General features: G+C 33.8%; 1 long non-coding RNA gene across 1 annotated transcript; it reads left to right on the forward strand.

The window, feature by feature from the left end:
- Positions 1-44,267: 44,267 nt before the first annotated feature.
- On the forward strand, positions 44,268-55,829 carry LOC131383726 (uncharacterized). Its single transcript, XR_009213965.1, has 3 exons — positions 44,268-44,284; positions 55,444-55,544; positions 55,781-55,829. It is a non-coding gene; the product is annotated as an uncharacterized LOC131383726 (long non-coding RNA).
- The last annotated feature ends 16,260 nt before the right edge of the window (positions 55,830-72,089 follow it).

The following is a 72,089-nucleotide window of genomic DNA, read 5'->3' on the forward strand; positions in this document are numbered from 1 at the left end:
TAAGGTACCTGGCTAGTTAGGGTTTAGAGGTCAGTGCAGGTCATGTGAAGAGTTTGATCCTTGTCTAGTTCATGAAATCAATGGCTGGGGCAGGAGACTGGGAGGTCTTAGCGATGTCCTCTTCATTCTATCTTTCTGAGAAAGAGAAAGGCTGACCCCAAAATCACAGGTCAGTGGATGAGTTCTCATTCCTCTCATGGGCCCAAGCTCCTGTTCTGGTAACCAGGGTTTCTATAGTAGTTGCCACTGATTATACGTATTTATCTGTGCCTTTGAAATTGTCTGCGAACAAATGCACTTTTTTGTAATCACTGGACTAAAAGCAGTATTATCTCTAATTGTAAGAGAATTTGGGATTTCTATCTTTATAATTTAAAATAATATATCTAGCATGATCTATTATACATCACTTTAGTCTGAACAAAAGGAGTTGGTTAAAGCAGGATTATTCCTTAGGTTTGTTTTTAGGGTGTTTTGTTTTTTATTTTGTTTGAGGTTTCTTTTCCTTTTTTGCTATTTTATGGACTTAAATTATCAACACACAAGGAAAACGTGAATACTGGAGCATACAGTGTTTATTGTTTTGTTTTTTTATAGACTAGTGAACTGAGGCCCCTATCCCATGTCACCTTGTTGGCATGCAGCAGAGGTGGAATCAAGAAGCCAACTCAGCCTCCGAGGACAATCTACCACCATAACATGGTGACCTAGCAGGCTGCAGAAGAAGAAAAAAACAAACAAAATACACGTACAAACCAAAATGTAGTCATAGAATTGTGTGAGAGAAGAATGGAAAAGACTTACATTCAGATCCGGAAGGTCCTGTTACAATTCCAACTTTTCTTTGTACCTGTGTAATTGTAAGCAGGTCAGTCATCATCTGGTGGAGCTTGAATTTCTCCATCTATTTTTACTATTTATTTATTTATAAGAGATAGAGTCTCTCTGTCACTCAAGCTGAAGTATAGTAGTATAACCATAACTCACTGCAGCTTCAAACTCTAATGGCCAAGTGTTCCTCCCACCTCAGCCTCCCTAGTAGCTGGGACTACTAGGTGCATGCCACTATGCCCAGCTCATTTACTATTATTATTATTATTTCTTGTAGAAACGGAGTCTCACTATGTTGTTTAGCCTGGTCTAGAACTTCTGACCTCCAGCTATCCTACTGCCTCAGCCTCCTAAAGTGCTACTATTATAGGTGTGAGCCACCACACCCAACACCCCATCGAAAAATGATAATCAAATCCTTACAACCTTCCAGAAATTCTGTATGATCCCAATGAGATAAGGCATTTATAATTATAAAATTTTAAACAACATACTAACTAGGACATAAGACTTTATGTGCAATATAAAAATAGTTTTTTAAAGTTCTTTTAAGATGTTTGTTTTCCTTAGTTACCCATTTTTATTAAAAAAAATTTAAGTCCAGTATACTGAATAAACTCTTATGCTAATTTATTTTAACAGCATTAAATTGTTCTAATTGCTTTACCTAATGCTAGATTAGAGATCAAATTGATTTAGAATTTGAAAACAAACATTTCACAATATATTTAGTATTGGACAATATCATTGAGGTTGGTAGCAGTCATCTCAAGAAACCAAATTAAATTTGTCTATATTTAAGTAAAAGTTAGGTACTTCTTATTTTTATCTTACCACATTTGTTTGTGTATTTCTAGTATTCATGTCTTAAACCTTTTAAAATAACTTATTAGCTAGTTCATCTCACGTACAATTTGGGAAGGGGGCTTTATTACTAAATCCTCAAATGATTCCCTCTTCACATTTTGTTTGTTGGGTTCTATAGCACCTTGGGAATTATATCAGCCTTTTTATCCTTTTTTTGTTTTTGTGAATTTCTTTAAAGCATTTTTCCAACTTTCCTTTATTTGCCTATGAACTTTGAATATAGTGCCCCTTTTTCAATTTAGAGGGGATTTTATATTCTCTGATTTACCTATTCATGAAATTAATAATCTTCTTAAAATCACACTTGTTTAAAACTCTTTAGGAGTGGCAAAATAAATGAATTTTTCTTTTCTACATTAAAATAATTTGATATTTCTGTTTTTCCCTAGTACTTTGAATACAGATTTCCTATGAAGGTGAGAAAAAAAGTTTATCATGCTTACAAATTTATTACACTAATTTAATTCTCATAAGAACACAACTATAATCCCCATATCACACATGAGGAAACTGAGGCACAGAGAGAAACAGTATCTTCCCCAAGATCACACAGCTGGTAGGAAGCAGAGCCAGGATTTGAATGCATGTAGTCTGACTCCAAAGTAACTCTTTGCTACTTCATTTTCATTCCAAATAGATAAGTAACCATTCCCCTGCTAACATTTTTTGCCTCTGGTTTCCTATGGAAATACCTCTCTGCAGTATTATTATATGTGTTTGCCACCTTTAAATAGGATAAAATACATATGATAGAAAAATACCTGAATTATTCACCAGAATAATGACTAATAATAATGACAGTGGTCATCTCTGAAATTAAATAGCCTCATCATATTGGGCAAAAGCAATTAGTCTGCTTATTTATCTGTAAATAAAGATGGTTTATTACCTGTCCAACATTTTAGAGGTTTGTGAGGAAAAAGGCATTAAATTATATCTAGGAAAAGTTCATTATAAATGTTAAATGCTCTACTAATCTTATATATTATTGTTGCAAGTTTGTTCCTTACTCACCTAGTCTCAATCCATTCTTCTCATATTCCTCAAACTTTTCCCTCATTATGACAATCCTGTGAAACTGTAGGAGCCCACATCGTGTGTGTTTTTTATGTGTGTGTGTGTGTGTGTGTGTGTGTATACATATATACTGAATTTTCCTGGAAGTTAGTGTATCTACTTCTTCACTTCTCCTTCATTATTGAATCATCCCCAATCTAACTTATCCCCTGTAAATTCATCCAAAGAAGATTTTGCTAAAGTCACCAGGGAATTCCAAGTTTTAATTCCAATAGGAAAATTACATTCTTCATCTTATTTTATTTCTTCAGCAGTTTTTAGCCTATTGACCACTTTTCCTACTAGAATATTCTATTCAGGAGGTTCCCAAGACACAATAGTTGCCTGAATTTTCTTCTTTCTTCTGATTGCTCCTTGGTCATTTACCTAATTTTAATTAAGTTTCCTCAAGATGGAAACTTAGGGACTCATATCAATCTATCTTACCAACTTGGTGGTGGCAAACAGATACACAGCTTCATTTATAACATATATATTGGTGGATTACAGAAGTTTTATCAAAAGACTGAGCTCCAAACCCAGAGATCATATTAACTAGTTACTATGTCAACTTGGAAGTCTCAAAGCCCACTTGTTTCAACGTGTATCTACAATCATAAACATGGTCTTCTAAATTTTTCCATCTCATTGAATGGTCTCCCCCTGTGCAAAAAAATAAGCATAGGCTTTTTTCTCAATACTCATTAGTCATTTACTCTCATTCCCTAAACTCAATCCATTATCAAGTTATATTTACTTTTTCTCCTAAATATCTCTCAAATCCACAAGGAAAACAAGTGGGCATTTCTCAGTATGTTACTAAACTAGACTTCAGCCATTACCTCATAACTCATATACACCATATCACTCCGCAGTTGAAATATGGCCACAAATAATTAACTTATTCATACCCTTGCCATGTAATTTTGTGTGCTGTCCTATTCTAATTCTGGGTTCTGGCACGTGATTTCATTTTGTTACTGGAATGTTACCAAATGTCTCGGAAAGAGGGGCTGAAAAATAGTTGTATATTAAGGCTTGTCTTCTCTTTACATTTTTGAGCTTCCTGTTCAAAATGTGAAGAAGCCTTAACTAGACTACTAGAAGATAAAGGACACATAGCCCAATCTCACTCCTATTGCTCCAGCCAGCAGACAACTAACTTACAGGTGTAAAGCCAGCTAGCTGACTGGAAGCAGACTGCACACACATGGGCAAGCCCAGCTGAGTCCAGTGTAAATTGCAGAATTTACAGAATACTCAGCAAAATAAATGACGGTTGTTTTAAGCCATTAAGTTTTGAGATGATTTGTTGTTTAGCAAAAGCAAACTGAAACATCCCATCTAAACATTTTTGTTCTGCATATACAATTTTTTGTTGTAAAAAAGGCTGGTCATGCCATGCCAGCTTAATATTCTAATAGCTACCAATAACATTCAGAATAACTCTACTCCATAACACAGAATAAAAAAGGTCAGCATATTCTGGCTTTTAATAAAATTTCCAATTTAGTATTTTATTACACTCTCCCTTGCCTTCTGTACAAACCACATTAGGATTCCTCATTCATGAAAGTCCCATGCTTTCTATTTTCCCATGGCTTTTGCACAATATGACTTTTTTTGCTTAAACTAATATCCCCTAATGCACTTTTTGCATATTTAGTCATTATGTATCCTTCATATTTTAATTCAATCATTACATACACAGGAGAGAATACACTGACCCCTCTAACAAGATCAAATCACACTATTTGTTCTGTATCTTTCTAGCAAAATGTACCTGTCTTTGTAGAAACTATACACATAGTGATATTAGATTTATCTGATTAATATATGTGTTAGCAGTATGTGAGCTTCAAGAATACAGTCACTGCCTTTCTTAGTCTTATTTCCAATGTTTGATACAGTGTCTAGAATACATTAGACATTCAATAAATAATTGTGCAAATAATAAGTGAACTAAGAAATGAATTTAGTTGAAACATGTTTGTAACATAATTATAAGATTTATTAACTATTACATTAACAATGACACAATGTAGTTTTTAGAATGAAATCATGTTGATGCTGCATCATGAAAATATGTAGGTTGCCAAAATTTAGCACATTTTAAAATCAATTGGGTAGCATGTTAAAATGAAAATTCTCCATCCTTGATCACAGAGAATGTGGTAAGAAAATTCTGGGATATTGCCCATGCATTTTTAGTAAGCACCCAAGGTAATTTAAATGTACAGTTTTATGAATTTACTTTTAGAAATACAGACTATTGAATTTTGCCCATTCACTTTAAATTAAAAAATGTTTTATCTATTCCACTTAGAATATTTCTGGTTATCTATTGAAATATGCTTAGGTAATATAAATTGATTTTAATGTTGGTCTAAGGAAACCATAAATGGGAAAATAAATATGTGCTAAAAACTATAATAACAGAAAAAACTACTACTCTTCAGCAACAGAAGCTTTTCGATTATTTTTCTGTTTTGATTTATTCGCCCTATGTGTTCCATCCTCCATGATATTGGTAATTAGCAGGCAATTGTATATAACGTATCAGAAACACATTTTGTTCTAAGTCACAAGGAGTCTGCTATTTCTTAAATGGTATACGTAAATTTATTCAATTTTAAGACTTGAAAGGGACTTTAGGTTATTTCTAGTTCAATTGACAGATTGTGAATAAACGTCTTGATAGAATTAATTTTTTCAAGACGAGAGTCTCATTTGGGAATGATTTAGTCTTTCACTTCCCAAAGCTGCAAACTACCTACTCAAAAGAAAGAAGATTCTTATTATTTTGTTTATAATGAATATATAGACTTGGCTACATTCACTAGGCCAAAGACCTCTGGCATTTCTTGGGAGAGATGGCCACTGGTGTCACTTCTAAATTATAAAGTGAGAAAAGACAAATTCAATCTAACTTGTGTTTGTTCTATGAAGGGAAACCCCAGAAAATCAAGATGGTAAGAATAATTACTTGGTAACTTTCTCACATTTGCTTATTAGACTTTCTCATGCCTTTTCCTTCATGGTAATTTTACGTGGCATAGCTGAGGATAGGAGATTAAGAAATGGTCAGAATATAGATAATGAATTAGGGAGCAGATATTTATTACTTCCATATGTTCTTGAGGAGATATGCAGAATTCAAGGGCAGGTAAACATACTATGTTTAGGATTATGGGATTTTTTTTAAAAAAACGAATCCTCAATGTAGTCAATAATTGAGATAGACTTGGTTTATATGGAAAATCTCTTTTGTCCTCCAATAGCTGTCTTATTCAGTCTCTTCGCTAACAAAGTAGGACTGGCCTTTAATATTTTACATGATTCCTTCCCTCTAGCCATCTAGGCTCTCTTCCCTTTTACAGTTTGGCTAAATGGAATAGTAAAGATTCCAAACAATGTCTACTTAAAAAGAAGGATGTCGATTGCTTTAAACAAAAGAAAATCTTTCAACCTGAAATATGACACTTTTTATCGAAGATGGGACGCAGCATATGGTGACGCTAGTAGGCACTCAGTGTATCACTTTGCACTTATCCCTTCGTGTTAAGGCGTTCATCTTTGGTGAGTTGGCATATCTATGCCAGAATAAAGCCAAGAAATAAAGTAAGTGGCTGAGGATTAGTTGGTCAGACAAAAAGCTAGCCTATTTAAAGCTTCTCACCCAAGATAATTCTCTGAGATGGTGTAATAATTTCTGTTAAACTAGAAGGCTGTCATAAAAAATGGGCATAAATGCCTATTGTTAAATTGAAGCACAGAACAATATTGTTACCACAGTAGCAAAGGAACAAGGATCAGGTAGTATTATCAGCTGTTACCTGTACTGTGAAGTGTAGACTGGCATTGGTTTAGCTGAATACAGTTCATCATCACAAATGGGAGTGGGATGTAGGAAAGTGGAATCAAAAAATCAAAACTAGGCCAGGCATGGTGGCTCATGCCTGTAATCCCAGCACTTTGGGTGGCTGAGGTGGGTGGATCACGAGGTCAGGAGATCAAGACCATCCTGGCCAACATGGTGAAACCCCGTCTCTATTAAAAATACAAAAATTAGCTGGGTGTGGTGGCGCACGCCTGTAATCCCAGATACTCAGGAGGCTGAGGCAGGAGAATCGCTTGAACACAGGAGGTGGAGATTGCAGTGAGCCAAGATCGCACCACTGCACTCCAGCCTCGTGACAGAGGGAGACTCGTTCTCCAAAAAAAAAAAACAAAAACCAAGATGTCTGCCTCCATCATGCCTGAGAGTGCCACCAACTGCGCTGTTGAGTTCCTGGGCCCATGGCCAGCAGCCTGAGACTTGCACAGTGGTACACCAGCATGCTAGAATCAGCACAAGAGTGAGTCTTAAAAAATTAAAATTAGGCCAGGAACAGTGGCTCATGCCTGTAATCCCAGCACTTTGAGAGGCCGAGGCGGGCAGGTCAAGAGATCAAGACCATCCTGGTCAACATGGTGAAACCCCATTTCTACTAAAAATACAAAAATTAGCTGGGCATGGTGGCATGGGCCTGTAGCCCCAGCTACTCGGGAGGCTGAGGCAAGAGAATCACTTGAACTCAGGAGACAGAGGTTGCAATGAGCCAAGATTGTGCCACTGCACTCCAGCCTGGTGACAGAGCGAGACTCCATCTCAAAAAAAAAAAAATTTAAAAGTACTCATGGGTTCATGGAAAATTTTGCTTATTACCTTCTGATTGAAAATTAAAACTATTTCCTTGCCTATCAAGAAAGGACAAATAGGTTACCTAAGAGTTTATAACGACTAATTCCACCTTCTCTGTACTCATTTGCTTATACATGTGTGCCTGTGTTCGTGTGTGTATATGTGCATGTTTGTGTGCATTGGCATGTACTGAGTTTTTGGCAAAGACTTTGTAAACTCCTGTAAATTAAAAGTATCTTCTATTTTCTTCCCTCTGTCTTGAACTGAGAACAATACATGATAGTGATGAAATACTAGAGGTTTCTCTGATTATATGGAAGATATACATAATGGGGAAAAATGACTAGTTTTTCTTATCTAAACTATTTACTGAATCAAGGCAGGCTTCCTAATAGCATTTTAAAATTTAATATTTTTAAAATATTTGCCCTCTTGCTTGGCTTAGCAAATGTCATGGGCTGGGATTTAGTTCATGATGGTTCTAACATGCCAGAAAAACCTCATGCTAGAATTCAGACCCCTAAGATCGCAACATGTTCTTACTCAGGATTACACTCCATTTGGCCCCTAATCTTTATATCCAATGCTAATCATATTCTGTAAGATGTAGTTTGTTGAGGCTTATGTATATTTGCCCTCCATCCTCTTGTTTGAAATTTGATTTTGATTTGCTGACAAGAACTATGAAGCATCTCAACAAATTAGCCTGCCACAGTTTCAAGGATATTGGTGGAGGATAGGAGAATGCTGGGTCAGAGCATTGATCCCCACAGGGCACTGTGACCTGGGCTAGATGACACCTCCACACCCGGTGGACTGTATTACAGTATAGGAGCCCTGCTCTCAAGGACACTGAATCTTTTATAATTGATGGTAAACATGACTGCCCTTTGCTTTGGAGGGAGACGTTCTCTATCTTCCAAAGCTGTTTGCTATGCAAAGATCCTTGAAAAGATAGTCTGGAACAAAAGTGCAATTGATGACTCATTCAAACTCTTTGTCTGAAGAGTTTGAGAGATTCATGAGAATAATGTCCCAACATTTACTTTCTTAATTTTCTCTCTTGAAAATTAGTTTGAGTTAATGAGTTTGTTATTTGGAAACTCTTAAAACAGAACCTAAGTCAAAGTTCCTGAATATGAGATCAGACAATGTCTCGTTTGGATGCTGAATTTATGATTTATGTTTTTATAAATAAGACAGATAACTACATTGAGTCATTTTCAGGTTGTTAACATATGGAAGGTGTAAGAATATGAAATGTGTCAGAATAAGACATTCTTAAAAGATTATAATATAAGCTCTATGAGGCAAAAGACACTGCTTGTAAACATAATTACATCATATTCTTATTCCTCAAAAAGAGCGCCAACTTCTGGAATTGTTAAATACTCTTGTGAGAGAAAGAATTTTTTCTTCTAGAGTTAGTACTTAGCAAACATTCCGTTCTTACTTTCCTAAGGTAGTGGCTTGTAAATCTCTGCTTTTACTTACACGATTGTATTATCCATTGTTTTCAAAGCTAACTTGTGAAAGATAAAATTGAACTCAGGCTTCGTCATTAGTTTTAATGGATTTGATCAGTGTTTTACTCAGTAAGAGCTTGAGGTAAAGATTTTGGACTTAGCAATGAGCACCTGCTTGTGAATCTTACTATATCCTTTAACTGTCTGGATGTCCTCTGAATACATTGCTCAAGATTCGGAATTTAGCATGTTACGAAGAGAATTTTAGTCCTTTGCATTCTAAAGGACAGCAAAATCAGACTAATTTCTCTCTCTAGGAAAATGTATAGCATAATTATTTAAACTATGTAAAATATTTTTAGTTTGAAAATGTTAATGATGATATAGAATTACAGTGCATACAATTGAGTATTAAACTATAATACTTAAATACATCGTTTTCACCTTACAATTTATTTTTTCTTAAAAATTCCTACATAAAACAGTGATTCAAGAAGTACAAACTATTTTCAACATGTTCTTGAATCATTAGAACACCAAACTACCTACTCAAAAATATGAATTTCCTACTGGGAAACAGCATAACACATAAAATAGTAATTATTCTGAATTCACCTCTGGTGTTTAACCACTATGTTTATTATTTAGCAGGTGCATTAGGAAAGGAATGAAGCATGAAGACGTTGTTATCATTTAGCTATTATTTAGCAAATACATATTAAGAACCTAATATGAAGTGCACACTCTGTAAGATAAAGGTAATGAGAGGTATATTTATTGGGAAAATAAAGAAGCTTATGTTTGTAGGCCTCACGCCTGCCTAGGGCAGCTTGCCTGCCTAGGACCCCACTCAAGGCCCTGGAAATAACCCAACAATGGGCTCACTTGGTCCTGCCATTTTTTTAAAATTTGCAGAGGTAAGGCCGATTTTAACTCAGTAAAGACTGCTCTCTCTTTTTCCTTTCTGATTTCCTGTCCATCCTACTTCTTCTGATGGGTAGCATTAGAGTGCCCAGGGATGTTTTTGGATCCAACTAAGGCAAAGGTTGAAGTGATTCACTGTCACTTTCATACAGCATTAAGTTATCCATATGCATGTAGAAATAGCTTTCTGGAAAACTGCTCCAAACCTGTATCAAATACTCATAATTCAGGCCACAAAAATGTAGTGCCAGAGGTGGTATCTTGATAGGAGCAAATTCCACGGCATTGTGTGCATGTCGGTAGTGGTGTATAAACATGATTTTAAATAGATAGTGTGAGAATCTGATCTGTATTAGTTTTTGTGTTTTGTGGTGCTCTTGGATTTGTCACCTTTTTAAAAATTAAAGTGTTTGTATTTATTTTCATAAATGTCATAATTTTATATTTGTTATGTGTAAACTTGGATTGGATCTGGCTAGAAATACAATGGTGAGCCAAAAAGAGTCATACTCTTGCCACCCTGCACCTTAATGTCTAAAAGACAAAATATAGGTTGATAAAAATATTTACACAAATTTCTTTAAAAATTTAGAAGAAATAAATACAGCAGATGAGTGGGCCACAGTGCAGTGAGCGCTTGTATTAAGAGATCTGTCTTTGTCTGAAATGAAAAGTTTGTTTTCCATGCAGAATTACTGCTTGAGAAAAAAAAAATGTGAATTAGATACCCCTCTGAATTAACAGATGAGACTGGCTTGAAAGAAAGGGTAATTGCTTGAGACAAGCAGGAGAACAAGTATGAAGACCCTTGGAAAGGGAAAACACTTTTATTGCTGCCACTCAAAATCTTTCAGAAGAATATCAAATGTTTACAATTTTCTTCCTGGCCATTAATTAAATTGCAGCAATAGAAGACTACTAAGATGGGGAGGGCCTGTTTACTGTGCAAGAAAATGTACTAACTAGGATTAACTAATCTTCTTTCCCTCTCCCCTCCCCTCCCCTCCCCTCCCCTCCCCTCCTCTCTTCTCCCCTTCCCTCCCCTCCTCTCCCCTCCCCTCTGTCGTTCTTTCTTTTCTTTCTTTCTTTTTGCTTGCCTTCCTTTTTCCTTCTCTTTTTTCTTCAGCTACGGTAGAAAATAAACTTAGTATAGGACTCAAGGAGAACATTAGTCTGTTTAATACTTATTTTCTTCAAGTTCATTATACAAATTCACAAATTGTTACAATTTTTTGAGGCTTTTGTGAGGACAGGTATGTATAAAATTTTGTTCTGGCTAGAGATTGTCTTTAAATTGATCTTTATCTGTAAAATTAATTTTTAATTATGTATTCTTTCTCAATTTTAAAATGTTTCACCATAATCACCAAGTATTATATTACCTCTAATGGCTCATTGAACAGCTAAATGTTTTTAACTTCTTTAGAAAGACAAGTGTGATAGACATAGTGGCTGGTGTAGATGTCAAAGTCCTAACGTTCTTATTCTTCAAAGCTCTATTTTCTTTTCCTCATCTATGTGTCCCCAGACCTTTTCCTTGTAAGTTAAAAAATAGGTTATAATATTAAAAACATTAATGGATGTGGAAGCTCTTGGTGCCCCACTCAGATCTCCTTCACCAGATCATTAAATCCATTCCATACCATAAGTTTAGCTGCTACTGGATCAAGTTATCTTTTCTTTTCCTGCAAAATTGTTCAGGGGAGTGCCCTAGGCCAGGGCTTCACAATCTGATATTGGGCATTAGACTATTCCAGAAAGAAAGTAAAAACACAGACTCTCAGATATGGAGTGAGGCATGAGAATGTGCATGTTTAACAAGTTCGCAGATGATGTGCACGGTACTGGGCCGTGGAAATGGCCTTGAGGGAACTGTCCTGCCTGAGTCTTCATGCTTTCCACCAAGAGAAATTCCAAGGAGTTAAAAACCGTAGGAGAATTGTTGGGTGTAATTTTTTTGTTCAAAAGGCATCACCCTTTTTATATCCCACCAAGAATAGGCTTTCTCAGGGTCAACAATTTTGCTCAGCGTTTCCCCTTTCACCACGTTGCTTCCCTCACTCTTTCAAAGGGCTTTCCTAAGGCACATTCTCCCAATAGATTTCATGCACTTGATCCCTCGTTCAGGCTTTGCTTCTAGAAAATGAACCTAAGAATATATATATACACACATATATATATTATATATAAATATTGTTATTAATAACATACATAATACATATATAACATGTATTATATGTAAATGTAATATATAGCTGTATATATAACTATATTATATATGTATATGATACATAGTTGTATATGTGTATATATATTATATATAGTCTTCAAATTAATTTAATTTTTTTTTTTTTTTGAGGCTAAGTCTTGGTCTGTCGCCCAGGCTGGAGTGCAATGCTGTGATCTCGGCTCACTGCAAGCTCCGCCTCCCAGGTTCACGCCATTCTCCTGCCTCAGCCTCCTTGGTAGCTGGGATTACAGGCGCCCGCCACCACGCCCGGCTAATTTTTTGTATTTTTTATCAGAGACGGGGTTTCACCATGTTAGCCAGGATGGTCTCGATCTCCTGACCTCATGATCTGCCTGCCTCGGCCTCCCAAAGTGCTGGGATTACAAGCGTGAGCCACCGTGCCCGGCCAATTTAACTTTTTTATAATCATAAATTGTCTTGATGTCATGTCAGTATTTTTTACCTTGATTCGTCAGATTTGTTAAACTGAGGTCAGAACAGAAAAATCCACGCTTGTTTTGAGATAAGCACTGAGATCTTGGATTACCAGATGCTCAGACTTGGTTACCAAGTGGACTGAAATAACCCTCTGTTCTTGGATTTTATTGCCTCCTTCCCCTTCCCCTTGGCTCTCCACCTGGGGTTGAAGAGAAAGCGAAGTACTGTTGACTGATTTTGCAGGTAAAACAAGCTACAGCTCATAATTTCAAAGTTAATCAGCTTGACTTAATGAAGATATGATCTGTATACTATGTACATTAATGTGTAATATACCTTCTAGCAATAGCTCTAGGAATACAAATATATTGAATAATAAAAATGGAAAAGAAAATATAAGCAAATTAGATTGGTCTATCTATTATTATAATTACTATCCAAATTATGTACTTTTGTCAACTCTTCTTTGATGTTCAAAAATTTACGTAATTTCCTCTAATTTGTTTTTTTTCTGTAAATTTTTGGCAGACATAGAGTCACCACTATTCATTTTACAAAAATACATTTATGCTTAATTTAAAGAAATAGGCAGGGAGAGGGGTCATCTGGTTCTTGTTTTCTGGCAGATACTTAAGAAAACTGGAAGAAATCACTTTGAAAGATCAATGAGACTTCAATAAAGTAAATTTAAGAAACATAAAGCTGAATTTATTATAGGTGTGAAGGAATTGTGTGTGATGTGGTTACATTCCTATCCACTAATCTTCATATTCTTGGCTTTCACTTCTCTAAGGGTACAGGAAATACACACACGTACACACACAGACACAATTATGCTTTATGTAGTTATGTAACCATATAAGTTTATACATTAATAATAACATGTTGTAAAATAAAATATTTTATGATTACAAAAAGAGAAAATTGTATTGCTAAATTTAATACACAGTCCCCTATCAGGGAAAGGATTCAGAAGAAATGTGCATTTGAGTATAATATTGTTATAGAACTCATATACTATTTAGAGTAATTACATAGAGGTGGCAAAAACTGCTACACATCAATGATTTATTAACAAGGCATATTGATCTATTATTTGTTCATTAAGAAAAATTATAATTTAACAGGTTTATTCAAATAAACATCTCAATGCCACAGTGAGAAAGACTCAAAATGTTTATAGAAAAGACAAGTTATCTGTTAACCAAAAAAATGCGATCAATAGAAGAGGGATTTTGTATGGTTATATGGAGTAAATTCTGCTTTTCAAAAGGAAGATAAAGTTTATTAACTAATTGCAAAAAAAAAAATACATATTGAATAAAAAAGACAGATGTCAGAGATATTAGGAGTTAAGTGCCTATAAACTGTGTTTTTGTTTGTTTGTTTTAAGATATTATTAAATGAAGAGAATAAGAGATGTTTCTCTTTGTTTTCTTTTGCTCAAATCAGCTCTTTTCCTTTGGAGGCCAGACTGTGTAGTTTCAGATACTCGTTATAACACTGTCTCTTTAAACATGAGTGTCTCACTTCACTTCACATGTCTGAATCTTCTGAATTGTAAAACAGAAAAAAGAATGCCAACTTCATAGTTGCTGTGATGATTAACTGAATTAATATCAGTAAAGTGTGTCAAGCAGTGAGTGCCTGCCATATTTCCCAGCACATGTATTTTCATTGTTATTTTTGTTCCAAATTACTCATGTTACAGGTGGTGTTTTCAGTTGTTGTTGTTTTTATCTTTAAATGCATCAAAGACACTTATTTAGAATTTAAATACACCTAGTTTTTGGATGATAAAATTTCTAGCTCTGACAATTGTCAATCAAATAAAACCACATTTCCTTGTTGTCACTTAGAAAACAACTGAAAACAAAAACAACAAAATGCAAAAATGTGTTTAAGAATTAAAATTATTATAGTAGTGTTTTAAAATACATTATTTGGCAGATCAAATAAGGAACTGAAATTGCTTTTATAAACCACAAAAAAGTCCTATATAAATTTATGAGGACACTATTCTTACCTGCACTTCCACCTTTCACTCTAATAATCATTTTAGTGAAAATTAAATTTTCAAATAAGTATATATAAGAACTTTAACGATTTTATACATTAATGCACTAGTAGTAGTTTTATTTTCCATCAAATGTGAACAATTTTGGTGTGTGGGTGCCTACTATGTAAATGAGATAGATAGGACCCTAGGTTTTAGGACTTAAATCCTGGAGCGAGGGCAAATATAGAAAATAAAAAATATTAACACATAAAAATATAGATACTAATATGTGATGTAAAATAAATGAGCTAGACAGTGTAAAAAAAATATGTGGCCAGGGGCACTGGCTCACGCCTGTAATCTCAGGACTTTGGGAGGCCAAGGCAGGTGGATCACTTGAGCTTGGGAGTTTGAGACCAGCCTGGGCAACGTGGCAAAACCTTGTCTCTACAAAAATACAAAAGTTACCCAGTCACAGGGACATGCATCAGTCCCAGTTATTTGAGAGGCTGAGGCAGAAGAATCTCTTGAGTCTGGGAGTCAGAGGTTGCAGTAAGCTGTGATCACACCATTGCACTCCAGCCTGAGTGATGGGAGTGAAACCCTGTCTCAAAAACAAACAAAAACAGAATAACAAGGGAGGAGAGGTGTGTGGAAGAGTTGGTTTAGCCACGTTAGTCCAGGAAGGCCTCCCTATAGACATGGAAGATAAGTCAGCTTTATCTAGTAGAAGGACAATCGAAGATTTTTTTAAAAAAATCACAGGGTAAAAGGCCTGGGCATGGGTAAGAGACAAAAATGAAGGCCAGTGAGGATGAAATGTAATGGGGAAGTAGTAGAAAACAGGAGGGAAAAGAGATCAGAGAGGTGGGCATCATTAAGGACATGGAGGACCTTGCAGAGCATGGTTAAATTGATCTCTTTACACTGATTGCAATGGAAGCCACTGGAGAGTTCTATAAAGAGGAGCGTGCCATGCAATTTATGATATCTATAGCTAGAAACAGCAGAACATTGCAAATCCTATGAGATCCCAGCTTATTAAAGTCCCATCTGTCAAATTCTAATATATTTATAATTTTAATGGGCACTAATCATATTTTGAAGGTATTATACATTCAGAAGTTATCTTGTAAATCATTGGGTTTTTATACCACTGACAACATTTGGACTCAGGGGTACAGGTGTAGGGAATAAAACTTTGGTAGAAAAATCACCCCACACATTTCTAATCAGCCACTGTTCATAATTAGCTAAGCAACTATGCACATAGATACCTTCCAGCGGCTTCTCTCTCTAGGCCTGCAAGCCTCAGTGGAAGCTTGTTGCATTTATTGAGTAGTAAATTAACATCACAGTGCTTCAAGCAACAACACGTTTTTTAATTCTGTTACAATTTCAGCCCTTCTGCCTTCCCTGCTGCAATCCTCTGACAATGGAGCCAACTTACAAACTGAATGCTGAGATAGCTTTGTCAGCTTGACAAATCATGTTATATTTCTCCCCTTGTTTGGTAGAAATAAAAAGAGTCTCTTTTACTATAAAAATTAAGAAAACGAATAGTAGAAATTTTCCAAAAACTTAATCCTAATACATTTTATATAGGCAATACTGGATCACCTCCTTTGAAAACAAGAAAAGCCATTCCCACTTCAAATGTTTTAATTCCCTTAAAGTTCCATTCAATATGCTTTCTGAGAAATATCAATCGCAGTAGAAAGCAATCTTTCAAAGTGACGTATTTGATAAGCTTTAAATGGATGACAACACTCACATCCTTACGCTGATACTACACAGGGGTAGAAACTGCCATTATAAAAGACGCAAATGTTCTTAATCCAAGTAATATCCACTGACTGGCTTGTAGCATAAGAAGGACAGGGAAATCAATGGCTTTGAGCTAATTGAACATAGAAAAAAAAAAAGACAAAGGCAGCCTGCTTGTAGATCATTAAATATGTCAAAAATAATAAGAGTTATGTTAAAAACAGTAACAAAGAAGCACTTAAACTTTGAAACTGAATGTGATCTATAATCTAAAAACAAATATCTCGTAACGTTAAGTCATACTAAAGAGAATCTGGATAAAGTAGAAAGTAAAGAGGGTAAGAATAATGCCTCTGTTCCTCTAATATTGAGGGGAGGATACTTAATGGTATTGTTCCTTTAAAATTATAGAAATGATTTTGTTTTGCTACAAATTCACCTTGTCATCAAGGAAAGGACAATATTACTAGATGTAGTCCAAGATATTCAACCGCATGCAAAGGTAAAAAGACGGTCATGATGTTTGTACTTAATTGCTTCAACAGGTATGTCTCAAGAATTCCTTAACTACCATAGGTTGAGTATCCCTAATTCAAAAATCCAAAATCTGAAATGCTCAAAAATCTAAAACTTTTCAAGTGCCTACATGATGCCAGAAGTGGAAAATTTCATACCTGACTTCATGTGATGAGTTGCAGTCCAAACAGTCAAAACTTTGTTTCATCCAAAAATTATTTAAAACGTTGTATAAAATTGCCTTCAGGGTATATGTGTAAGGTGTATATAAAATACAAATAATTTTTTTGTTTAGATTCGAGTCCCATTTCCAAGATAGGTCATTAAATATATACATATAGTCCCAAATAAAAAAAAAAAATCTTAAATCCTAAACACTTCTGGTCCCAAGCATTTTGGATGAGGGATACTCAACTTGTACTTATCTCTTATTATTTAATTGATTTGTTGTTTTCAGGGAACTGAACCAACAATCCATATTTTATTTTACATATTTATAGAATGGGGATAAGAATGTCTGCTCTTATGTGATGTTTAGAGGCAAGAAAAAGTTGTTTCTACAAACCGTGCTAAACACATAAATCGTAAACTAGATAATTAAAAGTAAGGACAGCTGATTAAATACAACTGTGCCTTAGTTTGCATGTGCATGTGATTATTTATAGAAATTAATAGGATTTGGGGTTTTTTTGTGTCTTTGGAAACATATTTACATTATTAACTTTAAAAAAGAATTCCAAGAGAATAAATGACTCTAAGCCTTCATTTTAACTTTCATAGTTGATTTCAAAGTTCTAAAACATTGCACACTTAATGTTATTTTATTTATAAAGTATAGTTATGGGAATAACTTTGCTTTACTTTCTACAGCCCAAATTTCTGAATGGAAATCTAACTCAGTGTGATATATTAAGTAGCTTTCGTTGGGAATAAACCAGTGTGGACTGGTTCTCTATTTGTTCAAGTAGGAGGAAATCCACCATGGAAATTACTATACCATAAAAGCCATGAGAAAAGGAATGTCCTAACACTGTGTCTTGCTCATGTTATTCTCTCCAGAAAATTCACTCAACTGAATTTTAAGAAAGCTAAAAGTTTATGCCTGAGAGGATTGCCACTAAATGCCTACTACTGCACAAGCATCCTTGCCCACAGTGTCATATGAGAGAGTAATCTTAAAGAACAAAACTAAAATACCGACTTTGTGCAAAACGCATGTGAGATCACTCTTATTGAAGGTTATTCTTTCTGGAAAAAAATAAATGTGGGTTTTTATAGAAACTGTACTTTCAATGAACGGTTTTGAATAAAGAAAGCAAATGAAAAGAGCACGTACCTACAGACAGTGTTATTTGATTTTAAAAAGTATTCCATATTTACCATGTTTTTTCTTATTCACATTTTTATTATTAGTCTCCCATATAGTGAGACTGGAGATTTTATATTCAATGTATGCCATATATATATATAACATAATTTGAGATAAATAATTTCGCATGTATGCCATATATATGTATAACATAATTTCAGATAAATAATCTCGAATCAAAACAAGGATAACAGTGTAGCCTGAGAATTGGTCATTTTTCCTATGGTAAAATTAACAAGCTAAAATGATGGTTTCCTCTCTGGCAATATTTAGCAATTGTCTTTTTATTTCCATGTTTAAAATGTTGAGAGTTCATAATAAATAAAATATAATGTTCATGATTTTGTCAAGTTACACATACATTTTACAGGATTGAAAATTAAGCAGTATTACATTACAGATATATGACTTTAGATATATGTTTAGTTCTTTCTCTTGTTTAACAAGTTTGTATATTATTGGGTACACTTATCCAGTCTACTCAGGTCATTGCATGTTATAAACAATTTTCTACAATGTAAACTATATTAAATTGTGTATTATGTATATCCTAATTATTTTAGTGTATTAACGTACAAATTTTAAGTTGCTGCTCAACTTATAAATGCTTTAAGTTTTCACTACTGACAACATGGAGGAATAGACTCCCTGATGGACTCTTGTGGTTAATACAACTAAGTCAGGAATGTGAGTAATATGCTACAAAATTACCAATATAACTTGGAAAATATTAAGCAGAATTGCTGAAAATGAATGTTATAATATTGGAAACAAATTATAATGAATGAGTCAGTCAGTAGGTTGATCAAATTCTGAAGAGATTCTGAAACTTAAAAAATATTAATATGTGGGTAATTCTCAGCAATTATTTGCCACTAATATAATAATAATCATGTGTTATCTGTGGATCACTGATGGACCCATGACTTATATACACATCAGCTAGGAAAAAAATAGCTTTTTCCATATTTGCTACATAATTTTAAAAATTAATAAAGGACTATTTTTAATGGAAAGTCGATACATGTTTAGTTATTCATGTTTGGAAATTTTATGTAGCTATGTAAAGTACATATGTGTCCTTTTGTCCTGATTAGCATTTAATTGCAAGTCTATTTCAGTTGATATTATTTATCATTTGACAATTATTCACATTTCTTAATTTGAGGTGTTTGAAAAATATTATGTTATTGTTCTAATCCACGAAATGAATGGATCATGTTAAAATTCTTCATTAAAGCATAAAACATTGTGAAATAATATTAATAAAATAATCACATAAATGAAAATATTACATGGGAAAATGTATACATGTAAATAGTAAACTGAACTCAGGAAATACAGAATGTGAATATATGTGTACTGAGATGAGGCAATATGTATAACAAATATTTCTGCACAGGCAACCCAAAAATTGTGGAAAGAAGACAATGAATACCTTAAAAACTGTATGCATTAGACCACTTATCTAGTCACAGTTTCTCTCCTACTTTTCTGTACATTACACAATGTTGTCCATACTCATTAAAATTTCACATCATTTTAGAACAAAACACAAGGATCACTTTTAAAATTATTCATTAGTTTCTGTCTGTGTTTTATAAGACAATCATGAAATGTTTTCCACTGTAAAATTGATAAATTTTTGTCATTAATTGTAGACAAGAGGCCTAACCTAAAGAAGCATCATTCAGCTTAGTAATCATGGCATAATTTTGTAAGACAGAAAAAATGAAGTATTAGAAAAATTATTTATTTAATAATAGAGTTACATTAACAGCACCAAAATACCCTGACTGCCAAGGGAAATGTGCTCACATGCATTTTGGTACTAATGGATGGCATAAAAGTATTTATTTATGGCACTGATAATGCAAAAAAAATTCATTTCAGTTATTTTGTGTGACCTATATTGTGTCGTCAGGAGTACATTTAATATCTTGTATAGTTAGAAGCTATAACTTATCAGATAAAACATAATTTTTAACATCGTGGATAAAATATTCAGGTATTTTCAAACAAACTGTAACATGAATAATTTGAAAACTAAGAGCTTGTCTCTGTCTTTTTAGACAATACACTGGTGATGCATTATTGGGTGTATTTTTAATAAAAGATGTAAATATGCCACAAAAATTAGGAAGCTCTTTATACTGGTTAAATAAACATAAGGATCAATTAAAGCTTATTAAGCTTTGGCTTGCAAACTGAAATATTCAACATTCGAAATTTTGAATCTGATATACACATCAGGTTAACATATGATATAAGGTTGTTAAAAATTTTTAGAAACAAATATCTCTTTATCTGTGGGTCCATGCCAAATATTCAGACACATTTGATGAAGCCACCAAACACTACCATTCCCCAACCTGTAGTTGTGAGTTGAGTTTTCAAGAATTATAAATAGAGTAATACAAGAAACTAACTGGATATAGACTCTAAACTACAGTTTAGTCTTTCAGTCACCAAGACTGAAACAGATTTCTTAGTTTTCACTGGGTAAATCAAATAATCTTTCCCAAAGATATAAAATAATTAAGATTTATGTTGTCATATTAACACAAAGCATTTTATTCATTTTACTTAAAAACTAATTTTCTGTAACTAAAATTTACCTGGAATAGTGTTGAGCTCCAATACCATGTTGAAGTACCTTACATCGGCCTCAGTTGCCAGTTTGAGAAACACTGATCTACAGGTGCTCATGAAAAAAAAAAAAGATAAAAATGTGGTATATATCATCATAAATTATTAAAAGTGGAGCACTTCTAATTAATATGTTTTCCTCTTATAGCTACCTTATTGCACTTTATTATTAAGGTTCTTATTTTGTTTCAAGTACACTTATTACTTTGTATATAATGTGCCTACACACATACAGAGAAGATAAGAGACAATTGACTTTCCTAGCTAGCCGTTTAACATACAGAATGACTATGGTACAGAGGTTCCCAAAGATACTTGCCTCTTGGCTTGTATCTTTTAAAAATACAATTTTATTTAAAGTATAAAGGGATTTTAACTAATTTTGTTAATTCACTATGGTGTCAGTATTCTGGTGAGAGAAATATACTGTAGGGATTCAATATAATTCTTTGATGTAGAAAATAAACCTTTGAAAAAGTGAGACAGAGTAGATATAAATATATTATTTAATAGAATAAGTTTACTAAATTATGTCATATAGTAATGGCATACCTAATTAAACATAATGTATGATTTTTGAGGAAAATAATAAAAGCAATTTTGTTCATGTCTATGTTATTCAAACAAGTCATCTTGTTATATTCCGTAAAGTTTATCTATCTTAAATTATCTTTATAGTGCCTTAAAGAATTATTTTGTAAAATTGAAGGCAATACTGCATTCTATTAAAAGAAAATCCCAGTAGTAAAATCAGATGTGTTTAAATCTGGCCTTTCCACTTGCCACAGTTTTCTCACCTATAAAATAAAAACCTATAACATTTTCTCACTTATAAAATTATATGAGATTACACATCTCATAATTTTGTAAGGTTAAATGTGATAATATATGCAAAAATATAACTATGCATGGTGCATTGTGGTTATTCCATATTTAGCAAATATGTATCCCAATGTTCTTAGAATTATGTTTTTAATTTTGCATAGATCAATATTTTCAAAAGTTATATTAATAAAAATATTGTCATATGCAAGAGCGTAATTAGAATAATTGTCAAAATTAAAGGTATTTCTTTCATCATATCCTCATTATTTCTATATATACCTCTTTTGTGCATATCCACCTAAATACAAAACCATATATAATTTCTCTGTATATTAGTCAATTTTATTTATTTTATTAATAGGGATGTATGTATTTTATTTTTTTATCAGTAAACTTTGAGAAACATGATGTCACATGAAATGTGCATTCCCACTCTAAGAATCAAAAACAAAAAAAGGTTAAAATTCATTATTATTGTTTTGAGAAAGTCATTATAAAATGACTATTGTGATAGTCATTGTAAAATGCCTATCATGATTATTGTTTTGAGAAAGTCATTATAAAATTGATCACACACACGCACAAAGAACTAAATTCTAGAAAGTCTTGGGTTCTATACAGGTGAGAACGAGCTCTCAACCTTCCTATGCCTGGTAGACCTACACAGGAAGATGAATCCCAAGAAAGTGGATGAAGAGATGCTAGTTGAGTTTACCAGTGCCATGTGGACTGTTGTGAGCATCTTACTAAAGTGCACATTACACCTACGTGCAATCTTTTTTAGTTGTTCATCATCACGTGTGGTAGTGGTGAAGGAGGTAGGAGTGTTGAGAGGAATCTATTAATTGCATATCTTCAGCTGCAAAAAGCCTCTAATCAGGGCAAGAGAGCAAAAAGAAACTCCTTGGGCATTCTGGAATTTCACCTACAAAATACTGAGGGAGTGGCAAGAGAACTAGGAGACATTTTTCTGAAGAATTCCATGCCTCCACACAGCACAGGGCTCTAATCCTAGAGAAGTTAGGAAAGGGACTGCTGTACTCTAAACTATTTTAGGCATAGAAATAAAAGGGCAGAACTATAGACCTAAAACTCCCACAAAAAGCCCCCCAAAAAAGGCTGGCAGTGAAGCTGTGAAAAAGCATGAGATTTCCCATATATTTGAAAGCTAGAAGTTTAACAATGAAGCAAGAAATCTTCAGATATCTTTTCCTTATATATATCTAATTTGTTGCTAGAAAAATTAGATATACAAGAAAAAAATAACTTCAACCACTTTCTAACTCCCTATACAAAATTAATTTGAGGCAGCATGTAGACAAAAACATAACACTCAGAACCATAACACTTTAGAACAATAGATTATGTATATAAACTAATATATCATTAACATAAATTAACACAGAAATAAGATGTTCTGTTTGAGGAGTTTTAGCAATTAGACATAACTATATAACCATAACCTGAATCAAACTACAGGAATTTTCATACCCTAGAAATGTCTAATCAACCAAAATCACACTTTTCTCACCAATTCTCTCCTCTTGCCCCCAAATTAAATTATTTTCTATTGCCACAGATGGGTTTTTTAGCTGTTCTTGTCCTTGATATCTGGCTACTTTCACTCAACATAATGTGTTTGAGATTCAATCATGTTGTTATTGAATGTATCACTGGTTTTTTTTTTAAATTTTTTATTGCTGAATAGCTTTCCATTTTATGAAAATACCAGAGTATTTTCATCTATATTCTTGCTGATGGACATGTGGGTTGTTTCTAATATTGGCTATTACAAATCAGCTTGCAAGTAAGATTCTTATTTGAATCTTTTTGTGAATGTATGTTTTTTAAAAAATAATTCATACAATCTTTAATTTGTGACTTTTTTCCCTATATAAACAATTTAATCTGAACCAGGAAATTTTTTTTCTAAGTCCTGTGGATGTACTAATATTTTAAATTGACTTATCATTTCCCATTCTCAATTGTTGCAAGAAACAGGAGAGACATGAGTAACTGTACACTTGGGAATTTTTATTAATGTTAACTAAAAAGAGAATAGTCTAGGGTAAAATGAAAAAAAAAGTCTTTATCATTGAGGAATTTTTCTTCCCATTCTATTGTATTTGTGTTACTATTTCAAATAATACACTTATCAATGTTTTTGTAATGTACTTTGTACGTTCCTAGGTGATATAATGTGTTGTGGGGGTGGTTGTTATCTCCACTTAGCCATGTAAGTGTTTAACTTATTCTAAACTTCCACATAGAAAATGATTAAGATAAACAGATTACCTTAAGGGAAAGCACTTATTTGTTCATTAAACACACAACTATCGATCACCTGTACTCTCTAGGCCTTGGGAAACTCATATTTCCCAGGGATAGAAGAAAGTAAAAAATATTGAGATAAAGATTTTTGTTTTCCTTTCTTTTTGTTTTCGTTTGCAGTTATCTAGGTTAAACTGAAGAAGGAGGAGAATGATTAAATCCTGTAGGCAGAGAGAAGAAATGGAATCCAAAGTCTAAGGGGGATTTGCACAATAAATTCAAAAACAATGGGATTAAGAATGTAAACATATTGATATGTTAGTATCATGAGATTCTCCTCCCTCAAAAGAAGTTTACACCTAAAATCTTTTTTTCCTCCAGAGAATAAGCAGTAAAGCCACCTGGTTGAGGTGAGGCTCTGTGATAAGAACATCTCATACACATAAATTGTGTGTGTGTATGTGTGTGTGTATATATACATGTATACATATAAACACACCCATAAATATATACATATATATACAATATATATATGCACACATATATAGATATATATACACATGTATGTATACACACAAATATATACACACTATCTCATCACAGAGAGCATCTATATGTTCATAAACACACAAATCTATGTTTTCTGTGGTAAGATATGTATATACATTTCCTAAATAATCAAATCCACAAATCAGGGCTTTCTAAGTGTGTAATTGGCAGAAAGGCTTTGCTCTTCAATACCTACCTAACTAAACAAGAATAAGACTTCACTTCTGTTTATTTGACTTATAATACCAGGTTATAAAAATTCTTACATAATGTTAGGCTAATAGCTACTAAATAACAACTTTGACATTTGTGAAGCCTAAATGTTTTCCTGAAAGTCATCTTAACCATGAAAATTCAATAAGAATGTTAACTCTGATAATTTCAAAGATTTCCTAAAAAATTAATGCAAACTTTTCTTTAAAAGTAATTTTGAGTATAGTTCTACTTGACTCAAAAGCTGTTATAATCAGGAGGTTTGATCAAAACATTGTCCTTGACATGTGTCATCTTATTAAATCAAGTTTCAATGTTTGCTAATTGGTTGAATGAATGATGATTGACCTAGGAAATTGCAATTGGAAAGAGTTATAACTTTCCATGGGGGAAAAGAAATATACATGCATGTAATTTGTGTACCTATGGAGAATTATATACTCTGTACACATACATATATTGATGCATTGAGGTTAATTATGTCTTAAAGTCTATGAAGAACCATAGTAAAATTAGAAATGTTTAAAAGTCTTGGTCAGCAATGCATACTATAAAATATTTACGGATAGAATGTTCTTAGGATAATTTAAACAAATTTTGAATTTACTCATCTCTAGATGATTTTTGTTTATACATTTTTTCTAGTAATTCTGCTATTTTTCTAATAACTTAGACTCCAAACCTCAATGTTAATATTAGGGTAAGGTAAGAGCACTTTTACAAATGAAATTGTTTCTTCGCAGAATGTCTGAAAATACCAAGAGTACTTAAATATGAAACTGTAGAATCAGTAGAAGTAGAAAATAAAACTAGAGAGTTTTATGAAATTACAGACACTTGTAATATAGAACAACCTAGAAAATTGCAGGTGGGCAAATTCTTTTTGGATTTCCATTTTAAGAAATAGATAAAGAAGGAGAATTGGTAAACTTAACCACACATCCTGAAAATATTCTAGACTAGATGATTAAGCAAATGATTTGAGAATACTAGAAAAGACCACTATAAATCAGTATAAATTTATTAAAATTAACATCTTAGTAAGTAATAATAAAGAATTTCTAAAATAGAAGTCATTTAAATCATGATCACTATATTCCCAGTATAATTTCCAATTAAATATAGATAAAATCCAGTTTGTATCTACATTATCATGTGGCACTATTAGGAGACAGATTTTGGTTTAGTGTAAGGAACAGGTTTTTAAAACCTAGTGTTGTCCTATGGAACAAATTCCTATGCTAAGCAATGAAATTCTACATTCTCGAGGCTTGGTGCAATTTCAGCTTTTTCAGATAGTATTTTTTTTTTTTTTTGAGACGGTGTTTTGCTTTTGTTGCTCAGGCTGGAGTGCAGTGGCACAATCTCGGCTCACTGCAACATCCGCCTCCCAGGTTCAAGCGATTCTCCTGCCTCAGCATCCCAAGTAGCTGGGATTACAGGCATGCACCACCATACCCAGCTAATTTTTGTATTTTTAGTAGAGACAATAGAGATGAGGTTTCACCATGTTGGCCGGGCTGATCTGGAACTCCTGACCTCAGATGATCTGCCCGCTTTGGCCTCCCAAACTGCTGGGATTGCAGGTGTGAGCCACTGCGCCCAGCCTCCGATAGTATTTCTATAAAGCAGTGTCTCCCAATGTATGCCATGTATACAACAAGATGTATGCATGATGATTTTAGGTGGTATATAAAAACAGCCAAGTAATGTGTATTAAAGATCACAATTAATATGTTGAATCTCATTTCAAAGATGATATTTTCTAGGATTAAGCTAGGTAGGATGTGATTACAAGCCTTACCAGATTTAAATGGAAATAGCAAATTCCATTTAATTTAATTTAATAGTAATGGAATTCTTAGGTGATCTGAAAAAAAAAGTATTAAATTTGAAGAACATACTAAATGCTAAGATTCTTTTGAGGCCTTGCTAACTGCTAATTCTTTCTTATTCTATGCTATGTCTTGGCTTTTCAGTGAAGGGACCCAATTTTATTCTCCTTATACTTTTCTAACCAATGTTCCCTCCCTTCCTCAGAATAGATATTTAGTAAATAGTAGTTTATTTCATTTGATCGTATATTCAAAGAGTTTTAATTTTTTTCAGATTTCCTTATTTTCAATACTATCTAATTTTATCCATTTTATAAAGGAGCAATTTTTAAATTTATGGTCTATATGCAATGTTATAATATTTGAAATATTCTCCTATCAATCAACTGAAAATGTGTCCCTAGAGCAATCAATTAAACTTTCAAAGTCACAAAGCAGAAACAATACTCTTCAGTTTAAAAACCCCTTTGGTAAATATTAGCAGAGCTTTTTATGGTTTGGAATAATTAAACCACCTTGGAAAGTCTTTATGAATCCAGATCTGTAAGAGATAAACAAAAATGATGACAAAATATTTCCAACTTCACTTTGTTTTAAAAATGAATGATGATACATGTAACAGTATTGGCAAGCCTGAAAATTGCAAATACATTGTTTTCTCAAAGTTCAATTTTAAGGTGATTATTTACAACTTTGAACAAATACTTCAATGCGAATAATATAAAACTTGTTCAATTCTCAACTTAGCCTTTAAATGCAAACTCTAATGTAGTGAGAAAAAAATGCTAATACTGCCAGCCTGAATTCTGAATTCTAAGATAGAAAACAATAAAAACTAAAAAAGAAGCAGAGATTTCTTATTTTTCTGAGGATAGTTTAAACATTAAAAAAAGTTATGAAATTACTTATTGCCATTGTTGTTATTATTGATAGCTGCTGTTCTCCCTTTCAGAACCCTTTGTTACCCAGTTTCCTTCAAGATAGAGCCTTAATCAGCCTACACTGGTGGGAAGGCACCCACCCTGGATCCCCTAGCTGAGCCATTCCACTCACCTGCCTTCAAGTGTTCTATGGTTCAAAGTCACTGCCCTTCTACATGAGCAAAACTCCTGTTAATTAGAGGCTGCTTATTTAGCTATATTTTTGGAAATATATTTCGGAATATATTTTTGGAAGCTATATTTTGGAAGAATGTAGTACGCCAACTATTTCACACTAGTAAATAATTATTGCCTTTTGAAAACCCTAAAGTTTTTTTGAAAATAATTTTTAAAAATGTATAGTGAGTGTATCTAGAGGCATTTCTTTATTTTTATTTTAAGTTCAGGGGTACATGTGCAGAATGTGCAGGTTTGTTACATTGGTAAACGTGTGCCATGGTGGTTTGCTGCACCTATCAACCCATCCCCTAGGTATTAAGCCCAGCATGAATTAGCTATTTTTCCTAATGCTTTCCTTCCCCCTACCGTCCCCCGCCTACAGGCCCCAGTATGTGTTATTACCCTCCCTGTACCCATGTGTTCTCATTGTTCAGCTCCCACTTATAAGTGAGAACATGCGGTGTTTGGTTTTAAAATTGACTTCTCAATTTATCTTCACTAAGGCTGATTATTTTCTGGATTAGTTTGGGAATCATTTGTTTTACTTTCATTTTAGTTCTTCCATTCTTCCTCCTCTGAATTTATAAGATCACCAAAAGTCCCAAGTCTTGTTTCTCTCCCACAGGAGCTTCTATGCCCAAAATGGTGAACTTTGGTGGCCTGGGAAGGGTCAGAGGGAAGAAAGGCCAAAGAAAGGCTACAGCAGAGATGGTATCAGTCAATAAGCCAAGCATATTTACAATGGAGACTGGTAAAATGATGTATTAGTTGGGATTCTCCAGAGGAAAATAAATAATAGAATGTGTGCATGTGTGCAGATATATTTGTACATATGTATATATTTATATGGTCCTGTGCTACATAACAATGTTTCAATTACGAACAGACCACATATACTATGGTGGTCCCATAAGATTACACTATGGTATTTTTACTGTACTTGTTCTATGCTTAGATATGCTTAGATACACAAATACTTACCATTGTGTGACAATTGCCTACAGTATTCAGTACAATAACATGCTGTACAGGTTTGTGGCCTAGGAACAACAGGCTATACTATATAGCCTAGGTATGTAGTAGGCTACACCATCTAGGTTTGTCTAAGTACACTCTATGATGTTCACACAGTGACAAAATCTCCTAGCAATGCATTTCTCAAAATATATTGCCATTATTAAGCTGTATTCCCATTATTAAGCTATACATGATTGTGTGTGTGTGTGTGTGTGTGTGTACATATATAGATATATATATATAGAGAGAGAGAGAGAGAGAAATCTAAGGAATAGGCTTATGCAATTGTGAGGGATGGCAATGCTAAAATCTGCAGGCAGACAGAAGCTGAAGAACTAAAGAAGAGTTGATGTTGCAGTTGGAACCTAAAGGCTGTCTAAAGGTGGAATTATCTCTGCCTCAGAGGACCTCAGTCTTTTCCAAGGCCTTCAACTGATTGGATGAGGCCCACTCACATTATGGAAGTTAATCTGTTTTGCTTAGAGTCTACTGATTTAAATGTTAATCTCATCTAAAAAATATGTTAACAGCTCCATCTAGATGGGTGTTTGGCAAAATATCTAGGTACCATGGCCTAGTCAAGTTGACAGATAAAACTAACCATCACAGACAGGAATCGTCAGGACTGTAAAAATTACGTTTTGGGTTTAAATCTATTTAAAGTAAAGAAAAGTATCATTTCATAGGAGAATTTACATAATTAAATTTTACAAAGCATAGAAGCCAAAACTTTTTGAAATTTAGTACTAGTTATTTTTAATAGTAAATGATAAATATTATTTATATTTTTAATGATTTACCTTATTTAATGATTGTAAACTCTAATGAAAATTATAGATTCTTTGTCTCCTCAAAATATTTATAGTCATAAGCCACATAATGTTTCAGTTAATGGACACGTATATCATAGTGGTCTCATGAGGCTATAATAACATTCTTATTGTACCTTTTCTATGTTTAGACCATGCTTAGATACACAAATGCTTACCATTGTATTACAGTTGCCTACAGTAGAGTAACTGCTGTACACAATTGCAGCCTAGGAACAACAGGCTATAACCTATAGCCTACATGTGTAGTATGCTACAGTATCTAGGTTTGTGTAAATACACTCTATAATATTCACACAACTATCAAATTATGTAACAACTCATTTCTCACAGAGTATCCCCATTGTTAAGTGATACAGGACTGCATCTGGAAGATATACTTACATAGTAATTAGTCAGAGGTTGAAAATAATCCTTAAAGAGAATTTTGCAGTTACTTCATACAAAGAGATGAATACAAGAGTGCAATATGTTTACACTTTCTAAATCAGTAGAATTCAAAGCAGTTGTGTACACTTTCCAGGAAATAAAAAGAAGAAATTAATTTTTTCCCTTATTTGGGGAAACTTTCTTCATCTTGTATATGTTATTACTGCTACCATGTTTACATCATTTCTCTTTCAACAATAAAAGGCAACAGTTTGAGGTTTAAAAGACACATAGATTTAAAAAATCTAAGCAAAAAAACAAGATGCTGAAAGCTATAGTTCACCAGTATTGTAATGCACACACACTCATATACTACTAAAATAAACAGTGACATTTTATGTTTAATGATGTTTCTTTCTTTAAAAGATTATAATAAGAAAAGATGCTGAATTTTAAGTGAAATACCTTTATCTATCTATGGCAATATAAATCACTCCTTTATGGTTATTATAATGCTAAGCAATGATAAAGTCACATATACACATAATGAATACAAATGAAAGGTAATAGTTAGCTAAATAATGTTTGCCACATAGTTGTATGAAACACTAATTTAGAAATTTCTAGCAACCGAAGGGAATATCAATGAGAAATAACCTAGAGCAAGAAAGAATCAGTTTGATGAATTGGGCTATATTAAAGAAGTTCCAAGACTTTTTCTTTTTTCAACTCTAGCAATAAAATAGACAAAACTTTCATGTGAGAAAGTAATATTTTACTCTTGGAAAAATGAAAACTTCGAACCTTTTCCTTAAGGGAAGAACTTTGCATTTAAACCATTGGCTCTTTAGAGACATTTTCAGGAGGAAAAAAAAATCAAAAGATTCATTTTACTTGGAGCATTAAAAAAGATGAAACACATGGGGCTTCTGGTATTTCTCTCATTTAAGTTTAGTGTCATGATGGTTTGATAGGGTCTGAACATTCATTTAAAAAGATATGCCAAGTAATTAAAAATATTGCAGGTAAGTTGAACATTTGACCTATTTGCTTATTTTAAGCTCTGCCTCGGGATCACTCCTATTCCACATTGTAAGCTATTCCACAGAAGTTATAGGCCATGCATATATTTTAGCGTGATGAATGTTGGTATTAAAAGGCTATAGCGTGTCCCATCTGAGGCAGCACTTTATATCAATGTGGAAACTTAATGTGAGATTGAGGGTTACTGTGGCACCCTAGGGAATCAAGAAAAGTCATACTCTAATGTATGAATATTCAGAAGGAAGAGCATATAAATGTGCCATGTTTTTCTCAGCATTTCTAAGAAGCATTATAATATATAATTGTAAAATAGAATATTTTTATTTTGATAGCAACATTCACTCAACTCTATGCTGTAGTTCTCTCATTCATTTGTACATTCATGTACTCATTTATTCAACACATATTTATGGGGCATCAATTATGTTTCCAGGAATTCTTCTAGATCCTAGGATATAACCATGAACAAAATAAACAAAAAATCCCAATCTCTGTTTTAGTGAGGTGAGACAAGAAATAACAAAAAGAATAAAGCAGGCCGGGCGTGGTAGCTCATGCTTGTAATCCCAGACGTTGGGAGGCAGAGGCAGGTAAATCACCTGAGGTTAGGAGTTCAAGACCAGCCTGGTCAACATGGGGAAGCCTCGTCTCTACTAAAAATACAAAAATTAGCCGGACGTGGTGGCAGGCTCCTGTAATCCCAGGTACTTGGAAGGCTGAGGCAGGAGAATCTCTTGAACCTGGGAGGCGGAGGTTGCAGTGAGCCAAGATTCTGCTATTGAACTCCAGCCTGGGCAACAAGAGTGAAACTCTATCTCAAAAACAAAAACAAAAAAAAAAAGAAAAAGAAAAAAGAAAAAAAAATAAGCAGAGCAAAACATAAAATAAGCGGTGTCTTAGATCAATAATAAAGCATGATGGGGAGAGAGTGAGACAGATGGGAATGGTGAGGTGCAATTTTAGCATGCACAGTTCTAGAAGGACTCAGTTAACTGAGTGGCATTTGAGAAAAGATCCAAAGAATGAGAAGAGAGAGTCATGTGTGGCTAGCTGGGAGAAGAGCCTTCTCAGCGGAGGAATAAATAACCACAAAGAACCAGAAATAGCTGTATGATTAGCAAATCCAATAAATAGCAAGAAAGCTTGTTGTTGGCCAGGAAATGAATTCAGAGAAGGGCTTATAGGCCACACACATGTTGGCTTTTTCTCTGAGTGATACTGGAAGCCACTGGAAGACTTGAGTTGAAGATCATATGATATAACATGACAAACATGACATGACTTAGATTTTAACAGTAACATTCTGGCTTCTGTGTTGAGAATTGACTGTATTCCGGCAAGGAGGAAAGCAGTTACTCCACTTAAAGGACGTTCCCAATAATTCAGGTAAGAAATGATAGTGGCAGATTAGCCACTGAAAACTAGTCAGATGCTGGATTTACTTGGCCTATTGAGTAAACAGCATCTGCTCACAAGAGGAGCTCCTGCTCCTCCTTTATAGGCAGAAATCTTCGGCCTCTACCTCGGGTTGCCGGATAAAATACAAGATTCTCAGTTCAATGAATTTACGATACATGGTTAACCATTTTTCATATTTAAGCATTACATATCCATATATATAAAATCATTATATATCCCATGGAATTTACTGTCCATGCAAATATGTCCCATGCAATATAATACTTTACTAAAAAAGTTATTTGTATTGTATCTGAAATTCAAATTTAACTATCTTGTATTTTTATTTGCAAAATCTGGCAACCCTGCTTCTATTCCTCCCCGCTACAATGTATCTTTACTTACATGCTGTTAGTGACAGTGTTCTTATCTTTCCCCACAAAGAGGTGTGCATTCCTTCCCCTCACTCCTACCTCACAAAAGCGACGGAGTTTTCACTGGCCCTGGGAGCTGGAGAGTTAGCTGCCCTTCACCAGTAGCCTAAAGCTTTTGCTCCAATGAGAAAGTTATGAGGGAAGTGGGCATGGATTTGTGTCCTTCTCTCACAGCAGCCAATCACCTCCTGCTGGAGAAGGGCTTTCTTTGTTTTTTTGTTTTTTATTTTTTATTTTTTTGCCTTGCCTCAATCCTTCCTGTGAGGCCCTTTTGGAAGGCTGTAAATTCATGTGGAGTTTCACTCTCCCCTTTTCCAAGTTGTCATACTGCCCCACTCCTGGCCTTTAAAAATTAGTTAATTTTTGGCCACCTTCCTTTTTCTCACTTTCTTGTATAACAACCAACTTTTCCCCATGATCCTCCAAAGGTGAAAAGTTCCTGTCTCATTTCTCTTAGCAGTGACTTGTCACAATTTCCAGTTCAGTTTATTTGGTTGCCTTGGTACCTCCTATCTCTGATGGGCTCAAGTAAAGCTATAATTTTGCAGATTATTTGTCTCTTTCTGATTGTTAGGGTGAAAGCAGTCTTCTCTTGTTCTACATGCAAAGCATAGCAAGACCTTTAAAGACTTAAACAAAACGTAGACACATTATCACACTACATTTTTTGTTTGTTTTCCATTCATCATCCAAGAAACTAGAGAGATAGGAGGGTAACCAACCATTGAAAGCAAACATCTAAAAGGAAGTGTCAATAAAGAGAGTACAGATTTAGATAATTAAATTTAGACAAGTAAACAAAAAAAAATATAGTGCTCTCCAAGCCAGTTTCCTGCCTGAGTCTTCATGCTTTTCTTGTTCTCATTCAGCCTGATACTACTGGAAATGTTCGTGGAAACATGTAACAGGTACACAGTATAATAACATGATATTGAGTCTCCTAACTCTTAACCTCTAGCCAGCAATTCTTTTATTTATCTCATATTGATTCTGTCTCTGTAGAAGTATTTTAAATTTGTCTTTTTTTCCCCCACCCTTTATTTCAATGTCATTTTCAGTCTCATTTTTCTCTTTCAATAGAGAAGTGTCCTACATAATTTATTGAGGATGGAGGTCATCTGGCATAAACTTCCTCAGTCTCACCACTCTTAAAATATAATTTACCTCACTTATCTTTAAGAGTCTCACCACTCTTAAAATATAATTTACCTCACTTACCATGGTTTCCTGTTCTCCTGCTTCAAAAAGAGATTGTGCCTTTCCAAAAACAAATTTCTCCTTGAGGTTCTGACATATTCCCACCTTTCCACATTGTTTGATTTCTCAAATGTTTGCTTCCTTGTTGCTGCATATTACTTTTATACCTGATGTTCGCTTCTTCTCTGGGCTCATTTTATTCTTTTTACGTGCATTTCTCTACCCAATTTTTGTAAGTTTTTGTTTTCTAAGTTCTAATAGATATTTGAGTAATATTTGCACTTCACGTACAAATTTTACTTCCAGATTTTCTAATAATCTGGCTATTTCCCATTTTTGGCAGTATTAAACTTTTCACACTTTCTTATTGCTGATTTTGACACAGGTTTGCTTCTGTGTATTACTGACCTATCCCTTTTATTTTCCTTGGCTTCATCTCTCTCTCACATACACTTGAAGCCCCTCTCTCTCTGAGACATCTTATTCCTGCTAATTATTCAGCATTAATTAATTTTTTTCAGCAATAATTTAATGTAATGACTGCTTAGTCTATATTTGCAGTTTCAAACACTCCACTAAATGCTAATTTTACATTTTCATCTCCTCACTAGATATCACTACCTCAATGTTTGCAAACAGCATTGACGTCCAAAGCTGAGTCGATCATTATTCACTAATGAAATTTCTTCTTCGACGTCTGTAGATTCGATGTGTATTTTACCAGTTTTCCAGGTTCTAAGCTCTAGATTATTTTTGATTATTAACTTTTTTCATTTTTCACATGCTTTGTCAATAAACAAATATTGATTTGACATTATGTGCTTTGCAAATTGATTGAGATTCAGCCATTGACACAATTTCTTCTGTTACGGTGTGGTCTGGGAGACAAACAATTAAATAAATTAATTTAGTTAATTTCAGATAATTCTACTAGGATGAAATACTGTGACAAAGTATGATCAAGAGAAATATCAATCTGGGTATATGGTATTTGAGTTGACACTGGAATAATGAGAACAAACCAATTATAAAATGACTTGACAGGAGTACATTTTTGCATGAATAAATAAATAAATAAGAAAATAAATAAAAATTATGCAAAGCCCTTTTTAGTTTACCCAGTTACTATTTGAGCCTACTCCTGATTAGATATCTTCTTTCATTTCCATGATTCTTTTTCAAGGCCTGTTATCACATAATAGGACTATTTTATTAAATTCCTAACTGAAGCTCCAATCTTTCCAGTGGATAGAGCTAGAATTATTTCTCTAATAATCTTCCGTGCTTTCTTGCTGGGCAATACATATTTCTCTTTGCATGCCTTGGCTGAAGCATATTGGAATATTTGATAATGTCATTTCTTCCACCCAAACAGCCTCCCCTCATTGTCCCTAGCTGTTAAAATGTCTTACCTTTCACATTTTGATTTATATTTTGGGATCTTTCATTCATGTAGCATTCATTGATAGGCTTAGTATTATAAAATTTTTCTTGTCTAGATTTCCCAGAGTTTTTAGTTTTAAATATGTATAAAGCTTTATATTATATATTTTTAATTATTATGCAGTAAAATTTACCTTTTTAGTGTGCAGTTCCATGAATTTTAACACTACTATCAAGATTTTTAAATTAACATTCTTGTATATTTATAATTGATCTTTCTCCTTATAACTGAGTATTCTCAATTTCTCCCTCTGCAACTTGTTGCCTTGCTAGTATTCTTTTTTTATTTGAATCACTCAGTATATTGTTACAATTGTTTATTTGTTTGATTGTTTGTTTTTGAGGCAGAGTTTCTCTCTTGTTGCCCAGGCTGGAGTGAAGTAGCATAATCTCAGCTCACTCCAACCTCCACCTCCCAGGTTCAAGCGGTTCTCCTGCCTCAGCCTCCCAAGTAGCTGGGATTATAGGCAAGTGCCACCACGCCCAGCTTATTTTGTATTTTTAGTGGAGATGGGGTTTCATCATGTTGGTCAGGCTGGTCTCCAACTCCTAACCTTAGGTGATCCACCTGCCTCGGCCCCCCAAAGTGCTGGGATTACAGGCATGAGCACTGCGCCTGGCGTACAATTATTTTTTAAACAAACAGGTCTATTAAATAAATTAAGAAGAAAAAAAGATTTTATTATACCACTTTTTTGCAATGTATTTCTACCGGCAACAAATTATTTCCGGTTTTGTTTATTTAAAGACAATTTTTATTTCTCCTTTATTTCTGAAGACAATTTCACAGTTCAAAATTCTGGGTCATTATTGTATATATTATTAATACTTTATTTTATTCTACTTTCTTCTTGTTTGCATCATTTTTATAGAGAAATCTGAAGTAATTCTTACTCTTGCTCCTTTATAAGTAAAATGAGTTTTCCCCTTTTAGCTTCTTTGAAGCATTTCTCTTTGTCTTTGATTTTGTGAAATTTTACTATGATAAACCCACGTTTATTTTTTAGCATTTACCCTATTTTGTGTTCTCTGAGCTTCCTGTATCTGTGGCATATTGTCATTAACTTTGAAAAATTATTAGCCATTAGCAGCCACTATTATTAGTTCAAATATTTCTCTTGCCCGTCTGTGTCTTTCTTCTCCTTCCAGAAACCCCACTATCTGTATTTACATCTTTTGCAATAGTCTAACAGTTATTAAGCATAGTGTTCTGATTTATGAATGTTTTGCTTGTTTTTATTTTTGTCTTCATATTTCTGTTTGGGATGTCTCTGTGTACATATCTTCAAGCTCACTGATTTTTTTTCCATCATCTGTGCCCAGCTGAATGATAAAACCATCAAAGGCATTTTAAAATTACCTTTCTCTGTTTTTGATTTCTAGCATTTCCTTTTGTTTTGTTCTTAAGGTTTCCATCTCTCTGTTTACACTATTCATCTGTTTTTGCATGTTGTTTATTTTTTTATTAAAGCCCTTAGCATATTAATTATATTACAGTCACTTTAAATTCCTTGTCTGATAATTCCCAAATCTCTATCATATCTGAATATGGATGTTTGCTGTGTCTCTTCAGGCTGTTTTATTCTTGCCTTTTTAACATGTCTTGTAATATTTTTTTTGAATGCAAAAACATGATGTATCAGGTAATAAGAATTGAGAGAAATAGGCTTTTTGTGTGAGGTTTCATGTTTATTTGGCCAGGAGTCTATATTCTGGTTAATATTTGCTGTAGCTGAGGAATCAGAGGCTTCAATTTCCTCTAATGTCCTTGCTTTAATTTCCATGTTGTCTTTGAGACTCCTTAGGAACTCCTTAAATGGAGTCTGTTTTTTGTAGCTCTTTCAGTTATAATCCACTGTTTCTATCCTGGAGCCTTGTCAATGTGGTGGTAAGGTATTAGGGAGGGAAGACATTCTGTAATTTTATGATTAAATGCTCATTTTATGAGTGTGCCAAAATCTCTGGGCGTGACCTTCAGAAGCATTCGTTAGCCTTTTAAAATTCTCCCTCACATGAGATCTGAAGGCTAGAGAATATTGGAGCTGTCTAATTCCTCTTTTCCTAGGCCATTTAAGGTTCTAGTAAAATATTTTCCATTGAGAGAAATTTGTTATTGAGAACATTATGCTCTGAGCATATTTGAAAATGGCGCTCCACCTCATTCTATTCTACCTCTTTCTACTGGAAGTAGAAGGTGTTTTCCAATCTTTGCCAAAAGAACCTGGCGGGGCTCCTGGTGGTAAAACTCAAGAAAGTGTGAGATCTTTCCCAAGACGGAGTCCCCAGAAGTTTTAATTTTCAAAATAATCCATACTCAACCTATAGTCATTTGTCAATTACTGTTTAAGTGTTCCTACCTGTTATTGGCTCCAGCGTCTTCTGCTCTCTATAAGCTGTGATTCACTGTATTTGTCTGCATCTTCTGTTTCCAGGGTGGTAGTTTGCTATGTGACCTCAATTCTCTAATAAATCTAACAAGAGCTCTCATTATCAATTATTTTGTTTTTTTTCTTATGAGATTGGTAACTTACTAGGACTTTACATATCAGAAGAGATACTAGAGGTGTCTCCTAGAGTTTTCAAGAGCTAATTTTTATTCTAGTCTAAAAATCCTTATTGTATATGTTACAAAGCATGATATATATTTGCCAAATCACACTTTATGACTCTTAACATACACCTCAGTGAATTACAATACATGTAATAGAAGATTGGGGCATAGACTCCATCCTCCTATTCTTTGATGAACAAGTCCTAAAGCTGAGACTATGTCTTATTCAAAGAAGTATTACAGTCTGTATAGTTTTCACAGCAAATATTTACAGGAGATAAGCTCCACTTATGCATGAATATAAGTGTTTAAGCAGCAATTTTTCATTGTCGATACTTTTTTTGTTCAGAGATAGTTTTATTTATTTAGTTTCAGATATTTTCTTAAGTTAAAAAAGAATTCAGACTTCTAGTACTAAACAGAACTCTTATTGATATATGTCTATTGTGTAAAAATTTTCTTATTTTCTTAACTTTAATATTTAAGGTCAGTAGTGTTTTAAAACTAGGCTATTTTTCCTTACTTGATCTTTGCCTCTTCTTGAACCAAATCTGCCTTAGCAGATAGGATTTTAGAAGATTTCCCTTAGAGTGTTACTTCAAGCTATTTAAGCTGCCATCAGCTCCTGATTTAGCATTTTTAATAAACTTCCTAGGGCAAAGGATTAATTTCCTTGGACCCTCTTTATCCTTGATGTAGAAGTATAATGTTCAATGTAGGATGGATCATTGTTCGCCTGCTGTCTTCCATGCATGTTTATGAATAAGTAGATACAAATTCAAGGAAGGGAGAAAAGCCAAGGCAAAATAAAAGTATTCCCATTTCTTAAAATTTGTTGTTAAATAAAAACAGAAACTAATACATATGAATGTAAATACAATTACTTTCACTGCATTAAAGTGAACGCATTAAATAAATATAAGTCTACTGAGGCAGTTTATAGCCAAATAGTTTGAATTTAATTGCCCACATGCTTATTGATCCTTATCCAAAACACATCTAAAAACAGAATTTTCACTGTCTTAACAAAACTGTAGTTTATACAGTGGCCCAGAAATGTGGGACTATTGTCATTATCAGAGACACTTGGATTACTAAACCATCACTCAACAGTATCTCAAGATTATAATGGGAAGTAAGCCTAAAAAATACATATAATTATTCCCTCTTTCATTATGAACATATGTAGTAATATCCAGAATCCAATGATTTCACAGCATATCCAATTACAATTTTCTGAAATTTTTTGTCTCAAGTTTGGGCTCATTTAAAACACTTTCAAGAGAAAGAGAAACAAGGGGGGTGGGGTACATCATAAATTAACTGGGAAGAGGTATAGAAAATGTTGACAAGGGACATAGTGATTCACAGTCCTCTATTAAAATTAAACTTCTCAGGTTTTCTGATAAGACCTAATATAACTTGTTTATGACAAAACCAGAATATATTCTGTATTAAGGCACAGAATAGCCTGTACAGTGCTGAGTCAAACATAAATCAGAGCCATGAGCAACTCTTCTCAGTGATATTAATGGTGATTTTATATCATATGTGTCACTCTAGTTTTTCTTCTTATTGAGGTGAATCATAATTTATTGTCCAAATGCAACACATTTGAGTGTAAAACATGGCATTTATTGGACATCATACTAGGACAGTGGGTTTAAATTGAGACTATCCCAGGAAAACTAAGAGATATTTGGTAAAGTGTCAAACAAATTTCAGTTACAGTTAACTCTGAACATTTTTCCTTCTACCAAAAGACAAGTGTTCCAAAATTATCAATATTTTCTATAATGGAATTTATATACTAGTAAAATAACTATGAGGCATTTAAAGAATAAATAGAAGTCCATCTTCTTAAAGTGAAAGAAAGTTTTTAAAATAAGAAGTAAGTATCATTTCCAAAACAAAAGAGTGCCAAGGCAAAAAAAAATTAAACGCAGATGTATGGAAATATATCTAACTTTTTTTGTTGCTGCTGAAAACAATATAATTCACATATAAAAACTCCTTTATCTCAAGACTTTTAAAAATTGGAAACTCATATATAGACAGCTTTGAACAGGAAGACTTTCAACAGGCTGTGAATCTATGGAACTATATATATATATATATATATATGTATATAGATAGAGATATATAGAGAGAAAGAATTTTTTTATTGATTGCTATTGTCTGAACATTTATGTGCCCCCTGAAATGTATATGTTAAAATCCTAACCCCCAAAGTAATGGCATTTAGGAGGTGATTAGGTAATGAGGCTGGAGCCCTCATGATTGGAAATAATGCCCTTATAAAAGAAACTCCAGAGAGCTAGCTAGTCCCTTCCAACATGTAAAGATGCAGCAAGAAGTCATTGTCTATGAGCCTTCAGTAGACACCAAATTTGCCACCACTTGACCTTGGATGTCTCAGCCTCAAGAATTGTGAGAAATAAATTTATGTTGTTTATAAGCTACCTATTTATAATACTTTGTTATAGCAGTCCGAATAGATTAAACAGAAATTTGGTACCAAGAGTGGGATGCTGATAAAACAAATACTTAAAAATGTAGAACTGACTATAGTACTGGGTAAAGGGTAGAACCTAGAAAAGTTTTGATGTGCATGGCAGAAAAAGCCTGTATCATGCCATTAAGGACAATTCCACTGAAGGCCCAGAAAGAAGAGAGGAGAGATAAGAGGGAGCCTCGATGACTATCTAGGTGGTCATAAACAGAAGGTTGGTAGAAATAAGGACAGTAAAATCCATTCTGTATGAGGCCTCAGAGGAAAATGAGGAACAAGGTATTGGAAACTGAAAAAATGTGGTTCTTGTTATAAAATGACAAACAGCTTGGCTGAATTGTGTTTATTTGCTCATTGTGTTTTCTAGAAGGTAGAATTTGTGAGCAACAAAATTGGACATTTAGCTGAAGCTATTTCCAAGCAACGTATAGAAGGTTCAGCTTGGATACTCTTGACTGCCTATAGTAAAATGTGAGAAGAGAGAAATTATTTTAAAATGGAATTGTTAATCAAAGGAAAGCAGAACTTAGAAGTTTGGAAAATTTTCAGGCTATTTGTACTTGAAAACATGAAAAGGTTTGTTCAGGAAGAAAAATGAAGGGTGTGAGGCTGTGACCAAATGTAATAAGGAGATTAGTTAGAATCAGCCATCTCAAATGAATCTAAGAATTATTCGTTAGTATAATGAAGAGATTAAGTAGCCATCTACTGTAATCTCAGCACTTTGGGAGGCCGTCAGTGGGACACTTGAGGTCAAGAGTTTGAGGCCACCCTAGCAACATGGTGAAACCCGATTCTACTACAAATAAAAAAAAATAGCCAGGCATGGTAGCACATGCCTGTAATCCCAGTTTCTTGGGAGGCTGATGCAGGAGAATTAATTGAACTCATGAGGTGGACGTTGCAGTGGGCAGAGATCATGCCACTGCACTCCAGTTTGGGTGACAGAATGAGACTATCTTGGAAAAAAAAAAGCCATCTAAATAGAGCCAGGACCTATTACCCAAAATAATGAAAGGATTATCTCAGAGACATTTTGGATATCAAGAGGGATGCCTTTTCCATTACAGGCAAACTGCAAGGGCCCAGGGAACAGAAAGATTTCAAGGTTCTACCTCTACATTCCATTGCCCTGCTCCTTGGCTGACTCAGGTGAGGCTCTAGTGGGCTCAGGTGCAATGAGGGCCATGGTGGCAACCTCTCCAAAAGACATATGTAGTAAACTTTGGTAGTGTTTATGACAGAGTGTATAAGCCATGGGAGCTTGGCTACCTCCACCCGGATGTCAAAGAATACTCCAGAGAAGTTTGGGGCCCAGTCAGAAAACTGCTCTGGGGCCAGGGCTACCACAAGGAGCCTCTAAAAGGGCAAAGTCCAGCAAAGCAGTGGGAGCCGAGCTGCCCCTGTGACTTCAGACTCATAGAATAAACTGGTGAGTAATTTCAGCTAGAGGAAGCTTTGGGCACACAACCCAGCCACAGAGCTGCCATCTTGATTGCTTCTAAGTTTTGGCAATTAAGAATAAAGTTGCTATAAATATTTATGTGAAATTTTTTCTGTGAACGAGTTTTCAACTAATTTGAGTGAATACCAAGGACAAGAATATGTTCAGATTTATAAGAAACTAGCAAACTACCTTCCAAAGTGGCTGAACCATTTTTCATTCATATCACCACGAATGAGAGTTTCTGTTGCTCCACACAATTCTAAGTAACAACGTAAAAGATCCTCTATCTGCAGACTTTCAAATAATGGAAACCCATATCTACACAAATAACATTTCAAATAAAGAATTAAAATGGTTTGTGAATCTATAAAATTACATATTTTTAGGACAACAATTTTAAAGTTTCAGAAAGCAATTTATATTTCTCAAGAAGTTTTGCTTACAAGTCCATTGACAGATGAAAACAGAGAAACAAACAAATATAAATCCTATGTCTTCTTGGTGAATGGGTTTGAAAATGTTTATAATTTTTTGAGTGAGCATAGCCCATGATTATCATTCTCTGTTTTGGTTTGTTTTATATACCTTTGTAATTCTATTTTTTCTTTATGACTATTATTACAAAAGAGATGTAAAATTAATATTAGAGCTATAAAATATTGTATCAAAAATGCAAACGCCAGGATTTTCCAAATAAACTTATTTATATTATTATTAATAATAAAAATATCTTACTATTAATAATTTTACATGGGAATGAATAAGTATTTTTACTAATCATAAATAATTTAGAAGTGTTATATTTCATATTTATATTACTCTTTTAGATTTTTCTTGTGTTTTGTTTTATAAAACATTTGGAAAGGATAAATTAAAATATAATTTTTTCCTTATGAAGTAAAATTTTAGTAATATTAATGATTTTTAGAAGCTATATTTGAGTCTTCTTAGGCTTATATTACGATGTGGTATTTGTTTACACTTCTATAACTGAAATATAAAGCTTTTGAAGGAGGTACAAAGAATATTAATATATTATGTGATTAAAAGTCTGAGAAATATGTCCTACTGAGAGGTGACAACATGCTAGCAGCCCTCACTCGCTCTCCGCGCCTCCTCGGCCTTGGCGCCAACTCTGGCCTTGCTTGAGGAGCCCTTACGCCCGCCCCTGCAGTGTGGGAGCCCCTTCCTGAGGTGCCAAGGCCGGAGCCGGCTCCCTCAGCTTGCATGCAGGTGTGGAGGGAGAGGCACAGGCGGGAACCGCGGCTGCGCGCAGCGCTTGCCGGCCAGCGCAAGTTCTGGGTGGGCGTGGGCGCCGCGGCCCGGAACTCAGAGCGCCTGGCCGGGCGGCTGGAGGGGCTTAGCACCTGGGCCAGCAGCTGCTGTGCTCGATTTCTCGCCAGGCCTTAGCTGCCTCTCCGCGGGGCATGGCTGGGGACCTGTAGCCTGCCATGCCTGAGTCTCCCCCTCCCCCAGGCTCCTGCGCGGGCGGGAGCCTCCCTGATGAGCGCAGCCCCCTGCTCCACTGGCGCCCAGTCCCATTGACTGCCCAAGGGCTGAGGAGTGCAGGCGCAGGGCGCAGGACTGGCAGGCAGCTCCACCTACAGCCCAGGTGCAGGATCCACTGGGTGAAGCCAGCTGGGCTCCTGAGTCTGGTGGTGACTTGGAGAATCTTTATGTCTAGCTAACGGATTGTAAATACACCAATCAGCACTCTGTATCTAGCTCAAGGTTTGTAAACACACCAATCAGTACCCTGTGTCTATCTCAAGGTTTCTGAATGCACCAACTGGCACTCTGTATCTAGTTAGTCTGGTAGGAACTTGGAGAATCTTTGTGTCTAGCTAAGGGATTGTGAATGCACCAACTGGCACTCTGTATATAGCTCAAGGTTTGTAAATGCACCAATCACCACTCTGTGTCTAGCTCAGGGTTTGTAAATACACCAGTTGACACTCTGTATCTAGCTAATCTAGAGGGGACTTGGAGAACTTTTGCGTCTAGCTCAGGGACTGTAAACACACCAATCAGCACCCTGTCAAAATGGACCAATCAGCTCTCTGTAAAACAGACCAATCGGCTCTCTGTAAAATGGACCAATCAGCAGGATGTGGGTGGGGCCAGATAAGAGAAGAAAAGCAGGCTGCCTGAGCCAGCAGTGGCAACCTGCTCGAGGCCCCTTCAACACTGTGGAATCTTTGTTCTTTCGCTGTTTGGGTCCACGCTGCCTTTATGAGCTGTAACACTCACCGCAGAGGTCTGCAGCTTCACTGCTGAGGTAGCAAGACCACGAACCCACCAGAAGGAAAAAACTCCGTACACATCCAAACGTCAGAAGGAGCAGACTCTGGAAACGCCGCTTTTAAGAACTGTAACACTCACCGCGAGGGTGCGTGGCTTCCTTCTTCAAGTCAGTGAGACCAGGAACCCACGAATTCGGGACACACTACTAGGTAAGAATAAGGACCAGAGAAGAGAGGACCAATGAAAATTGTATCTTCCAAACTTCAGCAGAGAGTTTGAAACTCACTAGACTTCTGCGTTTTCCATTTGAAGACCAAGGTGAATATAGTTTAAAATTGATGATTGTGTTGAGTCAACGTTGTTAGTCATATTCAGTGCCAAGTTGAATATGGTTTAAAATGTACAGTGGTGTTAAGAGTCATGTTGTCAGTAATATATTATGGAGTAACCATATCGAAAGATTTTACAAGACCTGAATTTTTAAATAAATTGAAAAACAATTCTGACCACAAGCAAGAAACTAAGCCAGGTGCTTTTTATTCATCTAGAATTGTTGCTTCCAAAGTGAAACACCATCACAATATCTACCCCACTCCTACTTGACACCTCATGAAGAGTCTCAAACCTTCCTCCAAAATGTCTTGAGAGCTAAGTTGTAGGCTAGATTTGAATGTCTCTCAGCAGAATACCAAGCTTGCCAACAGTATAGAATTTACGTTAATATAATCCATCGGTACTATTTATGTATTATCTTCATCCACTGTAACACTAGAATTTAAACAATAATCTATTTTTTCTTTCAAATACATTCTCTAAAAGTAGGAGAAGAGACTTTTTAAAATATTGAAGTTGAAAATAAGAAAACATGGTTTTCTCCTAACCTTAAGCATATTCTCACACCTGAAAAGGGATTAAAAAAACTGTTGAAATCACCTTTTGTATTACTTCGTTAAAATTGCCCTCACAATGGGATACCAACTTCCCACAGTAATATTTTAAAGCATTCTGGTGCTGTGAAGAATATTTAATTATGTGATTATTTTTCATTATGTGTGTAGTTAATTGTCTCTACGTCAGATGTAAATGATTTTGAACAATAAAAGTGAATGAGTAATGTTCTTGCTGTGAGCAACAGATGTCATGTGGATTTTGATTTCTTAGTCATTTATAAATGTTTATTTTCCAGTCTAGAAAAGCAGTTAGTTAAGATTACAGACTAATAGCCTCCAAAATCCAGGTTTAAGAATGAAAAGCAATGTGAATTCTGGAACTGCAGAATACCGCCTAGGAAAAAATATTTTATTATATTTATGCTTTTTAAATACATAAAAATATGATTTTAAAAAAGATGCATAGCTTAGTTATACCTCTCTGAATTTGAGTCCTACTGCCAAGATTAAAGATTTTTGCCATTCTCACATGTGAACCAATGTCGTCTTCTGCCTCTGACTACCGCCTCATATGTATGGTCTTTTGCACATTACAAACAATCTTTGTTTATGGAATGGCGTATGTAAGAAAAATAAGATGTACTTTTTTAGTTTACTGGGCATATTCTGTTTTTTGGCAAGCATCCCTTTCCCTTTTATTGACAATAGAATAACTTTCTTTGTGATAAATATTTACACCCACTTAGCTCACATAATTTAGGTAGGGTGGCTGCAATTCTGGATCCAGTGCTAGTCATGAGAAATAGATCCTGCCGACAAGAATATCACATTCGTCACTCAGAGTATTTTAATTCAGAAATGGTTGATATTTTTCAGGCTGTCAATCTGTGCTATTTCTTGGAAATTTTGCTTGAATAATGAAGGAGTTAAGACCATACCACCCCAAAATGTTCCACTCTGGTATATTTACTATGTTGATTTAAAGGCAAGTACAAGAAGTGAGACAGGTACAAGACTATCTTTCTGACCATCTTCTGTTTATTAAAAGCAGGATATACTTTTCTCGTGAAACAAAAATGGCCTTCCTAAACCAGAAGGAAGGTACCATTCTTAGCAAGGTTGAGAAGTCGAAGCCAAGGGGAATCAGTAAAAAGAAACCTCATTGAAGTAATCCTTATATTCTTAGTCATCTCACTACCCAGTTTACTACTCTAGCCTAAGCTCCTTTGCTTTTTTCCATTTTCATAATTTACTACTCTTTGACCAATTCAGTATAAATTTTCAATTCTAACTGTGTCTTTGGGTCTTTATTTTCTTATAATGGCTCCTGGGCCATGTAAAACTTGTATTAAATAAATTTGTAGGCTTTTCTCCTGACAATCTTTCTGGTGTCAATTTAATTCTCAGGCCCAGAGGATGAAAAACATGAGGGTAAAGATAAAATTTTGCCTCCCACACAGTGACTAGAGAGAGGCAGACACTCTTTTGCACAGGAGTTACTGAGCCTGGTGATGAGAAAAGCTTGGTGCTCAAGGAGTCACCAAAAGGAATCACCTTGCTTAGGAGAGAAGCTAAACAAGGAATCATTGCTGTGAGATAGAGAACAATAAATATGGTTGTTATTTGAGCTGCTGGGTCTAACCATGGGTGATAGTTCTCTCTGACTTGTGACAAAGATTGTCTGTCTCTTGCTAGCCTCGTCTGAGCCCTCTCTTAACTAGGCCTCAACCTTGGTCTATAATGACTTGAACAAAACACTAACATAGTTTTTAACAGATCAAGGCTGCATCCCGAGGATGACTCTAGTTCAATGTAAAGTGCCTGTCTGAGAGAACTCAAGGGTGCAAAAGAATTAACTGTCTATTCCAGCCAGCACCTGATAGGGCCCCTTTTTCCCAGCCTTTCTGGAAGGGTAAAAGTTTAATAAGCACCAGTTAGCAAATCCAGATGAATTTCACATGGGCCACCCCCATCTTCCCACTTTTTATAAATTTTTACTTCCCTTACTTTACAGAGCCGCTGTTCATCTACCTCCCTATTTTCTTATTCTCCCTTTAAAATCATCTGAAGTCACCTCTGTACAAATGAAGGTTGAGTTCAGCTCACACTGGACTCTTTTATTATTGCAATAGTATATTACAGATTACAGTCTGGCCTTACTACTTTAGTGTATTATCCAACTTTAGTATCCAACTTTGTCTTTAACACTTGATGCTTATGAGAGCCAATAATGTGAAATGTAATAAATTGAGTCTGTCTGTCATTTGCAACTGGAAGAATCATAATTGATTCATTCTGTGTATTACCTGGAGTTTGAGTTCCCTTCTCCATGTGACTATGTTTGAATTTGGTAAAGATAGTCATAAAGATATCATTGTGAGGCAGCTGTTCCACAACTCTTTATCTCCAGGGGAATATAAACATGAAGCTTGTTTGATAGTTATATTGGGCTTGGCTAGATTGGGAAACTCTGAATTGTAGGGAAGAGTTTATAGATAGTATAAAATATTTTTCAGAATGTTTAATAATGATTGAGAGCTAGGACTTGCCTTTTCACAATCACAGTTCTTAAGTGACGACTTCCTCTTGATATTACATATTTCCAAATTCAGTAGAGACCTCCAAATCCTTCCTTCCCTCTTTCTCTCTTTCTTTCTTCTTTCTGTCTCTGTCTTTCTCTTTTTCTCTCCCTTTCTCTCCTTTCTTCCTTCTGATCTCTTTCTTCCTCTGTTGTTGTTCTCTCTTCAGAGAAGAATCAGAAATTAATAAGATAGACAAGTAGAGGAATGAGATATAGGCTATAAAATATGAATTTAAGTTATTTATCAGAGACAAAATTTGGGAAGACAACATGATAAAGAAGATATCAGAGAAGATAATTGAGCATTTTGCATGTCAGTGGAGGACTAATGGCATATAACTATTTATAAACTGAAGTCAAGGTGAGAATGGAGAACTTGACTAGAAGATTACAACAAGAGAGTACTTGAGTAAGTTGAGTTGAATGAAACAAATTCTATTCCGCCTCTACGGAACATTAGAAAAAGAAGGCTGAATATTTGACCGCATTAATTTAGTAGCTATTCAGGAGCATGATGAACACGGGATAGAGCAGCCATTCCTTCTCAACTCTAACCATGTTTTCAAGAATTGGATCTTGTAAATGTTCATGTTTGGGGTGAAAGACCACTAAGTCTTAACTATTACCAGGACTGAAATCACTGTTATAATTTTGTTCCTTTCAAGTACAGTAATATAAATGTAACTATTATCCTATGGGTAAAACTGACTTAAACACACGCACACACAATCAAATAATCAATGACCTGTCTCTGCAAATGTGTTCTACACCATTGCACCAGAGTCTGTTTCTAAGAAAACTGAGTGTTGAAAAAAATGCTAACCTTCAGAATATCAGTGGTTTTTGAAGAGGAAGAAGAGTTTGTATAAAACATGAATGGTTTTTAGATCTGTCACTCGCACACTTTATTACACATTGAAATAAACAAGGAAGCGTGAAATAAAAATTCTGTTTCCTGGATCCCCCTTAAGAGATTTTGATTTAATTGGGCTGGAATAAAGGCTATTAGGTTCAAAAGAAACAAATCTCCACAGATGTGTCTAACGTGCAGCCAAAATGAAAAATTACTCTTTTGAGAGGACAGAACAGGAGCAGATGCCCATGCATTGAGGAGTATTTTTACAGAGGCCTCCAATGTAGCCGCTTAACACTTGTAAATTTGAGATTGATTGGTGGTAACATGCAAATTCTTTCAAAACCAATAGCTCTTTGATGAGTAAATAAATACACTTCTTATGTCAACTTATGCAATATTTATACTATTTTGATAAGAAAAATGTGAACAACCTCTTAATGAGAACATGTAACCATTGTGTTATGGGACTCCTTGTACATTACTAATTTATACTATTTAATAGCAAGTACCAGAAAAATAATTAAAATAATTACTACGAAATATATTATTCCTAGTTCTTTTATTTGGTTATTTGAACATTTTCAATTTAAAAAATCATATATGTTAAGTTTTAATAAAAGAAATGTATGCACAAATAACATTGTGACAAGGTAGGAAAAGGCCTTGTTTAGTTCAGAGTTCAGAGTTATTAGACACAATTCACAGAAGTAAAATTGCTGACTCAAAGAGCATATGTTATTTTAACTTGGAAGGGTATTACCAAGCCATCTTGCATAAAACTCAGACTATTTAACATTCCAGCTTAAAATATATGAGAGTACTTCACCCCCACCTATTGTCAGCATAGACATTAATAGAAGAGGTATTAATGACGCTTTCCTAGAATTTTAATTTGCATGACATAATCATAAATGTCATTGAGCACGTTTTCACATATTTTAAGTTCTTTTTCTTTTTTGTATGTTTGTTAATTGTGACATTACTGATTTTTTATAATTAGTTACTACCATACTGATTCATATAAAGGCTTTGTATTTTTTATTAAATATTTATGGTGTGTGGGGGAGGGGTGGGAGTGTGTATATGTTGCAAATATGTTTTTCTGGTTGAATTTTTGACTTGACTCTTGGTAATTTGAGAAATGTAAATTTTCTAAATACTATGTAATCAAGGTTATCCTTCATTTAAAGTGAAGTTTTTCAATTTTGTGTCTCACTCAGAAATTATGAAAACAATAATCTCCTATGGTTTCATCTAATATTTTTTATGTTGGCAATTTTTAAGATGTTCCCCCTCTTTTTTATTGAAATGTAACATCACACACACACACAGACACACAGACACACAAAGTAAACATTTTGTAACTGCAATCTATATGAAGACAGAGAATGTCCTCAGAATTTGTGGAGTCCTGGATTTGTTAGGGCAGCAGTAACAAATTACCACAAATTGGATGGCTTAAAAGAGCAGGAAATTATTCCCTCACAATTCAGGAGGCTAGAAGTACAAAATCAAAGTATCACCTAGATCTGTTTCTGCCTTTAGGAAAATTCAGGATGAAGATACCTGTCTGGGCTTTTATTTTTCAGTGAGGGCTGTCAAAGCAGTTATATTGAACAGATATAAAATTAATCAATGTTTCTAATTATCGTCTTTAAGATTTTGGTAACTTGTGCTTGTCTAGAAATCTGTCCCTTGAAATTAAATTTTCAAATTTATAGTTATAAATTTCATTATTGTATCATCTCATTACCGAATTTTAATATATGTAGAGACTGTTTTTCTTTTCTTATCAAAGTACTAACTTTGGACTTTGTAGATACCCACTGTTATGTTGTTTTCTATTTCATTATTTTCTCATATGACCTTTACTCTTTATTTTAACATTATTTGGTTTAATATGCTGTTCATTGTCTAATTTATAAACCATAAAATATACACTAAAATAAATTTACTCATAAACATAGTTTAGTTTCCTTGTATATGTTTTATATATAATATTTTTATTATTCATTACTTTTTAGTTTTTATCATGATATTTTTCTTTGACCGTGGATTATTAAGGAAGTTTTTTTCTTTATTTCCAAATACATAGATTTTCTTAAACTTTGGTTCATTTTTAATTAACTTTTTATTAATTAAATTCCACATTTTACCTTATGGTTCATTCTTTGCCTTGTAAAATAGTAAAAGTTTTGACAGATACGTACTAGAATGTATCCACAATTTGGTGTCCTACAGAATTATTTCTCCTCTCTCAAAATCCCCTGTACTTCATCTATGTATTGCTCCCCTACCCGTAACTGCTGGCAACTGGTGATCTTTTTACTGTCTCTATGTATAGTTTTTTATTTGTGAGAATGACAAAGAGTTGTAATCATATAATCATACAAGATGTATCCTTTACAGATTGGGTAGGTGGTAGTTTTTGTTTTGTTTTTTTTTTCTATCGTGTGCATGTGTGGGTGTGTGTGTGTGTTTGTGAAAGACAAACTTGGGATCATACAAAATGTTGCCTTTTCAGACTAAGTAGATGGTAGATGGTAGGTTTTCTATGTTATCTTCTAGGAATTTGGGGGTTATGTTTTAAATTTAGGGCTATGATCCATTTTGAACTAACTTTTGTGAAAGCTATAAGATTTGTGCATAGATTCAGCATAGATTCATGCTTTTGCATGTAGATGCCCAATTATTCTATAATCGTACCAGTAGACTTATATGTGTGTGGATTCATCTATTTCTCCTTGCAGTTCTGTTGATTTTTGCCTCCAGTGTCTGAAACTTTGTTATTAGGCCAGTACACGTTAAGGATTGTTATATCTTCTTGGAGGAATGACCACTTTATCATCTTTCAATGCACCTCTTTGGCTCTCATAATTTTTCCTGCTCTGAAGATTATTTTGTATGAAATTAATATAGCTACTATATCTTTTATTAAAACTAATATTAGCATGCTATATCATTCTCCTTCTCTTGTAATCTGTCTCTGTTTTTATATTTAAAGAAGTTTTTTGTAGACAACATATAGTTAGGCGTTGTTTTTAATCCACTCTCTTCGTCTCTCTCAAGTGGGTTATTTAGACCATTTCCATTTCACTTGACAATTGATATATTTGAATGAAAGTCTACCATATTTGTAACTTTTCTATTGGTTGCACTTATTTTGGGGGTCATTTTAAATACTTTTCTCTGCCTTCTCTGGTTTTATTAAGCATTTTACATGACTACCTTTTCTCTCCTCTCATGGCATATCAACTGTATGTCCTTAATTTTTTATTTTTAGCAAGTGCCCCAGAGCTTGTAATATACATTTACAACTAATCCATATTCGTTATACAAAAACACTGTATCATTTTATGAATAGCGTAGGTACATTATAACAGATTATTCCCAATTCTTATCTCCCTTCTCTTATAACATTGCTTTTATTCATTTAACTTTTCCAAAAGGAATAATCTCCCAATATATTGTTGCCATTATTGTTTTGAAAAAAATTTTAAGTCAATTAGGAATAAAAAAATTAAAGATTTTATTTTACATTGATATTCCTTCTCTAGTACTCTTCTGTAATTTATGTAAATATGAGTTTCTGATCTATATAATTTTCCTTTCCTCTGAAAAAAATTATTTGAACATTTTTTTTTGCAAGGCAGGTCTACTAGTGACAAATTTCCTCAGTATTTGTCCATTTTGGAAAATATTTCTCTTTCACTTGAAGAATAATTTAGCTGGATACAAAACTCTAAATTGGTAGGATATTTTTTTCTCTATCATTTTTCTATAGATAAAGTGCTTTTATCTTTGGTACACTTCAAGTTTTTCTTTGCATTTCTGCAGTTTAAATATGATATTCTTACATATAGATTACTTTTTAGGATTTATCTTTCTTTGTCTTCTTTGATTTGTGCTTCCTAAATCTGTAATTTGGTGTTGGTCATTATTATTATTTTTTAATCAGCCAATATTACTTAAAATAATTCTTATGTTCATTTATCTTTTTATTCTTCTTCTTGTATACCCATTACACATCTTTAGAACTTTTGTAATATTCCCATGGTTCTTGAATATTCTGTTGCATTTTTAAATTCATTTTTTACTTTGCCTTTCAGTTTGGAAAGTTTCTACTAACGTATCTTCAAGTCACTAATTCTTTTCTCAGCTGAGTCCAGTCTACTGATGAATCCATCAAAAACATTCTTTATTTCTACTACAGATTTTTTTTTAATTTCCAGCACTTCCTATTGATTATTTGTTAGAGTTTTCATCTTTCGTTCACATTACTCATCTATTTTTGCATGTTGTTGACTTTCTCCATTAGATTACTTAGCAGATTAATCCCAGTTACTTTAGATTTCCCTGTTTGATAATTCCAAAATTTCTGCCATATCTGATTCTAAATTCTTGACTTGTCTCTTCAGATTGTTGTTTTCTTGCCTTTTACATGTATTGTGGTTTTTCATTGAAAGCAAGATGTGATGTATTGGGTAAAAAGAAAAAAAAAGGTAAATACAGTGTGAGAATTTTTGTTTATCTAGTTAAGAGTTGTGCTGTGTTTAATGTTCACTACAGCTGCTGGTATCAGAGGCTTCAATTTCCCTTAATGTTCTTGTTTTTGTCTCCCATGTTGTCTTTTTTGTGTGTGTGTTTTTATCTTTGTTTTTGTTGTTGTTGTTGTTGCTGTTTGTTTTTGAAACTCCTCTTCACACAGAGTCTGTGTTTCATAACTTTCTTACGTTTAATCCATTATTATTATACTGGAGTATTGCAGATGTGGTTTTAAGGTATTGGAGAGGACGAGCCTTTATAGTCTTGTGATTACCACTTTTTTTTTTTTCTTTTTAATGTGCAAGAGTACCTGGGCTGTGCCCTTCAAGAGTGCTTTTAGTCTTTCTCCCCTCCTCTTCTGTGAGATAAAAAGGCTAAAAATGGCTGGAGCTGACTAACTGCCCTTTACACAAGTCAGTTATGTCTGTGATAAATTATTTTTATTGGGGGTGGATCATTTTGAGGATAAAATGTTTTGGACGTATTTGAAAGTGGTCACTTTCCCACCTTTTCTTGTTAGAACCAAGATGTCATTTTTCTCTGATCTTTGTTGAGAGACCCTGGTTAATCTCCTAGAGGTAAAACTCACAAAAGCACGGGGACCCTCTAAATCTGCATCTTTCTCCCTGATGTTTTAACTCTGAAGCTAGCCAACATTCAACCTTCAGCAATTATTCACTACTATTTAAGCATTCCTACTAGCTATTAGCTATAGAAGCTTCTGTTCCTGTTAAGCTGAGATGTCTGTATTCTTCTGTGTCTCCAGTTTTGGGGTCAGCAGTTTGCCTTGTCACCTCCCTCCTCTGATGTATTTCTGAAGAGTTGTTGATACTTATAGTTTCAGCTCTTTTCCAGGTGAGGAAGTGAGAGTAATTATTTCCAAACATCCAAATGGAAATGGAAACCCAAATTTTAAAACATTAATATTTTAAAATGTTTAATTTCTCTATGTTCATAGAAAACAGAAGGATTTTATGGCTCAGCATAAAATCAATTTTTGGTAACTATTTCCTATGTTTTTGAAAAGAATATGTATGCTGTAGATTTGGGTGTAATATTTCATATATGTCAATATGGTTGTGTTGTTTAAATCATTTATATGCTTACTTAAATTTATATGAGAGATACATATTAATTTATTTCCTGTTAGATTTTGAATATTTTTAAGTATTTGTTTTCCACAAATAAATACATCTTCAAATTTGAGTTGTATATACTTTAAGGCTATTGAATAAATTAGACACTTCCTTAGAATTGTTTCCTCTTTCTGGTATATTGTTATTATTTTGAAATGTCTAAATCTTTAATAGTGTTTATTACTTTAAAGTCCACTTGCATAATATGAATATGGCATTCAAGCTTTCTTTCATTTATTGTTGATGTAACATCTTTTTTCTTTCACATTTAACCTTTCCGCATATATATATAGGGAGAGAGAATACATAAATGAATTTCATTTTTTTGTTTCCAATGCCACAATCTTTTTATTTTAACTAAAGCATACAATTAATTCATTTGACCTCATTGCTGATTATATTTAATTTTAAATTTATTAATTTACTGTTTGCTATTGTTATGCCTATGTTTTAGTTTCTGCTTTTGCTAATTATTTTGGATTGAATTTACTTTAAATTTTTTTTCTTCTTATTTGTTTAATACAATCCAGAAGTTATAACATGCGTCCTTGACTTATTAAAGTATAATATATATATTACAAGATATTAATAAATTTATGTTTGCCCTTATTCTGAATTATCAGGAAGATTAATGTGTATTTTACTTTTATATTTATAAATGTCACAATACATAATTTTTAAAGCTTTGCCCATTAGTTTTTGAGGAAAATTTCATGGGAGTAATTAAAAAAAACACATTTATCTGAAAAAGTTTTGTTGTACTCTTGGTAAGTAGTTTTCTATGGATATCACTCAGACTAAACATTATTTTTTTCTTAAATATTTTCAAAGCTTTGTTACTTTTTAACATTGTCTTTTCACTGTTCTTTATGTAGATATTTATTTATTTATTTATTTTTATTTATTTATTTTTTTGAGACAGAGTCTCCGTCTGTCGCCCAGGCTGGAGTGCAGTGGCGTGATCTCAGCTCACTGCAAGCTCTGCCTCCCAGGTTCACGCCATTCTCCTGCCTCAGCCTCCTGAGTAGCTGGGACTACAGGCTCACACCACCACGCCCAGTTAATTTTTTGTATTTTTAGTAGAGATGGGGTTTCACCGTGTTAGCCAGGATGGTCTTGATCTCCTGACCTCGTGATCCACTTTTTTTTAGTGCCATTCTTTATAGTACAATTCGTTAGTCCACCCTCAGCCATGCTTTATGTTACCAAAGCCATATTGTTTTCAGTTCATGCTGTCCAGAGCGCAAACTCCAATCTTCTGCTGCCATGAAAGAAGTTTACCTGGTTTTCATGGTGAAAACCAGAACACTGGGACCTAAAAGCTTCAAAAAATTAATTTCACCCAATTCTTCTCTTTCAGTTCCACTCTGCTCTGTGCTTTGACCTCAGCAGCACCTTTTGTTTCCAATGCCTGGTGTTGTGGCCCTGATCAGCTTGCTTCTTGCTGGCATTTCACTCTAGGTATTTATGTTGTAGGCACTACTAATATGCCTTTTTAATTAACTATCATATTAGAAAAGATCCAGGAAAAAGAGCTCTTGATAAACATGTGAGTTCAACCTGTTTTAAAAATAGAGATATATTTGAACATCATTATATATTATATCTCACCAGCAAAACCATAATTTCAGTTTTAAGTTTTTTGTTTGTTTGACTGTTTTCCTCTACTTTATAAATGGTTCCTCTTCATTTTTCAGGTCTCCATTGAAATGACGTCATTTCAGAGAAGGCTTCCCTGACCATGCCTCTAAACTCATCATTTTCTATCAATCAGTGCTTTTACACTGATTTCCTAGAACTTGTCTAAAATAATTTATGATATTTCACATATCTCATTTCTTTTATCTGCCTTGTTCAACACTGTATCCCAAGGACTTTGAAATGTGCCTTATGAAAGGTACACAGTAAGTGCTTCACAGGTATTTGATAAGCGAAAGTATGAATGAATGTATGTAACATCTTACCTATTGAGGATTTTGATCACAGAAAATATGTAATTAAAGTATAGCTTATTGCCACAGGTTACATCACTTATGTGTACCTTGGCATGGATGATGTCCTTAAAATGTTGCTTACTTATAGAAATGGAAATAATTATCACACCCTATGGAATTTCTGTATTAGACACCCACTTTTCTAATAAGCAAAGCCCATGTGTACTGGAGATTGTGATGTGTTCATAACATTAATTATGTGATACTAACCCTTTAAATCATTTTTCAAAACAGACCATCTGAGTTTCAGTAGGTAAAAACTTCCTGGCTTTTAACTATGATCTTGTTAAAGCTTTAGTTTACCAAGTTTTGCTCATTTATTTTTTTGGTCTTTTTAAGTATTCTAGGGCTACATGAATTCTCTGCTATTTAAGCCCAGAAGCATGATTAGTTATTAGATGACCTTGCTCTTCTCTTTAAAAGAATCAATGTCCTGCTATTTTACTATTTGTGAACTTTTACACATTGTTGTATATTTATTGTTAAAAAATACACCAAAAGAGAGGTCCCTGAAAGGACTAGAAAAGAAAAATTGAAAGCTTTAAAGCATCAGAGTAAAATGCATATTTCATGTCATAGTGGTAAGTGCTGCATTATATTAGCAATTTAGCTATAGGATCAGTGACTTTTCTGTCCTTTATTGAATTTCTAATATCATAAGAAAGTTACTAATGTGATAAAAGTCTTAAAGTATTACTGACTTTCTATCATGCTCTTGAAGTGAATTTTTATAGCATTAGCAAAAACAGAGTTTCAGAATACCATATAAACTGACCAAAATGAAAATAAAAAAAGCTTTAGAAATCAATAATACAGTTTATTCAGCGGGTCTATTTGAAGCTTCTCATATTTCATTTTCAGAGTTTTCTCTTTTAGTGGCTCCTGCTCATTGACAAATTTGCAATATTCCCACTTCCTCTGAAACAACATTTAGTCTTTGGTAGATTGTCCTGTTAAGAGACTCTGAAAATTGCTGGTAATATTATTTATAGAAAAGAATGTTAACAAAGTACCTGCAGCACAATAAATGTTCCTGCCATTTTTACAAAAACTCCAAAAATAAATAAATAAATAAATAAATAAAGTCCAGTGAGTGAATCAACCTTTAAAGGTTATCAGCTGTTTTAGATTTTATACATATGGAATGATTCAGTTGTGACAGACAGAACTGCCATGTATTAGGGGTGTTACTTTTATTTTCTGTAAACATATTAAATATGAAAAGTGAGAGAAAAAAATGACAAAACATTGACTTTCCTTTAGTCCCAGAGACAAAATAATTCTTATCACTTGCCACTCACTCAATTTTACTAATGTTAATTCATTACATTTGTTTGTAAGCGAAATGCAACATAAACCAATCAAAAAAACAGATTTTTAAAATACACATAAATTCAACCTAGTTTTCAGTAGGTTGAATTTTCCCTAGTGGTGTTATTTGAAGAAAAGTAAATTCTTAAAACTTGCCTAACTCATTGAGAATTTTTATACTGTCTTGTAAAAGAGCTACTTTGGGCTACTTATTACTCGCCCAAACATTTTTTTTTTTTGGATATTTTATGAACTACTAAATGCCAAAATTGTGGTTTGGGAAATAAAATTTTAAGAGGGTTAAGCAGTAAAACATTTGGTTCCATAAATTTGAAAAAAAATCACAAAAATTATTCATGTTTCCGTATTTTATTTCTGTACAAGACTGCAAAATGGGAATTAATCATTTAAGTGAAATAACTAAAACTGGCTATTTTTCTTTAATCCTTTGGTTACCTCATGTTACTTCCTCACTAGTTATAAATCATCAGATTGATTTTTCAATCTTCTATGAAATCAACTCTTAATTATATTTATTTGGTCTCTGTGAACTTTGTAATGTATATCTTTTAATTTAAAACTGGTATTTGAACTTTAGCTTTTCTCACAATTGTTAGGTTTTTCCTAGTTTGTTTTGATTAAAAGAATAATGGCAGTAATGAGAGCCAAAATTTGTATTACAGCCAATCTTGAATCAGGGACTTATACATTCATTCTGCTCTTACTATCTCTGTTCTTTTAAATCTTCACATAGTGACCACGATGTGTCTAGAGCTATCGTGCTGCATAGATTTGTTTTCCTTACTAGAGTAAAAGCTACATGTGGGAAAGTTCTCTTTAGACCATGACAGTCAGAAAGTTCGCTTGAGATCATAAACCAACCTGGCCCAGGAAACGTAGATCTAATTTAAACCACAAGTCAAAAAGAAGATTGAATTAATCATATCATTCATTGTCGAAGACCACTGTCTTTCCCTGAAAACTAATGTCTTACTGAAGTTAACTTTTCAGTTTTATGTCACATAGGTATACTGTTAAAAATACAAAGTTCCAGTAACATCAGGTTAATGACTTCTAGTCAAAGACCAGCTAGAACACACCTATAAGTTTAACAAATTTGGTTTATTATTTGTTGAAGTGAGGGAGAAATGGGGCTTTGCTCCTCCAAATTGTACATTATCAAGAATTGAAGTAAATCTATGATTGCGTATTTTGTAATTCTTGTCTATTGTGAGGAAAGACTACACTGAGGGTAAAGGTATGACTTATTTTTATAAAAAAGCGTTCACTTAAATTAGACAGAGAGGGGTATATTTGTTATTTTCTAACTTAAGAATGTTCCTTTTTTGTCTGTTCACATATGATTATGTAGTGGTCTGTTCTTGTCTTTATCCATCAGGGTCAGAGTGACCTTGTCTGATGTTGATGTTCTTTGACATTTTATGTTTAAGAGGGGAATATTTGGGCCTAGCTGTGTGTGGTGGCAGGCCAATTCATAGCAACACCAAAGCCTAGCTGATATTACTAGGATAGTTCCTGGTTGTCAGAGATTACTTTTCTCTTTCTCAATAATTAACATATCACTTTACTATATTTACTAGCAATCAAAACTTCATTAAATTTAATTTGGAAGTTGTATGATGATAAAATATAGAAGAGATGGCCATAAGTATTTTTTGGAATGATTTTTTTTCAGAATGATATATAATACTATTTCTTTCAAAGCAACACATAATATCATTTACATTCTAACAAATCAATAGAAATAGAGAATAAAATATAAATAATTAAGTCTTATGAGCGCTTAGTCATCATAGGTATAAAACAGATCAATTTTGGTCTTTATTTCACTAAAATTGTGTCATCATTTCTAAAGAAATCCCTAACATACATAAAAATAGCTTTCCATCTTCCAGAATGAGCCTAATTTACACTTTCAATATTATCTTATGAGTTGATGCTAGAGACTTAAGGCAACTTGGATTTTCATTTTGGATATTCTAGTTGAATCTTCCAGAGGAGAACCAGCTTCGAGCTTCATCTATGTGTGGATCAATTGTTGACCCTCTCTGATAAAGTATATTATAGATATAAAAAATTCATTGTTAGGCTGTAATTGTCAATTTAAATATTCTTAGTTGCATTAATTGTTAGTGAATGTTTGACAAATCAAATTCAGAACAGGTACTCCTGTGTGGGGACATGGCAGGTTTTATGAGTATTCCATCACTGGAGTCCTGCTTTGGAAAAATAGATTAAAATTTCATGAATGTGCAATTTAAAACCATATTCCTAGAGCTCTCAGTGAAGAACCTTTTAACTAATGTAATAACAATTCTCCTTTGTATGGGCCTGAGGAATAAAGTCTCAGAAATTTATAAAAGACTCTGCCCAAAGGCAGAAGAAAAGACTAAGCCTTAGTAAGATTATCATTTCCACAAGTTTAGCCTCACAACTGCATCAGGAAACCAATAGTAATTTTATTTGCTTTGTGAATCCAGAAAGAAACCTGATCCATTGTGCAGGGTGGAAGGTAAATATTGCCATGCAGCATGGGTACCTTGAAGTGCCTGGCTCAATCTCACCAGGAATAGAGGCTTATTTTTTCATTCTTTCTGCACCACACCCCCTCCACAATATTGCCAAGGAAGGCTGAAACAAAATTGTTCAGACAGAAAAGAAAATTTACAACTCATATTGAACGGAAAACGTTAATTGGGTATTTTCAATGTAAGGACACTACTGCAATTGCTAACTCTATTCTGGTCACAGAAGAAGCCATGTGTCTAGGAACATGATGATACAGCCCCTATTACTGGTCAATTAAGAGATAACAACACTGTAGGAGGAATTGCCTCTCCATCTGCAGCAATCTGTCACTAACTCTAAAAGCCACTTATCCTAGGAAGACAACCCTAAAGTAACCTGAAGAATTAAGAATACAAGTAACCAGCAAAGGAAAATTTCAGGCAAGAGTTGCTAAGCAGCAAAATCAATTTGACATTATTATACATTGTTTTGAATGTCCTAAACATTATTTCTACTTAACATCATGGTTGAAAATAAATATTGCCTTAAATTTAATTAATTAATTAATTTATTTATTTTTATTTATTTATTTTGAGATGGAGTCTTTGCTCTGTCACCAGGCTGGAGTGCAGTGGTGCAATCTCAGCTCACTGCAACCTCCACTTCCCGAGTGCAAGTGATTCTCCTGTCTCAGCCTCCTGAGTAGCTGGGACTACAGGCATGTGCCACTATGCCCAACTAATTTTTGTGTTTTTGGTATATTTGGGCCAGGATGGTCTTGAGCTCTTGATCTCGTGATCTGCCCACTTTGGCCTCCCAAAGTGCTGGGATTACAGGTGTGAGCCACCGTGCCCAGCCTTAAATTTATTTTTTTAAAAATGAGAAAATTATATTTTCCCAAGCAATGGGATACTTAAAATAATTTGTATTTTATTACTGTTAAGAAAAGTTTTAGATTTTGAGAATAAAATAAATATCTTGGTTTTCTAGGCATAGTTTATGTTAAAACATAAAAACATACAAACACATAAACAGAGGTGCACATTTGTATTGCAATAAGATTTTACTGTATCTCTTTATCTCCTCAGATAATTTCTAGAGAAATCATTAGGTATAATATTTCTCATTAATTAATCAATGAAATTTTTTTCTCATTCAAATGCAAAATAATTTACATATATTGATCTATTTAAGTCTCATGAGCAGGTAATATATTTATTTCTATATTACAAATGAGGAAATTGATAATAAAAAGTATTAAATTGCAGTCCAGGGGTCATACAACTGGTATGAGGACACAATTCATGTTTGTAAGCCACTGTATAATTCAATAAGAATAGTATCAAAAATGTTATCACCCAGTTAATAGTTAATAAAGGATTTTTTTAAATTACAATTAGAGAAAAGGTCTCACTTTGTTGCTCAGATTGGAGTAGAGTGGCATGATCATAGCTCATTGTAACCTTGAACTCCTGGACTCAAGGGATCCTCCCACATCAGCCTCCTCAATAGTTAGGACTATAGGTGTGCACCACGACGTTGGCTAATTTAAAAAAAAAAATTGTAAAGACAGGATGTTGTTATGTCACCCAGGCTGGTCTCAAACTCCTGTTCTCAAAAGGATTATTATATAGCCAATCCTCCTAATACATGTACATATAAATAATAAATTCCCAGTTGACACAGAATAATTATGTAGTTAATCTCCCTAACAAATGTTTATGTAAATCATAAATATTGGGAAGGTATTCAATCACAGTAAATTATAGAAGCCATCACAAATCTGTCTATGGTGAGCTTGCATTAATTTGCTTGAGGTGGAAATGTTAGTAGATAATAGGTTAACATGAGGTTAACATAACAATAATAACTGTTTATTAACAGTAAGACCAAAGTAATTTCCTGCTTCTGTAGGCTGTGATACAAGAGGCAAGCCAAGAAACATTACATTAGAAATGTATTTGAAATTAATGTTGTTCTTGTGTTGGATGAAGAAAGAATAGAAGGCTCGGCCGGGTGTGGTGGTCGCCTGTAATTCCAGCACTTTGGGAGGCCGAAGCGAGAGTATCACAAGGTCAGGAGATCGAGATTATCCTGGCCAACATGGTGAAACCCTACCTCTACTAAAAATATGAAAATGTGGTCAGGAGCAGTGGCTCACACCTGTAATCCCAGCACTTTGGGAGGCCAAGGGGGGCAGATCACGAGGTCAGGGTTTCGAGACCAGTCTGGCCAACATAGTGAAACCCCATCTATACTAAAAATACAAAAAATTAGCCGGGTGTGGTGGTGTTCGCCTGTAATCCCAGCTACTTGTGAGGCTGCGGCAGGAGAATCACATGAACCCAGGAGGTGCAGGTTGCAGTGAGCCGAGATTGGGCCATTGCACTCCAGCCTGGGTGACAGTGTGAGACTCCCATCTCAAAAAAAAAAACAAAAAAAGAAAAAAGCTGGGCATGGTGGCACGCACCTGTACTACCACCTATTCAGGAGGCTGAGACAGGAGAATCGCTTGAACCCAGGAGGCGGAGGTTGCAGTGAGCTGAGATCACGCCACTGCACTCCAGCCTGGCAAAAGATGAAACTCTGTCTAAAAAAAAAGAGAAGAGAAGGCTCATCTTCTGCTTCTCATGATGATCTTAAAAAGCAAATATTCTCCCCTAGAAAAGAAAAAAAAGGTGGCTTTATCTAATAGAAACGAGACTCTGTTTCTCACAAGACATGGTGAGTGATTATGTATTCTTAATCCTCTTAATATAAGTATCCGGGTATGCCACAAATATGAAAAATATTTTCAGAGTGGAAGTAATTTAGCTTTATCTTCTTTCTTGAAAATATCTTATAGATTGTAAAAGAAGGTGTTTCTTCTTAGAATTTATCAAAGTTGCCATGTTCATTTTCAACAAGAATATAAACTGCCATTGAAGCTTGAAACACAAACATTTCATTGTTAAAAAGTTTTCTTAGAAAACTGACAGCTATAAAATGGCAAGAGAAAAAGAACATTTAATAACAAGATTATATAATCATCTCAAAATCTTCAGCAATATTTCATAGTCTTTTGCTATTTACCATCAGATTTGTATATTTTATATTGCTTCAACAAATGACAAACAGTAAATTTCTCTGCAAGAAATTTCTTTTCAGTAATTTACATTTGACATTTAAAACTATCATTATACTTCTCACCATTGATGCATATCACAAATTCCTCTATTTTATTTGCTGTAGTTTCATGCATAAGAGAATACACCGTTAAATTTAAAATATCAAGTTTACAATTCTTCCATCTCTTCAGGTGACCTATTTGAAGCAAAACTCAAAACTGTTAACCATATGTGATACATAAATTTGATGAGAATACTTTTCAGTTAAGTTATGATGGCACGAGAGGTTTCAATTTAACATTTCAAAATATTTGCAGTCTTTCCTAAAGCTCTGGTTTCATTTGAGACATAGTTTTGGTTTTCGTTTCAGATGAGAAATTTAGTAATTATCTTAGTCTGCTGAGGTAAATTTTTTGAATGCAATTTGGGTCAGCTTATGCTAAAAATTGCCTCTGGAAATGGACCCCTAAAAACAACAACTCGAATAACAACAGCAAGTGTTTAATTTGTTTGTTTGAGACACAGTCTCATTCTGTCTCCCAGGATGTGGTGCAGTGGTGAGATTTTGACTCACTGCAACCTCCAGCTCCTGGGCTCAAGTGATCCTCCCACCTCAGCCTCTGTAGCTCAGACCACAGGTGCAGGCCACCATGCCTGGCTAAATTTTGTGATTTTTATAGAGATGAGGTTTTGCCATGTTGACCAGGCTGGTCTCAAACTCCTGGGCTCAAGGAATCCACCTGTCTCAGCCTACTAAATTGCTGGTATTACAGACATGAGCCAGTGAACCCCACCAGGTGTTTGATATTAATGGCTGGTGACAGTCATTCGTAAAGGATCTTATATAGACAAAAGGGGAAAAAAAACTATACAATAAATTATCTCTCATATTTTGGTAGGCTCATTTTGGTCAATTCATAATAAATTTTACATAGTAAATATTCTATCAATATTTGCAAAATTAAAGTAATATTATCTAATCTGTAACTTCCCCAAGCCAAAAAAAAAAAATGTGGTGACTGCAGTTTCTAAATTACATAAAGGACTTATTTATTAGATCAGATGTGATCAAAGTCTTGAGATATGCTTAGCATTTGAGGATACTTTGCTAGTCATTCAGACTGTTTTCTTTCTCTTAGGTGAGCTTGATCAATACTAAAGATCACTCCTGTAGATTGATCCTGTGGATTGCTTGAGGAGAAATCTAGTAGATCCCTTATGCAAGGAATTGACTAAATTTTAACAAAAGATTGATGGATCCAATCAAAATTGAAAACAATATTAGACTGTATTAATACAATTATATGGTGGCAATAGTTGATTTTTGTCTAACAAAATAAATGAGTGGTTTCAAGATATATGACTAATCACTATAGATAAGAGGAAATAATATATTCTTTTCAAATATGGTTTCTAAAATAACATGAAACATTGATTACAGTAACAAGAAAGCAATGTAATATTTGGAATAATCCTAACAAAAGCAAAATATGAGAAGTACATTTCACTATTTTTACTCTATGTAAGAGCTTTAAATCCAAGGACAAGCCATGTTAGCAAAGAATATGATTAAAATATTTTAAACAAAAAAAGCAAACATCTCAGAAGCACGTTGAGTTTTCATTAGTTTTTCCAAAATTCTTATGCTTGAGTGTTACTTTTTTACCTTAAACTGTAAACAATGTTAATTAATTCAATAAAAAGGAGATTCTAGACTTCATGACATTTGAAAAATTTTGAAATTTACATGTGCATATGAATATATATGTGGCTATCATAACTTTTTTTGTATATTCCTGGTATTTTTGAACTTTTTCTGTGTTTAAGTACCTTCTCTTAACACGTGAAATTTATAGCTTTATAAATATTCCTTTTAGCATGCCATGGTTTTGATGGAAAGCTATATTAAATGATTGCAGAATATTTATTGTAACTAGACTTAAGTTGTGATCATAGATAAAGTTTTGATGCTTTTGCAAATATTCAAGAACAGAAATTAATCTATATTTAGAAGTTAAACTAGGGAAACTAAAGCCAATTTAATATTCTGGTAATTTAAGGAAAATATCAATTAAAACTAAGCAAGGTCTGTTCATAAATTTTTAATGATTCACAATATTTCTCTTTTTGTGAGAAAGGTCATCTTTTTCAAGGTTTCCTTGTAAAACATATGACTAGGATAGTATATTATAAATCTATTAACAGACCTATAATCCACATCTCCTTTATGATACAAACAGTTTTGGAAAATAAAACTAATTGTACTCATAGGTTATGAAGTCAAATAACTGAATAAGATTTGGAATGGGAAAATAATTCACAGTCATATAATCATAACTAAATTAATTTTGTCAGAGATAATATCTTATACTTGTTTTGAATACAAAGCAAATTCCACAAAAAAAAAAAGAGACAGAGCAAGATGCTTTTAAAGTATTTATGATGAAATTGAACATTTACTGCAGAGTAAAACTTTCCTTTTTATGTGAGCATCCACATATTTCAGAAAATTTCAGTTTTTGGAATTTGAAGTCCAAACTGATCACAGCTCTATTTTTCTTAATCTAGTCTGTATTAACAGACCTAAGCTTTCCATAAATTATCTGTATTTTCAGCATAGTAAATACTCTTGTGCAAGACACGCACACACACACACACACACACACACACACACACAGAACACTTAATTTAGAAGCCGTTTTTTAAAATGTCTTGAGAAAGGCATTATTACAACTTAAATACCTTAATATCAATGCAAAATAATACCTACAAGCTATTCAGGGAATAAAATACTTATTTTGAAGAAAACTTGAAGAAAAAATTTTAATCTCTTTTTTCATTTTTATTCTGTTTTAATCATATCTAAAAACAGCAGTGGAGTTTTAAGCCTCAATATTTGTTCTCAAAGGACATTCATTAAATACACTCGTCAAGCAAGATTTCTTGCTTCTATCTGAAAGCGTATAGCATTAAAACATCAACAACTTCTGACAAGAAATTGTGAAAAATATATCAAATAGGTTACATGTGTATTTAATACACATTACACATATTTAAAATACCATGTTTCCAAATATATAACTGTCAACTTCCAATTTTGCTGTCATAAAAATCAGTCAAATTTTGTGTATAATGAGATATATATTAAATAAAAAAAGTTAAACAGTTTACAAATCCATTATGTTAGTATATTACTCAGCATACTTTATCAGGAAATTAAGAGAAATGAGAAATTTTTTATATACTAACTCTAAAATGTATTTAACTCAGCCTATAAAATGTTATTATCATGGAACAACTGTTTTTCACTTCACAGGTATTTTAAAGACTGAAATGCAAATTAATTTTAAGCTATCTTTGTATTGTTAGAACTAAATAAATGGGACTTGAATTACTAAAAACAAAAAAATTAAAAATCTAGGGACAGACAAACACCCTGCTGTCACTTTTGTTCACCACACTGCAAACTCAAAAAGAGAAAAAAAGAAAGATAAAAGTGAAGTTCTGGTTCTTTCAAAAAATCTTCACAATTCATATGCTATTCATCTGCCCAAAAAAATTGTTTTCCAATGGATTCATCCATGTTGATTTTCTCTGATAATACTTTTTAAATTGTGTAACCTTTTCATGCAACTTTATAAAACTAGAGGTAGGGAAGATAAATTTTCCAAAAGGTATTAGACATTTAATCCTAATTCAAATGTTAGATTTTGGATTTAATAGTTTACTTTTATCTGGCAGAGTATTCCCATCATATATTGAAACTATTTTTTTATTGTGTGGTTTTAAAGCTTTTCATTAGTTTCTTGCCTATCATACCCTTTACCTACCTGAAATTCAGCTTAAGATCCACCACCACTGGTGAAACATTCTAATCTGTCAAAATGCTTCTTATTCCTTAGTGCATTCTGTCATGCTTATTCTACGTGTCTGAAGATGTAGTCATTTTTTAATATTCTCGAGTAAATTGTAGTCACATTACATGGGTACATTACACGGGTTTGAATCCAGGCACACACAACCACTTACTTTACGTGTGACCTGGGGCAAGCTAGTTGATCTCTCTCTGTCTTACTCCTTGAGGACTGTCTGAAGAAAAACCTATCAGAGACTTAAATTACTGCAGTGTGAAATATAAACAAAGTGATCACAGGAATGATAACAGCCCACCACTCCAAAAAGACCAAGAATATACTGGTAAAATTGTCAGTATCACCTTTATAGGAACTCTGAAAAATTCATTAAAATTTCATAGCAATAAGATGAAAATTTAAGAAAAATAAAATGGATTAATTTAGGTAAGAGACCCTTGTGGCATTTTACCCACATCCCATTCATGCCCCAACTTGCTGTAGGCCTTTAAAGCAATAACCTAGATTCCTGGTATAGTTTCCTAGCACTGTTACAAGCAGAATGAATCTTGTTCTCAAATAGTTTTTATTTTAACCTCTCTGGTAGTTTTCTGAAGGACCCACTCAAGTGGGTTTTGCCTGACATGCAACAACACTTCAAGGGCCAAGGAGGCTACCCAGGGGTCATGCGTTGATAACATCTAAAGCCAAATTCATAACCTGCTTCTGCCTGGAGCGGGGATTAAAGTTAGGACAAATAATAGACAAACTGAAATCTTGGAGAAGGTCTGGGGAATGAGATGCTTTGGTGAATAAGGATTTTTAAAGACTCTGAAATAATCTTGACAATCTAGAAGCCATGTACATCTTGCAGCTTTGTGCACATTCAGAAAGAATCTGAAAAAACAAAAACAACAACAACAACAAAAAAAACCTCTTGTTCTCTCTTCTGAAGAGAACTTCAGGCTCTGGGCCAACAGGAAATGGAGACCAAAAACCAAAACAGAGTTATAAACTCCTAAGTATTGAAGGTGTACTCCAATACATATGCCATCCATCTTCAAAGACTGTGAATTGTTTCTTGGTTCCAGGTGTTTAGGGAAACTTCTGTCGAGTCACTATCTGATCACTCAGTTAATGGAACAGAGACTTCAGAGTCCACACATAACAACAAATTTAGACTCTTTAATTTGCTGAGCTATTTTTTTAAAACAAAAACAACTATAAGAGAAAAATACAGCAAATCTTCATGAAAGAGGAGATTCTGATTTCTATAATTATCACATTATATAATTCAAAATATTCGGTTTTTAACAAAAAATCTAATAAGGTATCCAAAGAATAAGAAAGTATGACCTATTAACAGAAAAAAAAAATCAATAAAAACCTATTTCTGAAGAAGTCCAGACATTGGACTCAGACAAAAACATTAAGTCAAATATTTAAAATATGCTCAAAGAAATAAAGAAAATCTTGTACAAAATACTAAAAGAACCCCTGAGGGCAATGTATTTAGAATTAAATAGAAACTCTTAAGTTGAAAAGGACAAAAAATGAAGAAAAGGAAATAAACTACAGAAGTGTAGACACTGATTTGAGCAAGCAGTAGAAATAATTTTCTTAAGGAGAGGTTTATTGAGATTACCCTGGCTGAGAAGAAGAAAGAAAAAAAAAAGATAAATTAATGAAACTTGAGAGAACTGTGTATCATCACCATGCATATCAACATATGCTAAGAAAACAAAATTGATAAGCCTTTAGATAGACTCATCAAAGCAGGAAATAGGAGAGAGAAAATCCAAATTACTAAAATTAGGAAAAACTAGGAGTTTGTTGCTAGCAGACCTGCACAACAGGAAAGTCTCTCTGGCTTAAATAAAGTAACTCTAGGGAATAATTCAAATTCTCGTGAAAAATACAGACCCCTAGTAAAGGTAACCACATAGATGAATGTAAACATCAAGTTCTATACTATTTTTGGATTGTAACTCCTCTTTTTCTATATTATTTGCAAGACAACTACTCAAAAAATTATGAACTATATTGATGAACACATAATTTTAAAAGATGCAATTTTGACAATAACAACATGAAGGGGGGCATAGCTAATAGGAGCTACATAATATCACAACTAAGTTCGTAATTCAAGCTTGACTTTCATAAATTAAGATTTTACTTGTAATTTGCAAGGTAAATACTAAGAAAATACCTAAAAATATGTATAAAAAGAGAAACAAGAAGGGAATTAAAATAGTACATAGAGAATATCTATTTAACACAAAAAGGAGCCTGCAATGAAACAACTGCAGAACAAAAAGATACAACATATTGAACAAATGGCAAAATGGCATAAATAACTCCTTTCTTACAAGAAGTTACATTAACTATAATTACATTAAAGTCTGGATTAAAAGACAGATTGTCATAATCAGCAGGGCAAAAACATGATCAAAATGTATGCTGTTTACAAAAGAATTACTTTAGAACCAAAGACACGCATAAGGTGCAAGTTAAAGAACAGGAGGAGCAAAGATATTCTATGCAAACAGTAACCAAAGGAGAAATGGAATAGCTATATTAATATTATATAAAATAGGTTTTAAGACAAAAATTGTTACAAGATACAAAGAAGGGCATTATGTAATGGTAACAAGGGTCAATTTATCAAGAAAATGCAACAATTATAAAACATATATGCACTTAATAACAGAGATCCAGAATATATGAAACAAAAAGTGACAAAACTGAGAAGAGAAATAGGCAGTCCAACAACAATAGTAGAGGCTTTAGCATTCACTTTCAATAGTGGATAGAATGATAGTCAAAAGATAAACAAAGAAATAGAAGACTTGAACATGCTATGAAACATCTATATCTAGACTTAACAGACACATACAGAACCATTCATTTAATAACTGCAGAATATATATTCTTATCAACTGTATATGTAACATTGTCCAGGATAGGCCATATGTTAAGCCACAAACAATTATCAATACATTTTATAATATTAAAATCATACAAAATATATTTTCAGACTATAATAAATGAAAACAGAAATTAATAATGGAAGGAAATCTGGAAATTTTACATATGGAAATTAACACTTTACAACAACCAGCAGGCCAAAGAAAAAGTCACATCGGAAATTAGAAAATACTTTGAAATGAATGAAAATGAATACACAACATACATTTTATAGGACGCTAACAGAGTGCTCAGAGAGGAAATTTCAGCTACAAACATCTACATTAAAAATAAAGAAATATTTCAAATCAATAACCTAATTTTCCCCCTTAAGGAAGTAGAGAAAGAAAAATAAACTTACAGCAAGCAGATGGAAGTAAATAAGAAATATTACAGTAGTGATAAATAGAATATAGACTAGAAAAGTAATTGAGATAATCAAGAAAACCAAAAGTTAATTATTTGAATATTTCAACAAAATTGATAAACCTTTAGATAGACTCATCAAAGCAAGAAGTAGGGGAGAGAAAATCCAAATTACTAAAATTAGGAAAGATAGTTGGGACATTACTACTGACCTTACAAAAGCAAAAAAATAAAAAATTAAAAATAAAGGATTATTAGAGAATACCGTGAATAATTTTATGAGAACAAATAGAATAACCGAGGTAAAATGAAGAAATTTCTATAAACATACAAACTACAAAAACTGACTCAGGAATAAACAGATAATCTGAATTGACTCATAAAGAGATTGAATCAGTAATCAAAACTTCCAATTAAAAAAGCAAAAAAAAAGGATTATTAGAGAATACTGTCAATAATCTTATGAGAACAAATAGAATAACCGAGGTGAAATGAAGAAATTTCTATAAACATACAAACTACAAAAACTGACTGAGGAATAAACAGATAATCTGAATCGACCCATAGAGTAAAGAGATTGAATCCGTAATCAAAACTTTCAATTAAAAAAGCCCAAGACCAGATGATTTTACTGGTTACTCTATTAAACATTTAAGAAATAATTAATTTCAATTCCCAAATTATTTCAAAAAACAAAAGGAAGTGATATGATTTTGCTGTGTCCCCACCCAAATCTCAACTTTAATCGTAGTTCCCATAATCCCCAAGTGTTGTGGGAGGGAACCAGTGGTGGGTAATTGAATCATGGGGGCAGTTTCCTCCCATGCTGTTCTTGTGACAGTGAGTGAGTTCTCATGAAATCTGATGATTTTATAAGCATCTGGCCTTTCCCCGGGCACTCATTCTCTCTCTTGCTGCCCTGTGAGTAGGTGCCTTTTGCCATGATTGTAAGTTTCCTAGGCCTCCCTAGCCATGTGGAACTGTGAGCCAATTAAACCTCTTTTCTTTATAATTACCCAGTCCTGGCTATTTCTTTATAGCAGCATGAAAATGGACTAATACATAAGCGAACACATTCTAACTCATTATATGAGGTCAATATTACCCTGATGTCAAGATCATACAGTGTGGGTGTGGTGGTGTATGCTTCTAGTTACAGCTACTTAGGAGGCGAAGTGGAAGGGTCACTTGAGCCTAGGAATTCAAGACTGCAGTCTGCTATGATTATGCCTGATATTAGCCACTATACTTCAGCCTGAGCAACAGAGTGAGACTCTGTCTTTAAAAAAATAATCATTTTTAGGTTGGGTGTGGTGGCTCATGCCTGTAATTCTAGCAATTTGAGAGGCCAAGGTTGGCGTATCACCTGAGGTCAGGAGTTCGAGACCAGCTTTGCCAATATGATGAAACCCCATCTCAACCAAATATACAAAAATTAGCCAGGCATGGTGTCAGGTGCCTGTAATCCCAGCTACTTGGGAGGCTGAGGCAGGAGAATCGCTTGAACCTGGGAGGGAGGTGGAGGTTGCAGTGAGCCGAGACTGTGCCACTGCACTCCAGCTTGGGCAGCAGAGCAAGACTATGTCTAAAGTAATAATAATAATAATTTTTAAAAGAATAAAAATTTGAAAACATGCAAAACTTACAAGAAAAGAAAGGTAAAGACAAATACCTTGTGAATACTGATGCAAAAATCCTCAACAAAATACTCGCAAACAAATATTCATAAAATATTAAATGGAATATGCTCAATGACAAAGGAGACTTTCTTTATCCCAGGGATATAATGTTTGTGCAACATACAAAAATCAATCAGTTCATCAAACCATATTAACGCAATGAAGAAAAAGAAAACACCACAATTGATTTAAAAAAGTGTTT

The sequence above is a fragment of the Hylobates moloch genome, unplaced genomic scaffold (assembly GCF_009828535.3).
Source record: "Hylobates moloch isolate HMO894 unplaced genomic scaffold, HMol_V3 SCAFFOLD_6, whole genome shotgun sequence".
NCBI lineage: Eukaryota > Metazoa > Chordata > Mammalia > Primates > Hylobatidae > Hylobates > Hylobates moloch.